At 43.4% G+C, this 72,089-nt stretch overlaps 1 protein-coding gene across 2 annotated transcripts; it reads left to right on the forward strand.

The window, feature by feature from the left end:
- Nucleotides 1-397: 397 nt before the first annotated feature.
- TGM5 (transglutaminase 5) lies at nucleotides 398-46,724 on the forward strand. Of its 2 annotated transcripts, XM_049898944.1 has the most exons (14): nucleotides 398-549; nucleotides 7,550-7,744; nucleotides 7,864-7,976; nucleotides 8,049-8,109; nucleotides 19,317-19,435; nucleotides 22,034-22,162; nucleotides 22,734-22,911; nucleotides 38,154-38,292; nucleotides 38,904-39,007; nucleotides 39,105-39,344; nucleotides 43,318-43,683; nucleotides 44,231-44,391; nucleotides 45,937-46,070; nucleotides 46,249-46,724. In XM_049898944.1, exons 1-14 carry the CDS (start codon nucleotides 447-449, stop codon nucleotides 46,400-46,402), a joined length of 2,196 nt encoding a protein of 731 aa, XP_049754901.1. In that variant the 5' UTR covers nucleotides 398-446; the 3' UTR covers nucleotides 46,403-46,724. The 2 variants fall into 2 exon arrangements, with proteins under 2 accessions (XP_049754901.1, XP_049754900.1); XM_049898943.1 differs by having other exon boundaries at nucleotides 7,864-8,109.
- Nucleotides 46,725-72,089: the final 25,365 nt, after the last annotated feature.

Raw genomic sequence — 72,089 nt, forward strand, 5'->3', positions numbered from 1 at the left:
CACCAAAAAATAAATTAAAATCATACCAAGGTTGAACCAGAATGGGTTCTATTTGCATTTAATGTCCAGAAAGTGACTCTTCAGGATAAAAGAGAGGGCTCTGGTGCAGAGGCTGTCTAAGTTGTGAGCTGTAGTCTGAGTACCTCGATTCCCCTTCCTGCAGGGAGGCAGCCCTCTCCATCCCCTTGGCTCTCCCATCTGGCTCTTCCACTTGGCTCCCCACCACCATACACCGCCTGCCAAGGAATGCCCCATTGCCCAAGAGCTATCAAAGGCCCACATGGCACAGGGCCCTGACAGTTCATTGGACTCCACACCTCCTCTCAGCTGAGCAACACTGCCAAGAAAAACCTGAGGGCAAGTGAGAAAACCAGTTGCAATCTGCCCAGTAAGCAGGTGGAAGCAGCCAGCCCCACCTTTGGTGTCTCCTGGAGTCTACAGGATGGATGGGGAAGCAAACACTACAGGACCAGTTTCCTGAAGCTCCAGTCCACTCAGCCATTCCGTGGGGAGCAGACCGGGAGCTGGAGGCAGCCAGCATGGCACAAGGTGAGGAAGACTGCTGGAGAGCAGGGACTAGGCGGGCAGAAAGAGACTGTGGGAAATCAAGGAGGTAGATTCAGAGCAAGGGAGAAGTAAATAAAGAGCTGAGGCAGGAAGAGCAGAAACCTCAGAATTAGTGGTAGCCTGAGAACCAGGAGACAAAGAGGAAGCTGGCAGGTGAACACAGACAAACAGCCTCATGCCCAGATGTCTACTTCCACTGGTGGTGGGATGGGGCAGGACCAGGGGTTAGACATCAGGGCTCCTGTCCTTCTCTGCCACTAGCTGACCCTTTGACGTTGAGCAGGTCACTTCCCCTCTAATTGCCACTTTCTTCCCCTGAAAAATGGGGGAGTTTGGATAAGACAATCTTAAAGTTGTATTTCAGCTCTAAAAGTCTCTAAACTTTCACATCTTTCCTTCTTGACCCACTTCAGAGGATCTGTTACCCATTTTAGCCAACCTTTCCACCACCTCTTCCCTCTATACCATTACCCTCTCTTTAGAAAGCGCTGCTTTGAAGATTAGATGGTTAATTGAGACCATTTAGAGGAAGGAACGTTTAACTTGCTCTAAGAGTGTCGTTTACAGTTATTATTACAGCTTCACTTTCATTTACTATTTTTTGTGTTTAAAATTTTGTCTCTATTTATGATTTCTATTTACACAAGAAATATGTGAATACGTAGTTGATATAAAATAAATCAATAAAAAAGCTACAGTCCTCTGACTGCCACCCCAACCCCAGCCTCATCTCCACTGTTACCAGTCTCTTGCCCACGTATTTACATTCATGGATGTATTCAATGTAGTACATAAGATTTGATTGTGTGGCGTATATACTTATTCATAGTATCATCATACTATACATATTTTTATACAGCTTGATTTTTTTCACTCAATGGTATGTCTTGAAGCTATCACTATGCCAGTCAGTACTTATAGATCCACCTCAATATTTTCCACCTTGCTTAGTATTTCCATAGTATCTATGTAGGTAATTGACTTATCCTGTCCTCTATTGATGGGAATTTAGGTTGTTTTCCATTTTTCAGTTATACAAGCAGTGTTACCACAAACGTCTTTATCCATGCCTCTTTGTACTCATGTGGAGGTACCTCTCTAGGATAGATACTGAGAACACTTACTGTAAAAGTTCTTCCTATAGTCTCCTGTAAGACCAGTGACTTACAAATATCTTTTTTCAACAACATAAATGGCAACTATAAATGTGGACCTGGCTGGGTGGGATACACAGGGGTCAAACTGACTACATCTGTGGAAAGAGACGATGGGGAAGCTCAATATCATCGGTCAGAACAAGGTCAGCGGCCAACTGCAGAACAGACCATCAATTGCACATATGCAAGTTCAAGTTGAAGCTGAAGAAAATTAAAACAAGTCCATGACAGCCAAAGTACAATCTTGAGTCTATCCCACACGAATTATAGAGACCATCTCAAGAATATATTTGATGCACTGAATTGAACACTAATGACAGGACACCAGAGAAGTTGTGGCATGATATCATACATGAAGAAAACAAAAGGTCATTAAAAAGACAGAAAGAAAGAAAAGATCAAAATGGACGTCAGAAGAGACTCAAACTTGCTCTTGAGCATAGTGTCTTAGTCATCTAGTACTGTTGCAACAGAAATATCACAAGTGGATGGCTTTAGCAAACAGAAATTTATTCTCTCACAGTTTAGGAGCCTAGAAGTCTGAAATCAGGGCACTGGCTCCAGGGGAAGGCTTTCTCTCTCTGTTGGCTCTAGGGGAAGGTCCTTGTCATCGATCTTCCCCTTGTCAAGGAGCTTCTCAGTGCAGGGATCCTGGGTCCAAAGGACACACTCTGCTCCCATCTCTTCCTGCTTGGTGGTAATTAAGTCCTTCTCCTCTCTGCTCACTCTCTTTTTTATATCCTGTAGATTGTGTCCTGCCTCATTAACTTAACTGCCCCAATCCTGCCTCATTAATATCATTAAAAAAAAAAAAAAACCAAGCCTGTTGCTGTCAAGTTAATTCTGACTCATACCAACCCTGTAGGACAGTATAGAACTGCCCCATATGGTTTCCAAGAAGTAACTGGTGGATTCAAAATGCTGACTTTTGGTTAGCAGCTGAATACTTAACCACTGCACCACCAGGGCTCCTTTAACATCATAGAGGTTAGGATTTACAACGCATAAGATAATTACATCAGATCACAAAATGGAGGACAACCACACAATACTGGGAATCATGACCTAGCCAAGTTGACATATTTTCAAGGGATACAGTGCGACCCATGACAAGAAGCTAAAGCAAATGGAAGAAATAATGAGGTAAAAGAACTGAAGAGAAGATTTCAAAGAGTGGCTAGAGAAGACAAAGTATTATAATGAAATGAGCAAAGACCTGGAGTTAGAAACCAAAAAGTGAAGAACAAGCTTGGCATTTCTCAAGCTGAGAGAACTGAAGAAAAAATTCAAGCCTCGAGTTGCAATTTTGAAAGATTCTATGGGCAAAACATTGAATGACAGAGGAAGCATCAAAAGAAGATGGAAGGAATACACAGTCATTGTACCAAAAAGAATCAGTCATGTTCAACCATTTCAAGAGGTAGCATATGATCATGAACCAATGGTGTTGAAGGAAGAAGCCTAAGCTTCACTGAAGGCATTGGTGAAAAGCAAGGCTCCAGGAATTGATGGAATATCAATTGAGATGTTTGAACAAACAGATGCGGTGCTGGAAGTGCTCACTCGTCTATGCCAGGAAATTTGGAAGACAGCTACCTGGTCAATGACTGGAAGAGATACATATTTGTGCCCATTCCAAAGAAAGGTGATCCAACAGAATGTGGAAATTATCAGACAATATCATTAATATCACAAGCAAGTAAAATTTTACTGAAAGTAATTCAAAAACGGTTGCAGCACTATATTGACAAGGAACTGCCAGATATTCAAACTCGATTTAAAAGAGGACATGGAACCAGGGATATCATTGCTGATGTCAGATGGATCTTGACTGAGAGCAGAGAATACCAGAAAGACGTTTGCCTGTGTTTTATTGACTATGCAAAGGCATCCAACTGTGTGGATCATAACAAATTATGGATAACATTGCAAAGTATGAGAATTCCATGAGGAATTGTGCTCATGAGGAACCTGTATATAGATCAAGAGGCAGTCATTCAAACAGAGCAAGAAGATAACTGCATGGTTTTTAAATCCGGCAAGGTGTGTGTCAGGGTTGTATCCTTTCACCATACTTATTCAGTCTGTATGCTGAGCAAATAATACAGGAAGCTGGACTATATGAAGAAGAATGGGGCATCAGGATTGGAGAAAGACTCATTAACAACCTGTGTTATGCAGATGACATAACCTTGCTTGCTGAAAGTGAAGAGGACTTGAAGCACTTACTGGTGAAGATCAAAGACCACAGCCTTCAGTATGGATTACACCTCAGCATGAAGAAAACAAAAATCCTCACAACTGGACCAATAAGCAACATCATGATAAATGGAGAAAAGATTGAATTGGTCAAGGACTTTGTTTTACCTAGATCCACAATCAACATGCACAGAAGCAGCAGTCGAGAAATCAAATGACATATTGCATTGGGCAAATCGTCTGCAAAAGACCTCTTCAAAGTGTTAAAAAGCAAAAATGTCACTTTGAGGACTAAGGTGCTTCTGACCCAAAAGACCCAAGCCATGGTATTTTCAATTGCCTCATATTTGTGCAAAAGCTGTACAATGAATAAGGAAGACCGAAGAAGAATTGATGCCTTTGAACTACGGTGTTGGTGAAGAATATTGAATATACCATGGAAACCCTGGTGGCATAGTTGTTAAGTGCTACAGCTGTTAACCAAGAGGTTGGCAGTTCAAATCCACCAGGCGCTCCTTGGAAACTCTATGGGGCAGTTCTACTCTGTTCTATAGGGTCGCTATGAGTCGGAATCGATTTGATGGTTGGGTTTATGGGCTGCCAGAAGAACAAACAAATCTGTCTTGGAAGAAAAACAGCCAGAATGCCCCTTAGAAGCGAGAATGGCGAGACTTCGTCTCACGTACTTTGCGTGTGTTATGAGGAAGGACCAGTCCCTGGAGAAGGAATCATGCTTGGCTAAGTAGAGGGCCAGCAAAAAAGAGGAAGAGTTCGATGAGATGGATTGACACCGTGGCTGCAACAATGGGCTCAAATACAGCAATGATTGTGACGATGGCGCAGGACCAGGCAGTGTTTCATTCTGTTATACATAGGGTTGCTATGAGTCAGAACTGACTTGACAGCACCTGACAACAACACAGTTTCCTTTCTAACTTGCAGACTTTATACCCTATTCTCCCCTGGCAGCAAGGCGCATAAATACCCCCAATATTAAATGTGTACCTCTTGTTTGGATATCTGGTGTCTGGGGTGAAGAACAATCCCTGTGTTATAAACAAAGATGAACTTGACCTCGTGATATACCCAGAGAATGAGACTTAGCCCCAGTGGTCAAGTCAGAGGTCTGCCAGGCAGATGTTGCCACACCTGTTGGATAGTCTGGGTCATGTGTTCTGACCAGAATCAGACCAGTTTAGTGGTCCCTCTAGTCTACTGGTCTCCAAGAAGAGCTTTGTTTCCTACTACCAAGAAAAAGCCAACTGCTTTCCCAACCAGCAGTGGGTCAGGTTGTCCTTTTGGATCATGACAGAGACCTGCAATGGGTGGAAGCTGCTGAGTAATGGAAATAGCACAGAACTTGAGTCAGGAAGCCTAGGTTTGACCTTAAGCAAGGCATTGAATCTACCTTAACTTTGGTTTTTCTCATCCCCAAGTGTGGATGACAGGACATTTCTTCTCTCCAAGGTTCTGGTAAGGATAAAATGGATAATGGCATCTTCTTTCATTTCTTTTAGTAATGTTTTGTGGTTTTCAGTTTACAAGTCTTGTACTTCATTTGTTAAAATTATTCCTATGTATTGCATTCTTTTTGATGTTATAGTAAATGGAATTGTTTTTTAAATTTCATTTTTAGATTGTTCATTCCAAGCACAGAGAGATACAATTGATTTTTGTATACTGGCCTTGTATTCTGCAACCTTGCTGAATTTGTGTATTAGCTCTAATACTTTTTTGTGTGAGTGGATTCCTTAGAATTTTTTAGATACAAGATTGTGTCATCTATGACTAGAGATAGTTTTACTTCTTTCTTTCCAATCTGGATGCTTTTTATATCTTTTTCTTGCCCAATTGCACTGGCTAGAACTTCCAGAATGATACCAAATAGGAGTGGTAAGAGTGTCTTGTTCCTGATCTTAGAGGAAAAGCATCCAGACTTTCACCATTAAGTTGTGATGTTAGCTGTGGCTTTTTCTTAGATGCCATTTTTCAGGCTGAGGAAGTTCCCTTCTATTCCTAGTTTGTTGAGCATTTTTATCATAAAAAGATGTTGGATTTTGTCAAATGCTTTGGTTCATACTTTTTTTTAATCTAAATACAGCCAAGATAAAGCAACCAGGTCTCTGTCTCCATTGGCTTATATGTAGTCGTAGAAGACAGACAAAGAAAAAAGCGTGACTAAGAAAAATATTTGAGCCCCTTATGTTGAGCCTGCAATGAGCAGGTTCTCAGTAAAAGTGTGTTGATATAAATGAACAAATGAGCATGACATGTAAATTACCTCGACAGTTAAGCAGTCAAGGTTACCTAAGAGTGGTATAGCTTAGTTCCATGGACCAGTGGGAGATGGGAAGAAGCTTGGGACAGGCTTCATGAAGGAGTTGGGTCTTGAATAAGCCTTGAAGGACAGATGGAATTTGGTTAGATCGTCGGGGGGGGGAGGGGTATTCTTGGGGCTACAACAGGAACAAAAACATAGGCAGATAAGGGTACCATTTGTTCAGGGACAGCTTGGCCAGAGGAGAGGGCCCATAATGGAAGTAGTGGGATATAAGAATACAAGCATAATTGAGGCCAGGTATGGAGAGTGTGTCAGGTTAAGAGGTGAGCCTTTCATACTGTGAGCTGTAGGTCATCTCTGAACTTTGAAAGCAAAAGGATGACCTGATCAAATTGTCTTGAGGAAAGGTAATCTAAGTGACTTGTTAGTGGGTGGCTTGGTGTGGAGAGACAGGAGGCAGGTGATCTGATGGAGGCTGTTACAGTCACTAGATGTGAGGCGAGGAGGTTGGAATTACATTGAGCTTGAAAAGGAATGGCCGGACATCAGAGGTGCTTCAATGGAAGGAATGAAGAGACTTGGAGACACATGAGTGGGTACTGGCTAAAAAGGAGAGGGGTAAGCCAATTGTAACACAAAGGTCCCAAGTGCCTGGACCATCTCTGTCAAATGGAGAAGTTCAGAATGGAGCCCTTTTGGGGAGGACTCTCTGGGGGAACAGTGAAGTTGGTCTGTGTTTTAGCAGAAGTTCTAGAAGGCTGGAAGTGGGCCTTTCTTTGACCTCAGCATCCAAGCTCCCAGAGCATTGGGCACATGACATTAGTGGTGGTCAGAGAGCCACCTAATTGCTAAAAGAAGAGAAGCTAAGCCACAGACAGCTAACTCAGGGACAGCTATGCCAGGGATAGCTGTCCCAGGGGCAGCTAACCCAGAGACAGTTAACCCAGGGGCAGCTAACCCAGAGACGGCTAATCCAGGGACATCTAACCCAGAGACAGTTAATCCAGGAACATCTAACTCAGAGACAGTTAACCCAGGGGCAGATAACCCAGGGGTATCTAACCCGGAGACGGTTAACCCAGGGAGAGCTAGCCCAAGGACATCTAACCCAGAGACAGTCAACCCAGGGGCAGCTAACCCAGGGACAGCCCAAGGACAGCTAACTCAGGGACAGCTAACCCAGAGACAGTTAACCCAGGGGCAGCAAACCCAGGGACAGCTCTAGTTTACCAATGTGGAACCTGAGGCACACAGAGGCTGAGTGCCTTTCTCAAGTTTGCACTGCTAATAAGGGATGGACAGGATTGGACTGACTCAGAAACCCTGCTCTTTTATCTGCCCCCAGGCTGCCTTGACTCAGGCCTGGAGGTGGCCCTTGCCGACCTCCAAAGCTCCTGGAACAATGTGCATCACCACACTGAGGAGATCAGCTCCGACCGCCTCCTTGTTCGCCGGGGCCAGGCCTTCAACATCACCCTGTACTTCAAAAACCGGGGCTTCCAGCCAGGCCTGGACAACATCATCTTTGTGACTGAGACCGGTGAGCATGCCAGCTGGCTCACAGGCTGTGTGCGTGTGTGTGTGTGTGCATTGGGGGTGTAATGGGCACCGGTGGACTGCAAGGTCACCACAGAGGGCCTCAGCTCCTCTTCTCTCCAGGTCCTCTGCCGGACCTGGCCAGGGGGACTCGTGCAGTGTTCAGTCTGGCAGGTCGTGGTGGCCCCAGCCCCTGGATTGCGTTGCTGAAGACGAATGGGCCCATCTCCCTGGAGGTGAGCCTCTGCGCCCCTCCAATGGCAGCTGTGGGTCGGTACCTCCTGAAGATTCACATTGACTCCTTCCAGGGGTCTGTCACAGCCTATCAGATTGGGGAGTTCATCCTGCTCTTCAATCCCTGGTGCCCAGGTAAGGCAGGGTGCCAAGGATGGCGGGGTGGGGGGAGTTCCTCTGTCTCTGTGCCACAGAGAGCTGAGCTCAAGGATTTCTAGACCTCTGTTCCCTGGCCACCCATGACCTCCCCCTAATCCCACGGACTCAGCAAACACCCCAGCCTCCAACAACCAGGGCAGGGAGACCTCGCTATTTACTCACTTATTTAGAATTTTAAAATTACAAACTAAATTCTCTTTGCTTAAAAAAAAGAACTGTTACAATTAAGGTCCACCATTGTTACCACTGATCTTCATCATATATATTTTTAAGGTAACTGGAGTTTTTTCATTAAAAAAGTAATATATGCACCACGTGTTGCATTGAGCATTAGTTGAATGAATAAATAAATAAAGGGTAAAAAAAAAAAATAGAAAGGTATAAGGTAAAAAATATAGCTTTCTCCCTACCTCCCAGTTCATTCTCCAGAGGAAACCACTAGTAACATTTTCTGGTGTAGGCTTACAAAAATTTTCTCTGCTTAATCAAATGTCACATATGAGATTCTATAATACGTACGATTCTTGTGTGTGTGTGTGCTTTAGGTGTAAGGTGACAGTGCAAATTAGTTTTTCGTTCAAAAATTTTATAAACAAATGGTTTTATGACATTAGTTGCAATCCCTGCAATAAATCAGCATTCACACCCTACCCCTTTCCACCCTGGGTTCTCAGTGTCCATTCGTCCAATTTTCCTGTCCTTTCCTGCCTTTTTGTCTTTGCTTTCGGGCAGGTGTTGCCTATTTGGCCTTGTATACTTGGTTGAACTAAGAAGCACGTTCATCACGAGTGTTTGTTTTATAGGCCTGTCTACTCTGTGGCTGGAAGGTGGACTCTGGGAATGGCTTCAGTTCTGAGTTAGCAGGGTGCCCATAGTCTCGGGAGTTCCTCCAGTCACTGTATGACCAGCAAGTCTGGTCTTTTTGGGGGAGTTAGAATTTTATTCTACATTTTCTTCCCTCTCTGCCCAGGACCCTCTATTGTGACCCCTGTCAGAGCACTTGGTGATGGTAGCTGGGCACCATCTAGTTCTTCTGGGCTCAGGCTGATGGAGGCTGAGGTTTATATGGTCCATTAGTCCTTTAGACTAATATTTTCCTTGTGTCTTTGGTTTTCTTCATTTTTCTTTGCTCTGAACATGCTGAGACCAATAGATATATCTTAGATGGCCACTCACAAGCTTTTAAGACCCCAGACACTACTCACCAAGGTGGGATGTAGAACATTTTCTTTATGAGCTATGTTATGCCAGCTGACCTAGATGTGCCCTGAGACCATGATCCCCAGACCTCAGCCCCAGTAACTCAGTCCCTCAACGTGTTTGGATGTGTCTAGGAAACTTCTATAACTTTGCCTTGGTCAAGTTGTGCTGACTTCGCCTATATTGTGAGTTTCTTTCCCTTCACAAAAGTTACCACCTGCATACTATCTAGTTAGTGACTTTCCCTCCCCACCCCTTCCCTCCCTCATAACCATCAAAGATCTTTCCTTTTTTTCTGTGTGTAAACCTTTTCTTGGTTTTTTATAGTAGTGGTCTTATACAACATTTGTCCTTTCGTGGTTGACTTATTTCACCCAGCACAAAGCCCTCCAGATTCATCCATGTTGTGAGATGTTCCATGGATTCATCATTGTTCTTTGTCATTGTGTACCATTCCATTGTGTGTACGTACCATAATTTGTTTATCCATTCATCTGTTGATGGGCACTTAGGGTTGTTTCCATCTTTTTGCTATTGTGAATAAAGCTGAAATGAACACGGGTGTGCATATGCCTATTCATGTGACAGTTCTTATTTCTCTAGGTTATATTCCTAGGAGTGGGATTGCTGGATCCTATGGTATTTCTATTTCTAGCTTTTTAAGGAGACACCATATCATTTTCCATAGCGGTTATACCATTGTACATTCCCAATAGCAGTGCATAAGAGTTCCAATCTCCCAGCAACCTCTCCAACATTTGTTATTTTCTGTTTTTTTTTTTTTTTTTGACTAGTGCCAGTAATGTTGGGGTGAAATGGTTTCTCATTGTAGCTTTGATTTGCATTTCTGTAGTGTCTAATGATAGCAAGCATTTCCTCATGTGTCTGTTAGCCGCCTAAATGTCTTCTTCTGTGAAGTGTCTGTTTATATCCTTTGCCCGTTTTTCAATTGGGTTACTTGTGTTTTTGCTGTTGAGGTGTTAAAGTATTCTATAATTTTAGAGATTAGACCCTTGTTGGATGTATCATAGTCAAAAAAGTTTTTCCCAGTTTGTAGGTTCTCTTTTTACTCTTTTGGTAAAGTCTTTTGATGAACATAAGTGCTTGATTTTTAGGAGTTCCAAGTTATCTAGTTTCTCTTCTGGTGTTTGTGCATTGTTAGTTGTGTTTTGTATTCTATTTATGCCACGTATTAGGGCTTCTAGCATTGTTCTTATTTTGTCTTCCATGATCTTTACCATTTTAGATTATATATTTAGGTCTTTGATCCATTTTGAATTTGTTTCATTTTTTTAAAGATGGACATCAGTTTTGCCAGCACCATTTGGTAAAGAGGCTGTCTTTTCTCCTTTTAATGGACTTTGGTCCTTTGTCAAAGATCAGCTGACCATAGGTGGATGGATTTATATGTGGGTTCTTGATTCTGTTCCACCGATCTATGTGTCTGTCATTGTACCAGTACCAGGCTGTTTTGACTACCTTGGCTGTATAGTAGGTTTTGAGGTCAGGTAATGTGAGTCTTCCTACTTTGTTATTTTTCTTCAATAACACTTTGCTTAACTGGGGTCTCTTTCTTTTCAATATAAAGTTGGTGATCAGTTTTTTCATCTCACTGAAGAATGCTGTTCATGTTTGGATCAGGATTGCATTATATTTGTAGATCGCTTTGGGTGGTATTGACATTTTCTCAATGTTGTGTCTTCCTATCCATGAGCATGATATGTTTTTCCATTTATTTAGATCTCTTTTGGTTTCTTGCAATAGTGTTATTAGTTTTCTTTTTATAGATTTTTTACGTCCCTGGTTAGATTTATTCCTAAGTTTTTTATCTTTTTAGGGGCTATTATACATGGTATTATTTTCCTGATTTCCTTTTCAAAATTCTCTTTGTTGGTGTATAGGAATCCATCTGATTTTTGTATGTCGAGCTTGTATCCTGCTATCTGATGAATCTTTCTATTAGTCCTAGTAGCTTTCTCGTGGAATCTTTGGGGTTCTCTACGTATAGGATCATATCATCCACGCATAGGGATAGTTTTACTTCTTCCTTTCCAATTTGGATGCCCTTCATTTCTTTTTCTTTCCTTATTGCTTTAGCTAGGACTTCTAGTACAACATAAAATAGGAGTGGTGATAAAGGGCATCCTTGTCTTGTTCCTGTTCTCAGGGGAAATGCTTTCAGCCTCTCTCCATTGAGAATGATATTGGCTGTTGCTTTTGTATAGCTCATTGCCCTCCAGTCAATTCTCACTCATAGCTACCCTACGGGACAGAGTAGAACTGCCCCATAGGGTTTGCAAAGAGTGGTTGGTGGATTAGAACTGCCAAACTTTTGGTTAGCAGTTTTTTTACCACTTTTTTTTTTTAATTGTGCTTTAAGTCAAAGTTTACAGTTCAAGTCAGTTTCTCATACAAAAACTTATACACACATTGTTAAGTGACCCTAGTTGCCCTCCCTATAATGTGACAGCACACTCCTCCTCTCCACCCTGTATTTCCTGTGTCCACTTAACCAGCTCCTGTCCCTCTCTGCCTTCTCATCTCACCTCCAGACAGGAGCTGTCTGCTTAGTCTCATGTATCTATTTGAGCTAAGAAGCGCCCTCCTCACCAGTATCATTTTATGTTTTACAGTACAGTCTAATCTTTGTCTGAAAAGTTGGCTTCAGGAATGGTTTTAGTTTTGGGCTAACAGAGAGTCCGGGGTCCATGTCTTCTGGAGTCTCTCCAGTCTCAGTCAGACCATTATGTCTGATCTTTTTACTAGAATTTGAGTTCCGCACCCCATTTTTCTACTGCTCCGTCAGGGACTCTGCTGTGTTCCCTGTCAGGGTGGTCATTGGTGGTAGCTAGGCACCATCTGGTTCTTGTGGTCTCAGGTTGATGGAGTCTCTGGTTTATGTGGCCCTTTCTGTCTCTTGGGCTCATATTTCCCTTGTGCCTTTGGTGTTCTTCATTGTCCTTTGCTCCAGGCGGGTTGAGGTCAATTGATGCACCTTAGATGGCCACTTGCTAGCTTTAAAGACCCCAGATGCCACTCACCACAGTGGGATGCAGAACATTTTCTTAATAAACTTTATTATGCCAATTGACCTAGATGTCCCCTGAGACCATGGTTCCCAGAACCCCATACCTGCCACTCTGTCCCTTGAAGAGTTTGGTTGTATTCAGGAAACTTCTTAGCTTTTGGTTTAGTCCAGCTGTGCTGACTTCCCCTGTATTGTGTTGTCCTTCCCTTCACCTAAAATAATTCTTATCTACTATCTAGTTTAGTATCTAGGGAAACCCTGGTGGCATGGTGGTTAAGTGCTACTGCTGCTAACCAAAGCGTCGGCAGTTCAAATCCGCCAGGCGCTCTTTGGAAACTCTACGGGGCAGTTCTACTACTCGACGGCACTGGGTTTTTTGCTGGGATCTGGTTAGTGAATACCCCTCTCCCTCCCTCCCCACCCTCATAACCATCCAAGGAATGTTTTCTTCTGTGTTTAAACCTTTTCTTGAGTTCTTCTAGTAGTGGTCTTATACAAACTTTGTCTTTTTGCAACTGACTAATTTTGCTCAGCATAATGCCTTCCAGATTCATCCATGTTATGAGATGTTTCACGGATTCATCATTGCTCTTTATCATTTCCGTTGTGTATTCCATTGTATGAATATACCATAATTTGTTTATCCACTTATCCATATCTACTTGGGCACCTAGGTTGTTTCCATCTTTTTGCTATTGTGGACAGTGCTGCAAAGAAACGGGTGTGCATATATCTATTCTAGTGAGGGCTCTTATTTCTCTAGGACATATTCCAAGGAGTGGGATTGCTGGGTCATATGGTAGTTCTATTTCTAGCTTTTTAAAAAAGGAAGGGCCAAATCGATTTGCAAAGTGGTTGTACCATTTTACATTCCTACGAGCAGTGTATAAGTGTTCCAGTCTCTCCACATCCTCTCCAACATTTGTTATTTTGTGTTTTTTGCATTGGTGCTAGCCTTGTTGAGGAGAGATGATATCTCATTGTAGTTTTGATTTGCATTTCTCTGATGGCTAATGATTGTGAGCATTTCCTTACGTATCTGGTAACCACCAGAATGTCTTCTTTGGTGAAGTGCCTGTTCATATCCTTTGCCCATTTTTACTTGGGTTATTTGTCTTTTTGTCATTGAGGTTTTGCTGTACCTTGCAGATTTTAGGGATTAGACACTGATCAGATTTGTCATAGTCAAAATTTTTTTCCCAGTCTGTAGGTTGTCTTTTTTACTCTTCTGATAAAGTCTTTTGATAAGCATAAGTGTTTGATTTTTAGGAGCTCCCAGTTATCTAGTTTCTTTTCTGGTGTTTGTGCATTGTTAGTAATGTTTTGTATACTGTTTATGCCACGTATTAGGGCTTCTAGCATTGTCCTTATTTTGTCTTCCATGATCTTTATCATTTTAGATTATATATTCAGGTCTTTGCTCCAGTTTGAGTTAGCTTTGTGCGTGGTGTGAGGTATGGGTCTTGTTTCATTTTTTTGCAAATAGATATCCAGTTAAGCCAGCACCATTTGTTAGAGACTGTCTTTTCCCCAATTCGCAGACTTTGGGCCTTTGTTAAATATTAGCTGCTCATAGTGAATAAATTTAGGTCTGGATTTTCAGTTCTGTTCGATTGGTCTATGTATCTGTTTTTGTACCAGTACCAGGCTGTTTTTACTTCTGTGGTGGTATAATAGGTTCTAAAATCAGGTAGCGTGAGGCCTTCGACTTTGCTCTTCTTCAGTAATGCTTTACTTGACCAGGGCCTCTTTCCTTTCCATATGACATCGGTGATTTGTTTCTCCATCTCATTAAAAAATGCCATTGGAATTTGGATTGGGACTGCATTGTATCTATAGATCACTTTGGGTAGAATAGACATTTTCACAATGTTGAGTCTTCCTATCCACGAGCAAGATATGTTTTTCCACTTGTGTAGGTCTCTTTTTAACCACTGGTTTTGTATAATCAAACCAAACCCAGTGCTGTCGAGTCGATTCCGACTCATAGCGACCCTATAGGACAGAGTAGAACTGCCCCATAGAGTTTCCAAGGAACGCCTGGAGGATTTGAACTGCCCACCTGTTGGTTAGCAGCTGTAGCACTTAACCACTACGCTACCAGGGTTTCCATGGTTTTGTATAGATGACTTTTATTATGTTGAGGAATTTCCTTTCTCTTCCTACTTATTGGAAGTTTTTACCAGGAATGGGTGTTGGACTTTATCAAATTCCTTTTCTGCATCCATTGAGATGATCGTGTGATTCCTTTCTTTTGCTGTATTTATGTGATGTATTACATTGATTTTCTAACATTGAACCATCCTTGCAAACCTGGTACGAATCCCACTCAGTCGTGGTGTATTTTTTTTTTTTTTTTTGACATGATGCTGAATTCTATTGGCTAGAATTTGTTGAGAATTTTTGCATCTATGCTCATGAGAGATATTGGTCTGTTATGTTCTCTTTTTGTGGTAACTTTGTCTGGCTTTGGTAGCAGGGTTATGCTGGCTTCATAAAATGAATTCAGGAGTGTTCTTTCTTTTTCTACACTCCGAAATAGTTTTAGTACTGGTGTGAGCTTTTCTCTCAATGTTTGGTAGAATTCTCCAGTGAAGCTGTCCAGGCCAGGGCTTTTTTGTTGTTGTTGGGAGGTTTTTTTTTTTTTTTAATTATTATTATTACCTCTTCTATTTCTTCTTTTGTTATGGGTTTGTTCAGATTTTCTTTTTTTTTAATTTATTTATTGTGCTTTAGGTGAAAGTTTACAAATCAAGTCAGTCTCATACAAAAAGCCATATACACACCCCGCCGTGCCCTCCCAGCTGCTCTCCCCTTAATGAGACAGCACGTTCCTTCTCTCCACCCTGTCGACCAGCTTCTGTGCCCCTCTTCCTTCTCTGTTCAGATTTTCTATTTCAGCTTGTCTTAGGTTAGGTAGGCAGTGTGTTTCTAGAAATTCAGCCATTCTCTCTAAGTTCTCAAATTTGTTGGAGTACAATTTTTCATAGTATTCAGTTATGATCCTTTTTATTTCAGCTGATTCTGTTGTAATGTCCCTCATTTCATTTCTTGCTTGAGTCATTTGCCTCCTCTCCTGTTTTTCTTTTGTCAGGTTGGCCAATACTTTGTCCATTTTGTTGATCTTTTCAAAGGACTGACTTTTGGTCTTGTTGGTTCTTTCTATTGTTTTTTTTTTTTTTGTTCTCTATTTCATTTATTTCTTCTCTAATCTTTATTATTTCCATCCTTCTGGTGTCTGTGAGCTTTTGTTGCTCTTTTCTTTCTATTTCTTTGAGTTGTAGGGCTAACATTTTGATTTTGACTTCTTTTTTGATGTATGCTTTTATTGCTAGGAATTTTTTTTTATTCCCTGTTTGATTTCGTCTATTACCCAGTTGCTTTTAAGTAAAGTACAATTTCCATGTAATGCATACCATTCTTCAACTTGCTTTTTTCATTTAACAATTCAACTTTGGGCATATTTTCCTATCAGTACATTCTTTTCAACAGCAACAATTATTCCACTGTATGGATGAACCAAATGAATTTAACATGTTTTCTATTTACAAACATTTAGGCTATTTCCAGTTTTTCTTTGTTTTGTACAAACAAAGTTGCAGTGAATATCCCTGCATTTATGCCTTTAAACAATTCTGAGAATAAAATTGTAGGATATATTTTCAGAAGTAAATTTGCTAATTCAAATACAAATTTTTTAAATTTTTGTTGTGCTTTAAGTGAAAGTTTACCAACCAAGACAGTCTCTCATACAAAAATTTATATACACCTATATACTCCTAGTTGCTCTCCCTCTAATGAGACAGCACACTCCTTCCCTCCGCTCTCTCTTTTCATGTCCATTCAGCCAGCTTCTGACCCCCTCTGCCCTCTCATCTCCCCTCCAGACAGGAGATATCCACATAGTCTCGTGTGTCTACTGGATCCAAGAAGCTCATTCTTCGCCAGTATCATTGTCTGTCCCATAGTCCAGTCCAATTCCCGTCTTGAAGTGTTGGCTTTGGGAATGGTTTCTGTGTTGGGCTAACAGACCATGACCTCCAGGGTCCTTCTAGTCTCAGTCAGACCATTAAGTCTGGTCTTTTTATGAGAATTTGGGGTCTGCATCCCACTGCTCTCCTGCTCCTTCGGGGGTTCTCTGTTGTGTTCCTTGTCAGGGAAGTCATAGGTTTTAGCCAGGCACCATCTAGTTCTTCTGGTATCAGGCTGATGCAGTCTCTGGTTTATGTGGCCCTTTCTGTCTCTTGGGCTCATAATTACCCTGTGTCTTTGGTGTTCTTCATTCTGCTTTGCTCCAGGTGGATTGAGACCAGTTGATGCATCCTAGATGGCTGCTTGCTAGCGTTTAAGACCCCAGACGCCACTCTCCAAAGTGGGATGCAGAATGTTTTCTTAATAGATTCAAATATAAATTTTTATTGATGTCACCAAATATCTCTCCAAAAAGTTCCAATTTACACTACCTGCTACAGCAAATGAGAATGTCTAACACATGGATTTTGTTGTTGTTAGGTGTCGTTGAGTTGGTTTTGCCTCATACTGACTCCAAGTGATAGATTAGGACTGTCCCAAAGAGTTTTCTTGGCTGCAATCTTTATGGCAGCAGACCACCAGCTCTTTCTCCTGTGGAGCTGCTGGGTGGGTTTGAACCACCTATCTTTTATTTTTTTTGGCTTTATCAAAGAGAAATTTATTTTCTCGCAGTCTAGTAGGGTCAGAAGTCCAAATTCAGGGCTTCAGCTCCAGGGGAAGGCTTTCTCTCTGTCAGCTGTGGAGGAAGGTCCCTTTCATCAATTTTCCTCTGGAGTAGGAGCTTCTCTGCGCAGCAACCCTGGGTCCAAAGGATGCGCTCTGCTCCTGGCACTGCTTTCTTGTGAACCACCTATCTTTTGGTTAGCAGCTGAGTGCTTAATCATTTGCACCATGATCAGTGTATTACAAGTTATTCGATTTAAGGATTCTAATTTACATAGAAGGAAAGAAAGGAGAGAGAGATGAAAACTGATACTTAGGATTGTCTACTCAGAGTCAGATGATGTGCTGATCATGTTCACATATGTTAACTGGCCGAATTGTTCCAAAAACCCAGAGTAGTAGAAGTATCCCCATTTTACAGATGAGGCAACTGGGGCTCAGAATAGTTATGTGATAATATGGCTTACATGCCCGTTTCTCTGCCTTACCTAAACTGTCTATTATGGAGTATCAGGAGAATGCAGGAGAAGATACTCAGCCTCATCCACTCAGCTTGGGTGTTTTTAGAATCCTGGGTTCCACAGGCTTGTCCTCTAAATCTACCTGGTGTGTGTGTGTGCTTGTGTGTGCGTGCATAGATGGATAGACAGATATAAGGATGTGGTGTAGGCAGAATGAAGCACAAGCCAGGAAGAGAGGGTGGGAAGAAGTGCAGGAGGGGGAGAGAATAGAGAACTAGCAGAAGATGGAGTCAACTTCGAGAATGCTCCCCTTCCCATCCCTTCTCACTCTAATTTCTCCTCTGACCTTATCCCAAGGTGGCCTGCTGGTTGGTGTCAGAACCCGGGCTGACACTTCAACCACCTCCCATCTCCCTGTCACTGAATGGCTCACAACTCTCACCCACCAGCCAGGTGAAGGGGACTGTCACTCTGGACCAAGGAAAACCAGCTATCTGTTCTCGCTGTCTGCCTGTCTTTCTCTCTCTTTCACACACACACACACACACACACACACACACACACTCCTGACCTCCAAGGGAGAACCAGCACTGGGGCTAGAGATTGATAGGAGTCTCCATCACCACACCCAGGATATTGGTTGGGAAGCCCCACTCTGTAGCTCAGGCCACTGCTGTCCCCAGCTGTGAGAAGGGATGTGCAGTTTCAACCACGAACCTTTGGCTTCTTGCCTTGTGGATCTAAAACCTCAAAATTGCATCTCTGCAAGGAGCCCTCCTCCACCACCGTCCTGTTAGGCTGTGTCTGAGGCTGCCTCTGAGGAACGACAGAGAGACCCTCACCTCAGGGTCAGGCAGGGCCTCCAGGCAGTTCCAGGGGCACTGCAAAGGGGACACCTGCCCTTGTGGCCTTTTACTGGTTTTTACTTTTAAGAAGATGATTTTTTATATTATAAAAGCAGCACATGTTCTTTATGGAAGCACTAGAGAATGCCAATAGGCAAAAAGGAGAAAACAGATACAGACAATTGCTATTTACATCTTTTGGAAAAGGCTTCAGAATCCTTTGTTCATATACATATATATTTTTAGTAAAAGTCAATTCATGTTTTACACACTATTGTGTAACCTATTTAAACTTAATACAGTATGTATATATTTCTTCAGCCTGTGTATCCAGTTTTTCAACATTGTATAAAACTGTGAAGAATTCTGTGGTGAAGATGCACACCAGTCCCCAGCAACAGGGCATTTAGGTTATTTCAGCTTTTCAGGATTATAAACAGCACTCAGATGAACAGGGTAATATCTAAATATTTGCACACATCGCATATACTTTCCTTTATCTACATTTCCCATAAATGTAATGATTAGGCCAACGCCAATTCTGATTTGCTCTTTTCCAACTAGGATTAGGTGAGCGTAGCAGAAAGAGCCTAGGATGTGGGGTCACACGGGCTCTGTGTTCAAATTTCAGCTCTGTATTTACATGCCATTTGGGAAAGTCGCATAGCCACTCCGAACCTGTTTTCTCCACCTTAAAATGGGGCTATGATGTAAGTGTGTTCTGTAAATCAAGAGAACCCATCAAAGGCAAACTTTTATTATTCCACCTCACGTTCATATTGAGCCTGTTGCTGATGTTGGGGTGTGGTGGGAGGTGGGTCTCTCCAAGGCTTGCCATTGGTGTTGCCCAGTGCCCTCCCCAGAGCTCAGTTTCCCTGGAACCTTCTGAGGATGAGAATGGTGCAGGAAGGGCAAGAGGCCTTTCTTCCCCTGTGCGCCCACTCTGATTCCTAGGGGATGCCGTCTATATGGACAGTGAACCGCAGAGACAGGAGTATGTCATGAATGATTACGGCTTCATCTACCAAGGGAACAAGAACTGGATCTGCCCGTGCCCCTGGAACTACGGACAGGTGACCTCAGCCCTGCTGATGGCCCATGCATGCCCTGGGCTTGTGGGGACAAGGGAGTGGGAGTGCGGAGGTGGAGGGGTGCCCTTAGTCGAGGTTCATCTAGAACTGCCTACGGGTGGTGACTAATTGAGCTAGGAAGATGTGAGATGCAGCCACAGGTGCTAAGGAAGCAGCCACAGGAAGTAGTAAGGTCCATCCTTTGCTGACCATGTCTGGGTTATACGACAGGATCTCAGGGGAAAGAGCAGCTAAAGTCCCCACACTGACTGCACCGAGTGCGAGGGTGAGGATGAAAGGAACAGCGATGATAGCAACGATGATGGTGACTGGTATTTTTGTTAGTTAACTGTGTTTCTGGGGGGCCCATTTTCCACTCTCTTTCCTCATCCTCACAGCCCCAGTTGAAGGAACCTCAGATTCATCTTGTCACTTATTCCCCGTATACCCCATAGAAAAGACAAACATGCCGCTGATGAGCAGCAATGCATCTCGGTACCAATTACTGTTGCCTCTTCATTTGTTTGTTTGTTTTGATTATATGTCCTTTCATTACAAAAGTAATACAAGATTGTTTAAAAAAAAAAGTCTCGAAGAAATATTACAAAAATGGTCACTTAGAATGTGAAGGTGGCTCTAAGCACGGTCACTAACTTGGTATATGTTCCTCTACATTGTATTTTCTACACATATTCTAAAACATGTTATTTCATTTGTAAAAATCACGTCATAGTACTCCGGATGCTCTGCCAGTTCTGCCTTCATAAAAGCCTGCCTCTCACTTAAAGCTTGGCCCATAACAGCCACTCCAGGAAGTCCAGCGCCAGGCCAGGGAAGAGGGTGCTCTGGGCCGAGCCTGGCACCAGAACACCGCGGGACGGAGAGGATCATGGCAGAAGCCCTGGGTCCTTGTGGAGCCTTGGATCAGTTTGATATGGGTTCCTCTCCCAGACTTGCCCAGATAGAGCTCTGATACATGTGATCTTCAGGCCTAGCCTGGACCCTGGCTGTGTCTATAGCTAAGATGAGACACGGCAGCCTCAACTGCCCACAACTGACATTTCCAAAATTTCATTCATCACGGGCAGATTGGGGATCAAGCAGGGCCCCTGGACAGGAGTTTGCTGCCAACTGCGAGAAACGGAAGTGAGAAGTTGCTGCTTTCTGAGCCCTGGTTCCTTCCTTTTGTCATTCTGTTATTCAGTAAATATATATTGAATGCCCGCTCGGTGCCAGGCAGGGTGCTAGGAGCTGGAGATATAAAGATGAACAAGATCACTGTCCCTGATCCCACAGGATGGTGGGGACTCAGACACATAAACACTTCACTTATCACTTATCAAGCTGTGGGATATATAAAGATTAAGAGAAGGGTACAGGGGTTTGGGAGTCTGGGGAAAGGACACTTGGTTTGGGGGCAAGCTTCCTGGGAGAGGACTAAGTGTCTGTCCTGAGTTAGCCAAGTGAAGGGAGGATGGAAGTACACTCCAGGCAGAGAGAATGCTTGAATAAGGATGAGAAATGGTATCGCCTGCCACTGGAGTGACGAGAAGTCTGATATTGCTGGAGCAAAAATGGTGAGGTGAGGCTATTGAGACACAAGGCTGGAGAGGCAGGTGGTGGCCAGATCAGGGAGGGCCTTGTGTGCCTTGTAAGGAGGTTGGAGTTTTGGTTCTGAGGGACATAGGGGGCCTTTGAAAGTTTTAAAGCAGAGCGTGAACTGGTCAGGCCATCCCCTGGGAAAGATGGATCAGAGAAACCTCCAAATTCATTTTATTACCCAGTGTTATATGGGAATAAATCCACTCATTCACACTCATTCAACAAAGATGAATGGAGTCTCTACTACATACTGGGCACTGTACCAGGCCTAGGATCTAGAGTTGTGAGAAGGTCTGGAAAGCAGTAGAGTTTCCACTCAGAAGGGGAAGACAGACTTCAACTACATCATCGTAGCTGACTCTGATGAGCGCAGGGGACATATCCAACTAAACCAGGTTCGGGCTCAGGCAAGGCCCCAGTGCAGGTGGCACTCATGCCGAGCCTAAAGGGCAAGGAGGAGCCAGCCTGCCTTGCATGGGAAGTTTCCATAACTCATGTAAAATTAGTCAGTCCAGGGTCCCACTGAATCATGGGTGCCTTGGCAAGTTGGCGCCATCACCCCAGCAACGATTGCCAATCATGAGCTGGGTTAGACAGATGTGAAAGATGAGGCAATGTGGTTTTAGGAAGAACATTCTAGGGGCTCCAGGACTGTGGAGTTTGACGAAAGGCAAGGAGAAGGAGGCACCAACTTTTCAGCCCGTCAGGCTTGTTGGCAAAAAACAAAACCAGCAGTTGCAGCATCTACTTCAAAATGAAGGGGAGGGGTTTGACTTGCAGAGCTCACAAACCAGGTGAGCCATGGCCCCAGAGCTTTGAAGCCCTGCACCTGCCTGTGATGCAGTTAATGACCATTTTGTTTAGCATGGTTATCTCCTGAATGAATATGGATTCCATAAACCCACTTCATCAGAGAGCTGGGCCAGATGGGTCATGTATTTCTTCACGTACACCTGCACCAGGCATGGGCATCCCACCTCTCTGCATCTCTCCTTGCAGTTTGAAGAGAATATCATAGACATCTGTCTGAAGCTGCTAGACAAGAGCCTGAACTTCCAGATCGACCCAGCCACAGACTGTGTCCTACGAGGAAGCCCTGTCTACATAAGTAGAGTGGTGTGCGCCATGGTGAGGTCCAGGTGTAACCAGGGAGGGAGGGAGCTGCGCAGGGGAGCCTTGCCCACTCACGGTTGACCCCTGCAATGGGGGTTTGAAGAGTCAAGAGCCAGGGGGCCTTCTGGCAAGGTCACTTTGGATGAGACTGACACCAGAATGAGGCTGTGACAGGTTTTCTCAGCTGAGCTCTGAAATAGCTGGGTGTGGGCAACCACCTCTTTTAATTCCAGATTTCATGGGAAGGATTGAGTGTAGCCCCCCGTTTGGGAAATGGTCTAGTTGTTTCTAGATTTCCTTTGTTCTGAAGTATTTTTAAAAGCTTTCAGGGCCAAACTCTAGCTTGGAGGATAGGCTGTTGGTGGTGGATATAAACAGAACGATAAATAGTGGAGCACAAGTCAGAATAGACAGCCCTCCATCCTTGCCCCACCCCTTTAGCCAGAAGGCCTGGAAGTGTCCAGGTAAAATGAGGTCAAAAGCCTCCTCTGTGACTCAGGCTCATGGGCCTTCCCAATCAGCCACATGTCATGTCTTGTTGATGAAAAGGATACTTCTGATGCTTCTATATTTGGCTGCTCTTCAGATCAACAGCAATGACGACAATGGGGTGCTCAATGGAAACTGGAGCGAGAATTACTTGGATGGCACCAACCCTGCGGAGTGGACTGGCAGTGTGGCCATCCTGAAGCAGTGGCAGGCCTTAGGCTGCCAGCCAGTGCGCTACGGGCAGTGCTGGGTCTTTGCCGCCGTCATGTGCACAGGTAGGAAGCCCTGACAAGAAGTGGAAAGGTTCCACAGAGATATCAAAAATATAATAGTTGGCAGATTAGCCCTTCTGAACTGTTCTTGCACCAGCCTCATCCAGTTCCCACCAAGGGACATTTGGAAGGAAGACCTTTCCAGCTAAAATGTCCCATTATTGGCCTTAGGCCTCACATATTTGGACCTATTGTAACAGTGGGCTTAAGCAGAACAATGATTGTGAGGATGGCACAGGACTGGGCAGTGTTTCGTTCTGTTGTACATAGGGTTGCTATGAGCTGGAACCAACTCAATGGCACCTAGCAACAAAAACAACATTGTAAAGATGGAACTTCTTGGACCTGGCACCCCTCCCTGTTTCTCAGCTTGGCCAACCCAATGGAATATTCCTAAGAGCCTGGTTGGGAATTGTCCAGGTCCAAGATAGGAATGAGATGAGAGGCCAAGTAATTAGAAAACTTACAAAAAGATTAGTACCTCTAGAGCACAGAGAATGGGCTTGATGATGTGCCCATGGAAGGGAAATGTGAGTCTGAGCTGTGATGTAGGCTATGGGCCAGAACAAGATGGCATCTTAATAAAATGACCTCGAATTTGGAGTTGTTACAGGTTTAAGGGACCTGGGGGCCTGATTCAGGCCAGGGAGTTAGGGTCGGGGAAAGAGAGGAAAGCAGTTTTCAGGTAGGAAATTGATGCTACATTAAAAAAAAAAAAAACCCCATTGCCGTCGAGTGGATTCTGACTCATAGCGACCCTATAGAACAGAGTAGAACTGCCTCATAGGGTTTCCAAGGAGCAGCTGGTGGATTCAAACCACCAACCTTTAGGTTAGCAGCCAAATGCTTAACCACTGCACCACCAGGGGTCCATTAAAAAAAAAAAAAAGTAGAAGAAAATCTGAAAAAATGAATATGGAGAAAAGAAGGCAAATGGACGTTGGTATGTGTGCGGCAAGAGGAGCAAGCAGAAGGAGGAGGTGGGGGACCCTGAGGGAACTGAGACTTGGAGATGAGTCACTCCCTCCTTCTCACCCAAGCTCCCACGCCTAGGCCAGCTCTCAGCCGCTCCCACGCACATTTGTGTACCTGACTTGTGTCACAATCAGGACACAATGATCCTTGTTATCTGGGGAAAGAGGCCAATGAGCTTTTGCTAACAGTGTTCTCTAGACAAATCCAGGGAGGTCAGATCTGCCCATAACTTTATTGACTATTGAGGGTTCAGGTCATTTGTATAGAAATCCCCTGTGGGACAAAGCTTGACGCAGTCTGTGTGCATGTGTGTGGCAGGCTTGTCTCTGGGCTCTCAGAGTCCAGAGCTCCATGTAACCAGTCCTGGAGGAAACCCAGAGAGCCCCAGGATGCTAAACTGCAAAGCAGAAACCCCAGGTCTCCCATGAGGGCACAAGGGGGTTTCAGTTCCAACAGGGAGTGATTTTAACAGGTTGGTGAGGAAGTCCTGAGCTTACTCCTCTGCTGCAGCTGCAGAGTCCTACCTTGAGTTGGATGCTTTGATTACCCAGAAATAAGAAAGAAGGAGTTCAACAGCTTTGATAACCGAAGTCATGGCTATACGGGTGAACTGGGAGGTCTAAGGAAGCAGGCACAAGACTGACAGACAGAGAATGGATCTTGTCTGAGATAGAGAGGGAAAGGCCTGGAGTCTAATGGGCCAGGTGTGTGTGTGTGTGTGTGTCTGTGTGTGTGTGTGTGTGTGTCTGTGCAGGGGGAGAAGGGCATGATGTTGGGTGTGGTTGTCCAGAACTGGGTGATGAAAGGTGGGGAAAGCCAGTGAGTGGAGGTTATGCAACAAGAGTAGACCAATTAAAATGTTTATGAGAATCATGGCCCTTTAGTGACCTAGGAAGCAAAGGGTAGGGTAAAGAGGGTTGAATCCGTGCCCCTCTCCAACTACAGATCGATCAGCACCAACCTTTCCCAAAAGCGCCACTGTGTCATATATTGAGAAATATATCAATTTGAGAAGCTTGTTCACTCATCCAACAACACTTATCAAGTCCTTACTCTGTGCCAGGTACTGCACTCCAAGTATTCTTGGATACAAAGATGGGTAAGACCCAGCCTTTATCCTCCACCAAATTCAAAGTTAATGATTTAGTCAAAACCTTTAACCCAACACAGCTGTCAAATCATGTTTATTATGATTATTTATTTCACAATTTCAATGGCCGCTGTTTATTGAGGACTTCCTTTGTGTCAGGCACTGTGCTAAAAACTTGTCAGCCTAAAGTAAAAGTGAAGCATGTGGGCACTGGAGTCAGAAGGCTTGGGTTCAAATACCAGCACTAGTATTAACTGACTGGGTAACTTTGGGCAAGTCACTTAACTTGTGCCTCAGTTTCCTCAAACATATGATGGGGAAAGTAACAGCACCTGCCTCCTAGGGTTAGTGGAAGGATTGAATGAGTTCATACATACAGAGCGCTTAGACTGGCTATGGCGATTGCTGAGTGGCAAGTATCCCCTTGTTTGATCCTACAAACGACCTGATGAGGTAGGTTCTACCACCTTCTCCTTGTTAAAAAAAATGTTTTTTTTTTTCTTTTTTTTTTTTTATACAGGTGAGGAAATTGAACTGCAGGTCAGGGGCATAGGAAGGGTAACCAGTGCTCAGGGGCAATCTCTAAATTGCGCCCCCACTCCAATTTGAGTGCTCAGGGACAACCTCTAAATCATGCGCCCCCGCATTCTAGCACCCAGTGCCTTCCTCCCCCCTCCTCCAATTTTGAGATGGATACACGATACCTAACCAAATCCACTGCCATTCAGTCGATTCCGAAACCACTGGGTTTCTAAGGCTGTAAATCTCTAGGAAGCAGACCGCCACGTGTTGCTCCCGGAGCCGCGAGTGGTTTCCAATGGCTTTTCAGTGGAGCGCTTTAACCACTGCGCCACGAGGGCTCCTTGAATACTCGATAGCGGTAAAGGAAAGGAGAAGCCGAAGGCGCTCGCGTCCCGGGCCGGGGGCGGGGTGGGTGGGCAGGCAGGCTGGCTCCGGGGGCGCCTCTGGCCGGCGAATCACCGTCAGACACTGAGAGCTCGGCCGCAGAGAGCGGGGCCAAGACATGGCTGAAGCGGGCATGGGCTTTCTGGAGCAGCCCAAGACCTGCATAGTTTGCTCTCGGATGTTATCTGTGGACCGTGTGGTGCCACTCCCTCTGACAGTGTCAGCTGGTGCGATCCGCACCCCCGTACCAGCTTAGTGACGCCACCAGCTCCCCCTTGGACTTGCGCCCGGGAGCAAGTGCTGCCCACCCCTTGCTACGCCTCTGTTGCAGAGCCATCTCACGCCCAGGTCTGGCTGTCTACTCAGGCCACCGTCTTACCACTAAGCTATACTGCCTCACAAACAGAGCTAGCCATTTATCCAATATCCACTCTATTTCTGGTCCACAGTGAGCACTTATTTATAATCCTCACAACCATCTGCAGAGTAGGTCTCATTACTGCCATTCTGCAGATAAGAAAACTGAGGCTTAAAGTGACCAAGTGACTCTTGTCTGACTCAAGTACATTCTCCCCTCTATAACTCTGTTCCCTAATGTCTACATATTAAGTTGGACTTGCTAAGGAAAAATCGTAAAAAGAGGCTTTTTATGTGTCAAATACGTGGTTATAACTTTGACTGGCTGAGCCTTGACATCCATTTAGCTGGCTGTTACTCTGTATTTCAGTGAAACGCCTGGCCCCCCTTCCTGTGTTCAGGGCCGCCTTCTCCACGGTGTGTCTCACCAGGGCCTTCCTGTCCTGGCTGGCCACTCCTTGTAACAAACAGGGTTAGGACACTTGGTTCCAGCTGAGGTCTGTGAGGTAGCCTGAAAGCCTGGCACTATAACAGGGGTTTAGAGGGGACAGTGATGTCCTGTTGTCTGAAAACTTTCCCCAAAATCCAGGCATCAAAAGGTCACATGTTTTATGATTCTGTGTACATAAAATGTCCAGAATAGGCAAATCCATAGAGACAGAAGTAAATTAGTGGTTGCCAAGGGCAGGGGAAGGGAAGAATGAGGAGTGGCTGCTAATGAATACAGGGGTTTTTTTGGGAGGGGGTGATGAGAATGTTCTGGAATTAGAGTATGGTGATTATTGCACAATCCTGTGAATGTACTAAAAACCACTGAACTGTACACTTTTAAAGCGTGAATTTTGTGGCATGTGGATGATATGTCAATGAAACCAAAAAACAAAAACCAAACCTGTTGCCATAGAGTCGATTCCAACTCATAGTGACCGTATAGGACACAGTAGAACTGCCCCATAGAGTTTCCAAGGAACACCTGGTATATTAGAACTGACTACCTTTTGGTTAAAAGCCCTAGCTCTTAACCACTACACTATGAGGGTTTCCATATATCAATAAAGCTGCTATTTAATAAAAAGCCAGGCATTCTGGGGATGTGCCTGGTCTGTTCTTTGCCTATAACTGCATGGGGCAAGGGCAGGGCAGCAATGACTTGGGCTGAAGGTCAGAAGACACTAAGTTGTGACTGAGAGCAGGGCTCTGGGGTATCATACTATCCACTGTAAAATGGGGCCCTGGGCCCTGGGACACACAGTGGGGAGGGGGTGGTGGGAAATAGGGTGGGAGATGGGAGGTAGCCTGGCTGGGACTGAGCCCTGCCCTCTTCAACTGCAGCAGCCCCACATGTATTTTTATATATTGGAGCCACATTTATGATTTGGCTCACATAGAGTGTCCTCTCCTTTAACTGTTTTGAAAACCCTGGACTAGGCATTATCTAAGATTTCTTCTAACTCAGATGTGTAGTGGTCTCTATAAAGTACCTAATTATCTCCATTTCAATACAATAACCCTTGTTCTCATTGTTTTTTCTGAGCCTTTGACTCTCAAAGAAAGAACCTCAGACGAAGCCCTGGCGGCAGCTGTGTTTCTTTGCCCAACCTTTCTTTAGAGCCCAGTCCAAACTCTCCTTTGTATAAAGTCTTTGGATTACACAGAAATCTACTGTTATTTTCCATTGATTCATGGGATATCAAGGATTGGTTGGAGTTTTTCCTCATAGGGCTGTTGGCTAATACATGGCTAGCACTTAGAAAAGTGTCTGGCACACAGTTTTATGTAAGTGTTAGCTATTATTATTAGTCTCATACTGGTTTAATCTCTGCCTCTCGGGCTCCAAAGATCTAGCTGGGTATCGTTCAAGGTATTTCTAGCCATTCCCCAAACTTTCATTCCCACTCCATTGACAACTTCTTTCCTTTATTTCCTTCCTTTCTTCCCTAGAGTGTTGAGGGTTAAATTAATTACATTCTTCATTTCATGGCATTTATTAGAATAGGTCTGTTCCAGGTCCCTCTTTTAAAAAATTGCTTTTCCCCTTTTATCCCCATAACTCACTCCTATTTACTTCACCCCACCATAGTCAGACATTTCAATGTGTTTAATATGTAGTGTTGTATTTGAATGTGTTCTCATAAAAAAGCGTATTGTTATCTTTGTGTAATATTTGTCCTGCATATTTTTTATTTCATATATTGTATTTTTCATCTATAGAAGTTACATTGGGACTTCCGTTCGTCTACCTTCTATTTCTCTTCTCATTATGTTCATGTTTTCTTTGACCTGCTCTTGAGCATATTTATAATATTTAAAATAGCTGTTTTAAGATCCTTGTCTACTAATTTCCTTATCTCTGTCGTTTGTGAGTCTGGTTCTACTGATTGCTTTTCTCCTGCATATGGGTCATATTCTCCTGCTTCTTTGCATACCTGATAATTTTTTATTAGATGTTGGTCATTTTGAATTTTATGTTGTTGAGCACTGGATTTTGTTTTATTTCTCTAAAGGACTTTGTTCTGGTACACCAATGAGTCTCTTGCAGATCAGTTTGATCCCTTGGAGACTTGCTTTTAGGTTTTGTTACTGTGAGTCCAGAATGGTTTTTACTCTAAGGCTAAGTTGTGATTCTCCTGAGGCCTCTACCAAATGTCCTGTGTATTATGAGGTCTCTCCACTCAATTGCTTTTTGGTGGATCTTTACCTGGTCTTATGGAATCTCATTCCCATGCATGCACAGACGATTACTCAGCCAAAGACTTGAGGAGACCTCTCTGCAGATATCTGGACCACTCTCTTTGTGCAGTTTTCTTCTCTCTGGTACTGCTCTATCCTGCAAATGCTAGCTACCTTGGCTTCCCCGAACTTTGATCTTGTCTTCTCAATTCAAGAAGACTACTGAGCTCTGCTTGGTTTCCCTCTCCCTGTGTTTCTACCTGAAAATTGCCTCAAGGCAGTAAGCTGGGGCACTCATATGGGTCACTTGTTTGTTTCTCTTCTTTTAGGGATCATAGTCTTATGCTATCTGTTGTTGAATGTCTGAAAAGAGCTGTTTTATATATTTCACCTGATTTTCTAGTTATTTACAGAGGGAGAGCAATTCTCATAACAGTTAATTATTCATGGGCCCCTTGCAATTAATTTGTTGAAGAAACTGAGTTGTTTGTCCTATAGAATTTCATACATTCTGGATTTTTCTTAATGCATCCCTAAGTCCTTTATCATGTTCCTATGTCCCCTGCATTTCCTGAAAATCTTTGTTAGATCTAGACGCTTGATCAGATTCAAGTTATAATTTTTTTTGCAAGACTGCCTCACAAGTGGTGTCTTAATTATCTACTGCTGCTATAACAGAAATACCACAAGCAGGTGACTAACAAACAGAAATTTATTTTCTCAGTCAGGAGGCTAGAAGTCTGAATTTAGGCTGTTGGCTTTAGGGGAAGGCTTCTTTGTCTGTCGGCTTTGGAGGAAGGTCCTTCTCTCTTTCAGCCTCTGTTCTTTGGTGATCTTCATGTGGTTTAGCAACTCTCTTCCCCCATCTTTGCTTGTTTGCTTGCTCAATCTGCTCTTTTTACATCTCAAAAGAGATTGATTTCAGACACACCCTACATTAACACTGCCTCCTCAACAACAATTAAAAAAAAACATTACCAGATGGGACTATAACTACTAAAAAAATGGTATATAAAAAAAACAAACTCATTGCCATGAAGTAGATTCCGACTCATAGTGACCCTAAAGGACAGAGTAGAACTGCCCCACAGGGATTCCAAGGAACACCTGGTGGATTTGAACTGCTAGCCTCTTGGTTAGTAGCTATAGTTCTTAACCACTATGCCACCAGGGTTTCCACTGCAGGTATAGGGGTTAGGATTTACAACATGTATTTTTGGGAGATACAATTCAATCCATAACAGGTGGTATTATAAACTTCCAATTGGAGGAACATAATGTCTGGTTGTCTTTCTTTTTTCAATGTTAATGCTCATTGATTATTGTTGCCCAGATTCATTAATTCACTAAGGGTTGCCAAATGTTAATAGTTTAATTTAATCATTCCTTTGTCTATTAATTAAAGTAATTCTTTGAGGAGAAATTTCTTCTAATCGACTATTTTCTTATCCTGAAGTATAAAAAAAGGAATGATGGATGCTTGATTCTTCATTTACCATCTTTCAAAATAATGACTTGGTTCCCTAGTCCTCCAAAGTGGCTGTTTTAGCTTGGCTTTCCCCTAAAAACAGACCACAAATCAGGGATTTGGGTAAATCTAGTTTATTTGGGAGGTGATCCCAGGCCCTCAGGTAGAAAGACACAGTAAAATGACCTGGAAACGGTGGAGTCCACTTAGTTATCCATTCGTAGTTTGTATATCTCATCCAGCTTATTTTTTCATTAAGTACTGTGTTTTTAAGATCCATCCAATTCACTTTCTGTAATTCAAATCCATAATATTGAACAATATTATGCTGTATAATATTCCACAACGTGCTTTCACATTTTACGTGTCCATTCTCTACCTATCCATTCTCCCAATGACGTACACCAGATGGCTTCAGTTTCCTGCCACAACAAATTTTGCTTCCCCTGACAACTCCTAATCTAATTGTTGGCTATTGGTCCAGGTACTGACTTCTGTGAGGACAGAGGGAGTAGACTATAGGAGTTCCCATTGTAAAGGGGCCTCTTCTACCATTTAAGACCACCGAGATAGCCCTACAAATCCCCTGTGGAGGACCATAGTCTCGAGGAACATCTAGCTCGATTGGCATAACATAGTTTATAAAGAAAATGTTCTACAGTTTTACTTTGGTTAGTAGCAACTAGGGTCTTACAAGCTTGTGAGTGGCCGTCTATTATACTCCACTGGTCTCACCCCATCTGGAGCAAGGGAGAAAGAAGAAAACCAAAGACACAAGGGAAAGATTAGTCCTAAGGACTAATGGACCATAACTACTACAGCCTCTACCAGAATGAGTCCAGCACAACTAGATGGTGTCAGGCTACCACCACTGACTGCTGTGACAGGGATCACAATAAATGGTCCTGGACAGAGCTGGAGAAAAAAGTAGAACAAAATTCTTACTCACAAAAAAAGACCAGACTTACTGGCCTGCCAGAAACTAGAGAAATCCCGAGAGTATGTCCCCCAGACACCCGTTCAGCTCAGTAATGAAGTCACTCCTGAGGTTCACTCTTCAGCCAAAGATTAGACAGGACCATAAAACAAAACAAGACAAAAGGGGCACACCAGCCCAGAGGCAAGGATGAGAAGGCAGGAGGGAAGAGAAAAGCTGGTAATAGGGAACCCAAGGTCAAGAAGGGAGAGTGTTGACATGTGGTGGTGTTGGTAACCAACGTCACAAAACAATACGTGTACTAATTGTTTAATAAGAAGCTAGTTTGTTTTGTAAACCTTTATGTAAAGGACAATAACAAAAAAAGAGAGAGAGAGAGAAAAAAAAAAAGAACCATGGAAGCACAGCACAGGTCTCACAGCTCTATGGAAAGCTGTCTGTCTTAGTTATCTAGTGCTGGTATAACAGAAATACCACAAGTGGATGGCTTTAACAAACAGAAATTTATTCTCTCACAGTCTAGTAGGCTAGAAGTCCAAATTCAGGACACCAGCTCTGGGGAAAGCTTTCTCTCTGTGTGGCTGTAGGGGAAGATCCTTGTCATCAATGTTCCCCTGATCTAGGAGCTTCTCAACTTGGGGACCCTGAATCCAAAGGGCACATGCTGTTCCTGGTTCTTCTTGTTTGGTAGTAATGAGATTTCCTTTCTCTCTCTGTTTGATTCTCCCTTTTTTTTTTTTTAATTTTTATTAAGCTGCAAGTGAACATTTACCATTCCAATCAGTCTGTCACATGTAGGTTTACATACATCTTACTCCCTTCTCCCACTTGCTCTCCCCCTATTGAGTCAGCCCTTAGTCTCTCGTTTCGTGCCAATTTTGCCATCTTCCCTCTCTCTCTATCTTCCCATCCCCCCTCCAGTCAAGAGTTGCCAACACACTCTCCAGTGTCCACCTGATTTAATTAACTCACTCTTCATCAGCATCTCTCTCCCCCCTACTGACCAGTCCTTTTCATGCCTGATGATTTGTCTTCGGGGATGGTTCCTGTCCTGTGCCATCAGAAGTTCTGGGGAGCATTGTCTCTGGGATTCCTCTAGTCCCAATCATACCATTAGGTATGGTCTTTTCATGAGAATTTGGGGTCTGTATCCCATTGGTCTCCTGCTCCCTCAGGAGTTGTCTGTTGTGCTCCCTGACAGGGCAGACATCGATTGTGGCCGGGCACCAACTAGTTCTTCTGGTCTCAGGATAATGTAGGTCTCTGGTTCATGTGGCCCTTTCTGTCTCTTGGGTTCTTAGTTGTCGTGTGACCTTGGTGTTCTTCCTTTGCCTTTGCTCCAGGTGGGTTGAGACCAATTGATGTATCTTAGATGGCCGCTTGTTGGCATTTAGGACCCCAGGCGCCACAATTCAAAGTGGGATGCAGAGTGTTTTCATAATAGAATTATTTTGCGCATTGACTTAGAAGTCCCCTCAAACCAAGTTCCCCAGACTCCAGCCCCTGCTCCGCTGACCTTTGAAGCTTTCATTTTATCCCGGAAACCTCTTTGCTTTTAAACCAGTCAAATTAGGCTGACCTTCCTTGTATTGAGTGTTGTCTTTCCCTTCACCCAAAGCAGTTCTTATCTACAGATTGATCAATAAAAAGCCCTCTCCCTCCCTCCTTCCCTCCCCCCTTTGTAACCACATAAGTATGTGTTCTTCTCCGTTTTTTCTATTTCTCAAGATCTTATAATAGTGGTCTTATACAATATTTGTCCTTTTGCAACTGACTCATTTCGTGATTCTCCCTTTTATATATCAAAAGAGCTCAACTTAAGATACAACCTAATCCTGTAGATAGAGTCATGCCTTATTAACATAACTGCCTCTAATCCTGCTTCTTTAACATCATATAGGTTAGGATTTACAGCACATAGAATAATCACATCAGATGACAAAATGGTGGACAACCACACAATACTGGGAATCATGGCCTAGCCAAGTTGACACATATTTCTGGGGGACACAATTCAATCGATGACACTGCCCATTATCACCTTCTGGGCTGCCATTTTTGTCTAATATGTAATCCATGTTATATAGGTGCCACAATCTGTGCTTAACCTCTTAAAGATTAATATTCTTGATCCCATTTCCTGTGCTCAACTGTACTCCCTGAGTAACAGACAGAACTCAAGGATCATGGTTTAGTTCTAAATTGCACTCCCCTCTATCAAATATGACATGGAGATGGCATATCTGAAAGGCCAAGGCTATATAGCCATCTGCTGATTATAAGGGACAAGTAAAGGCATGGGTGGAGGAGGAAGAAGTGATATTTTTACCATTTGGAAGCTAAATGCATCCATGGAAAATGTAAAGATGATAAAATTATCACATTTAACTATTTTATCATCACATTTAACACAATTTGACTCTATTAGCTGAAACATTGACTGTATTGCTCGGTATAAGCTATGGAAACAAAGCTGACTGAATGCATTTTGGTCAGTTGAACTCTAACTTTCCATTAATTTTTCTTATAAAATTGGAGCCACATTTCCACGTAGGAGAAAAGAACTGTTTGGAAGATCTCAAGGCAAGTCCTGAAACACATTTGTGTTTTAGTACATTACCAGTGCCCAACACCAGTCACAAGTAAAGCTATGCTTCTTTAGGGCAGGAATGGCTTTCTTTTTTATATTCGGTGCATTTAACCCACTGCCTGGTCCATAGCAGGAGTCCCTGGGTATTGCAAACAGTTAAGTGCTCGCCTACTAACTGGAAGGTTAGTAGTTCAAACCCACCCAGAGGCTCCTTGAAAGAAAGGCCTGGTGATCTGTTAGAAAGGTCACAACCTTGAAAACCCTGCGGAGCACAGTTATCTCTGCATACGTGGGGTCGCCATGGATCTGAACCGGCTAGATGGCAACTGGTTTGTTTGTTCGTTTTTGGTTTCTGGTCCATAGCAGAGGCTCAACACCTGCAGTAGGGTGAAAGTTGAATGGCTGAGTGAATAAACATAGTGACTAAAGCTGGGAGGATGGTGTAACATACCTTGGGAACTCTGTAGTCCTTTCCTTACTCTGAGCTCTTGTCCACTTTTGCCCAAGTGCACCCAAACACACAAGCCTCATGTGGATTTCTTTTTTGTAAGGGAATCAACTCTCACAAAATCATCAATGAGAGAGTCACCCAAGTCCTATGTCAAAGCGTGAGTTACCAGAAACTGCAGAAACCCTGTGCATAGAGGGCAACTCACCTCAACAGGAATTTAATGAGCATCTACTCTGTGCCCAGCACTACGCTGGAATGAAGAAATACAAGAAAAGTATCTGGTTTGAGCCCTACTCTAGGGAATTTGTAATCTGACTGACCAGCTGAGACAAATGTATGTGACCACAGAGAACTTAATCCAGGGGGAAATGTGTGGCACAGGCAACTGGAATTATGAGAGAACACCACGAAGGAGATAAGCATGGCCTGGAGTAGTTGAACTTCACAGAGGAAGGTTCCCTAGGACAGCTGGAGGTTCAGTGATGTTGCGGTGCTGCTGCCTGGCAGTTAGAAGCTTTGAGATCAGAGAAACATGAGCCCAAGTCTTGCCCTGGCTCCCCACTTTCTGCCATGTAACCTCAACCTCGCTAAGTACCAGGTTTCCCATCCTTAAAGTCAGGGTAATCATAGGGCTGTGGAGCAGCTTAAGGGAGACAAAGTCTGTGCAGACCTTGGCACCCACAATGGTGATGTTGTTGTTGACTGGAATGGAAGGTTGGAAAGGAGTTCTGGTTTAGACTGAAAGGCAAAATCAGTCGGGGATGTGTTTAGTGACAGTGAAGTCTCCATACAGGCTCAAGATTCACATTCAGGAGTCGGGGGTTCAGAAGTAAGGATTGAAGTTGCAAGACAGGATGAGCTTTTTGAGGGGAGACAGAAAAAAAAAGAGAGATTGAAGGCCCGTCAACCTGTATGTGCAGGATTTTGGCTGCATGAATCTGATCGCTCTTATCTCTCTTAGTATGATGCTGAAGCTAAAGCCTTGGCTTCACCCCCATGTGCGAAACCATTCTTGTCCCTCCGTGGCTTCATTTTGCTCCACTATGACAAGCTGTTGCCCATCCCTGCTCACAAACCTGATGAGTAATGAGTGAGAATGCCTCAGTACAGATCCATCGTCACTCAAAGCTTAGGCTCCACTGACAGTCAAGCTTGGTACCCAAAACATAGCCCTCAGCCACCAGTGCTGTGCTGAAGTTGGAAATCACCCGAATGGACAAAAGATTCATGAGAAATTATTCATTTACAGTCATCAGCAAAGATGCCCTGAGTATCTGCAAAAGGCCTGGCCTGTATTGTTGATGACTGTTTAATAATAAAGATGAATAATGAGCAATTTCTGCCCTCAGGAAGACAGGCTTATAAACAAATAATTACAAGCCACATGGTCTGGTCTAATAGAGAACTTCAAAGTGCTAAGAGACAAATTACCTGTGCCAGGATGGAAAAGTGCCCATCGAATCATGCTAGCAGGCGTTGATGCCATCAATTGGCCGTTGGTGAATTCCTAAGTCAGGGTGAAGAATGGGAGGAGGCTTGCTCTCTGCTCTCCCTCCACCCCTCCTTGGCAAGTTCTCCTGTTGCCGCGAGTGTCATCCACCCTCCTGACTGTGCCCATGCAATGTCCCTGAATCCCTCTCTTGCCTCACTCCTTCTTATGTTCCTTCAGTGGCTGTTTTTCCAACCTTCACCCTTACCTCTAGGCTGTCCTGTGCCACCTCCACCTACAATCCACTTGTCATCTCTGCCCATTCCCTGCCCTAGCTCTCTGGCCCTGTCCAGACCTGCCATTCGAGAGTTCACGGCGCCCCTTTGTGTGTCTCTCCTCCGCCTCCTGGGCCACATCCCAGGGTGTGTCCCCACCTGGAGAAGCTTTGTGCAAAGCGCAAAGCAAGAAGAATAAAGGTGATGATTGAACAAAGTGATGACCGTAATTAATGTCATTACCCATGCAGAAAAATGCTAAATGGCAAATGTTTTGTTACATATTATTTACCACAATGAAAAAAAAAAGGAGCATCATCTAAAAACTACAAGCAATTAAATGTTTAGCATAAATAAATATTTAAGCTAAAAACTATAAATGTTGGAAACCAAACCAAATGACAGTAACATGTGTAAAGAACCCTTAGAAATATTTACACTTTTGGACTCAGTCATTTTACCTCTTGGAATATTTTCCAAGGAAATATTTATCAACAAAGATATTCATCCCAGCATTATTTACAACAGGAGAAAAATACTGAAAACCAACTAAAAATAACTGCCAGTAGACACCATGCTTTGGTGAATATCTGATAACAGTGAGAAAATGCTTGGGTTGTGCTTCCTGCTACCCACTGCTGCGGAGTCGATTCCAACTCACAGGAACCCTACAGGACAGGATAGAACTGGCCTATGGGGTTTCCAAGGCTGTGAATCTCTACAGAAGCAGACTGCCACATCTTTCTCCCAAGGAGCAGCTGGTGGGTTCAAACCACTGACCTTTTGGTTAGCAGCCAAGTGCTTAACCACTGCACCACCAGAGCCCCTTTGAGATGTACAGTGAAGTGAGCATACAAAATGTTGAGCTGTGTGCACAATACTCAGAGGTGGACTCAGAATTAAGAGCACAAGCCAGGTGAGACCAGGATTTGAGTGACTGCTCTGCCCCTTACTAGCTGTGCAACCATAGTCAAGGAAGCAAATTCTTCTTAGCCTCTGATTCTTTGTCTTTAAAAGGTGGATGATAACAGCAGTTGGTCTAAGGATGTTATTGTCATTGTTAGGTGCCATGGAGTCAATTCCAACTCATAGTGACACCAAGTGACAGAGTAGAACTGCCTCATAGGGTTTTCTTGGCTGTAATCTTTACAGAAGCAGATCACCAGGCCTTTCTTCCATGGAGCCTCTGGGTGGGTTCAAACTGCCAACCTTTTGATTAGCAGCCAGGCTGCTTAGCCATTGTGCCACCAGGGCTCCTCATCTTGAGGATAATGTATGTACCTGCCTGGGAAAAGCTATTGTTGTTGTTGTTATTGAACTGGGTGGGTCATCGTTGGACTTGAGGGGACACGGATCCCTAGGGCATTTGGTGGTGGGATGTTGTTGTATTTAAAAGAAGGCAGAATGGAGAAAGTACAGCCAACGACAAAGAAAAGAAGTCGGCTGGCAAAGGACAGGGGTGACCCCTCAGGAATAAAGGCAAATGTCTCCCTCCTTTCAAGGGTTTCTCTACCAGGTACTGACTCTTTGCTTTTCTATGCTTTTGTTACATTTCCTTCCCTTCCTGGCTTTTTCTTGAGAGGTTTCCAAGATAATACACCCATGAAAAAGGAGGAAAAAAGTCACAGAATTCTCTGCCTGAGACTCTGATGGTCTCAGCCAATGATCCTAACCACAGAAAGGAACTGGATTCCAGCTATTTGATTTGAAGATGGAGATTTTTCAGCCAGGATAGAATAAGGCCAAGTCAGGTGGCAGAGTCTTGCCAAAGGAGGTGTGCCTGCCCCACCCTGCTGGCACAGGCAGGAGAACCGACGACTTGCTGGACTTTCTGTTGGCCTTGGGAGTGCTTGTCTGAGCAACCAGCACCCTAATCTTTGCATGGAGTCTCTCCCACATACCTCAGGGAGACGAGCTCAGGAAGGTGGGAGGGAGCTTGGAGATGTCGCCAACCCAGTGCCTTGGGCAGCTCCTGCCCAGTCCTGCAGATGTCAATGATTTCCCTAGGGAATGATTTCCCTCCGCCCAGGGCCCAAGTCCAGGAAGCCACAGAGCTCCTGCGTGCACAGCCCACAGGTTTTCCTGCTCTTTCTGCAGTGATGAGGTGCCTGGGGATCCCCACCCGCGTGATCACCAACTTCGACTCTGGCCACGACACAGACGGGAACCTGATCATAGATGAGTATTACGACAGCACGGGGAGGATTCTGGAGAATAAGAAGAAGGATACTGTCTGGTGAGAGACACTGCCAAGCAGAGCCAAACCCCACTAGAGGAATCAGGGTGGGCCTGCGTCCATGGGCTACTGCCCCGCTCATCTCCTACCTCCAGCTTCCCCAAGCCCCAGTGCTTGGTGTCCCCGACCCTAAGGTTGAGGGACAGCTGAACCAAAACCAATGACTCGGGCTTTAGAAGCCTCACACCTAAGAGCACTCTGCCCAGGGTTGAGGGTTTCGTCTGTCACCTCCTTCACCTATCTTTCAGCCTGTGGCTCTGACCAGGGGAGCCTGAAGTCTCACCTCCAGGCACAAAGATTGAAAAAGCCCCAAGGACTTTATAGAGAGAAAGTATTCTTAATTTCTGTTGACTCTGGAATCCTTCACTCTCCGTTCACATTCAGAGTCAGCAGAAGAAATCTCTTTTCTGGGTGGCAAATTGAGGATCTCAGAAAGAAGTTCCATCACTGTTCATACCAATGAGGTTTGAGGCCCTGTGGTGTCCTAAGTCTGTCTGTCTTTCTAACAGTACATCTGCTCATCTATCCTCTGCCTTGCTCTAGAAAGAAGACAAGCAGTAAAGCCTCTCCCTTTAGCTTCGTTTGACACTAACTTCTCTGGTTTCTCTCAGGAATTTCCATGTCTGGAACGAGTGCTGGATGGCCCGAAAGGACCTCCCTCCTGGATATGGAGGCTGGCAGGTGCTGGATGCCACACCTCAGGAGACAAGCAACGGTGAGGCCCCAGAAGGAATGCAGAGCCCACTCCCACAGACGCTGCCCCTGCCCTGCCTGGCCCTGAAATCCCATTGAGGCTCTTCTGTTCTCCTCAGGCCTCTACTGCTGCGGCCCTGCCTCCGTCAGAGCCATCAAAGAGGGGGAAGTGGATCTGAACTACGACACACCCTTTGCCTTTTCCATGGTGAACGCTGACTGCATGTCCTGGCTTGTCTACGGAGGGAAGGAGCAGAGACTCCACAGGGACACGAATTCTGTTGGCAATTTTATCAGCACTAAGAGCATCCAGAGTGATGAGCGGGATGACATCACGGAGAACTACAAGTACGGAGAAGGTGCGACCAAGCCTGCTCCACTCAGAAGCCAAATGCTGTGGCCACAGCCAGCTAGGGCAAGCTTCTGTGGAACCAGAGCTTCTCTGGGGCAGGGATGCAGCTTTAAGGTCCCATTTCGAGGCGTCCCCTCTGCTCACTTCCTCATGTCCACCACCACCCCACATCCCAGGGACCCCGCCACAAGATGCCACGTTGATTGCAGGGCCACTGAGAGGCGTCCACTAGCAGTATACACACTCCTCACCCCTGCCTCCCAGGAAAACCAGCCTCCTGCTGCAGATGGCTCTCTGACTAATGAATTTAATTACTTTAACTTATTTTTTAATTAATTGTGCTGTATTAAGTGTTTGGAGGACCGGCCAGACCACCAGCTAGCACCGAGGTTGATGTAAAGCCAAAATGCTCACCCCTACCCTCACCCCCTGCCAGGGCTGGGCATGTCAGAGATGGTTCTGAGGTGTGAGCGTCCTGGCAGGTGCTTCTTTCCTAAGCCAGCAGGGCAAAACGATAGCTACAGTGGTCAGGGGCAGACTTAAAAAAGCCAGTTACCATCAAGCTGGTTCTGACTCATGGCGGCCCCACATGTGTCACAGTAGAACTGTGCTCCAAAGGGTTTCCAATGACTGATTTTTTGGAAGTAGATTGCCAGGCTTTTTTTTTTTCTTTCCTAAGGCGCCTCTGGGTGAGTTTGAACTGCCAAACTTTTGGTCAACAGTCATGTGCTTACTGATAGCTCTTTGTCCCACCCAGGGACTAGTGTAGACTAACTCCTGGAAATTGAAAAAGGCCAACAACCAGGGAACCAAGAAAAAATATCCAGTCCATGAGAGTGAGAAAGGGCCAGAGGCAGGATCTGAGCCACAGAAAGTCAGGAATGTGTGTAGGAGATGGGGGCTGGGAGTAGCTGAGCTGTTGCTGGGAAGACTGGTGAGTGGGTGTCTGTGGTTTGTCTATGTGAGCCTTTGGGGCAGACTCAGAAGCTCCAGAATCCAACCCTAGGAAGGAGATATACAATGAGAGACAAGCAGTGAACACAGCCCAGCAGTAACTGACCCTCCACTCCCTATTGACACTGGGGTTTGTCTTGGTTGGGTTGCCCTAGAAACAGATCCTGAGACAAGGACTCAACAACAAGTGGTTTATTTGTGAGGCATTTCCAGGAAATACTGGTAGGAGTATGAGGAAGCGAGACAGGGAAGGGAAAGAAGCCATATGGAGGGCATTATCAAGCTTGTTGGTGCCCTGGTGGTGCGGTGGTTAAGAGCTCAGCTGCTAACCAAAGGGTTGGCAGTTGGAATCCACCATCCGCTCCCTGGTACCCTATGGGACAGTTCTACTCCGTTCTATAGGGTCACTATGAGTCTAAATCGACTCAACGGCAATGGTTTGGTTTTTTGGTATCAAGGCTGCTAAAGAGCCCTGGTGGTGTAGTGTTTAAGTGCTTCTCTGCTAATTGAAAAGTCTGCGGTTCGAACCTACCAGCTGCTCCTCGGGACAAAGATGTACCAAAAGCGGGGTTTTTTTTTTTTTTTGAATTATTAAAATATTTTATTGTGTTTTAGGTGAAAGTTTACATGGCAAATTAGGTTCCCGTTTAACAATTTCTACACATTTTGTTCAATGACATTGGTTACATTTTCCACACTGTGTCAACTCTCTCATTATTTCCATTCTGGTTGTTCTGTTTCCAGTATCTAGTTTCTCCACTTTTGAGTAGATGTTGACTGTTTGGTCTCATATAGACCATTTTTTAAAGAAGCACAGTACTCATGAATGATATTGTTTATTTTATGAGCCAACCTGTTATTTAGCTAAAAGATGACCTCATGGAATAGTTTTGGTTCAAGGTTTAAAGGGTGTCTCAGGGCAGTAAGTCTCAGGAAGTCTTCCACTCTCAACCAGTCCAGTAAGTTTGGACTTTTTAAGAATTTGAGTTCTGTTTCACATTTTGCTCCCAAACGTAGATGCGGTTGTGGTTCATGTAGACTACTAGTCCTATGGACTAGTTTCTTCTCCGAGTCTTTGGTTTCCTTCACTCTCTTCTACTACGGATACGTAGAGACAAATAGCTGTGTCTTAGGTAATGGTTTTTTAAAATCAAGCCTGTTAGCACTATGGACAGCTGGAGCTTAATCTTGCAGGGGAACATTGGGAGTAAGGTTGCCAGGTAAATTACAGGACTAAAAATATTTTAGTATAAGTATGTCTCAAATACTTTGGACATGTTATCAGGAGGGACCAGTCCTTGGAAAAGGACCTCATGCTTGGTAAAGTAGAGGATCAGGGAAAAAGAGGAAGACCTTCAACAAGATGGATTTACAAAGTGGCTGCAACAATGGGCTCAAGCGTAACAATTGTGAGGATGGCACAGGACTATGCGATGTTTCGTTCTATTGTACATAGGGTCGCTATGAGTCAGAACCAACTCGGTGGCACCTAACAACAACAACGTCTCAAATTATTTGTTTATCCGAAATTGACATTTAGCTGGCCCTACATTTATATTTAAGGCCCCTAGGTGGTGCAAATAGTATGTGCTTGACTACTAACCTCAAGGTTGGAGGTTTGAACCTACCCAGCCCTGCATGGGAATAAAGGCCTGGAAGTCTGCGTCTATCAAAATGACAGCCGAGAAAACTCTATGGAGCGGTTCTCTTCTGTAACACATGGGCCGCCATGAGTCAGGAGTTGTTAGATCTGACAACGCTATGGGGAGACGGTGTAAACGTAGAGCAACATCGCAGATTTACCCTACAGAGAAGCAAGGGCCTGGGGTATTTATTCACCAACTCCTGTCAGCCCTTGGCTGAGGTGTAAATTCCATAGCACTTCTGGTCTGCCCCATGCCTGGCTGGGTCACCTCTGGGGGCAGAGAAAGCCTCAGGCAAAGGATACCAGGTGTGCTAATGCATGAAAATAGGGCCCGTGGGCACTGAAATGGTAAATCCAAGAAGACACCGTGGACACAGCCCTTGCTGTAGAGGTCTGTGGGGCTCTGCTATGATCCCCATGGGGGTTTGGGGTTACATTCTGGCGGGATTGAGTGGCCTGCTCAGCCATGGCTCGTAGGCCAGCAGTATTCTGTCCCCTCCCATCAGCCTGACAGGACCTGGGGGCCAACCTGACCACAGATAGTTAATCCGTTTTGTATCGCTCTGGGCCCACTCTCCCTGCAGCAAATTTCTCGAGAGTCAGGACCTGGAGTTAGAAGAACCCCCAGAGTGAGGAGATAAAGATGGCCTCTGCCTCAGGGGTTGCGGTGAACGCACTCTGGGTGGGGCCAGGCTCTGGGGACAGTAAGCACTCAGTAAAGGCAGCTGCTGGGATCCTTAGGGAAGCCTGGGAGAGTTTCCCTGCACATTCTGCCCAAGGGCGCCTCTCCAACCCACCCTGCTGAGGCTGAGCAGGGAGGCCTGGGCCACGCAGACAACCCTCATTGCCTGTTTTGCTTCTCAGTTTCCCAGTTCCCGGGAATTAGCCTACGTCTGACCAGTAGTTTGGTTTTGGACCAGGAACATCATGCCCTTCTCTCTTTGAGAGGTTTTACTCTTCCACACTTGTGAGCCTTGTCTTTGCTCTGGGACCTGGATAAAGGTGAAGGGTCAAGGGCACAGGTTTTAATGTCAGACAGGTCTGGTTTCTGCCTGGACTCCAAATCACAACTGTGTGACTTGGGCAAGTGACATGACCCCTCCCAGCCCCATTTTCCTCATCTGTATTATGGAATAATAATAATAATAATATGTGTCTCTCCTGGTTGATGTGAGGATTAAAGGTACAAAGTACTCAGCGAAACCTGGCACTTAGGAAGCACCCAGTGAATGACAGGACGGATTTATCGCTGGAAATGTAGGTCTCAACACCCCCACAGACGTGGCTGGTGTAGGTGTAGGTGTTGGGGGGTGGTGTCCAGCCCAGGCTTACCCCCCGGGTCGGCCTGGCCCACAGCTGGTGCTACACTCTTCCCTTCCAGGTTCCACTCAGGAGAGGCAGGTGTTTCTGAAGGCCCTTCAGAAACTGAAGGCCGGAAGGTTCCAAGGACCCCACCGAGCAGATCCCCCGCCTTCCTGGCCGATGACACTGAGCCCAGGTGGCTCTAGGAGCTTGGGTACACCACCACTTCGGCCCAGTGATGTTGTCCAGGTCTCCCTGAAATTCAAGCTGCTCGACCCACCCATCGTGGGCCAGGACATAAACTTTGTCCTGCTGGCCCACAGCATGTCGTCCCAGTTCAAGGACCTCAGAGTGAACTTGAGTGCCCAGTCCCTGCTGCATGACGGCAGCCCCCTGCCCCCGTTCTGGCAGGACACAGCATTCATCACCCTTTCTGCTGAAGAAGGTATGGGCTCTGGGCATGGGCATGGGTCAGACTGTGTCCACAGAGTGGGTTATGTAAATGCCAGCAGGGGGTAGGAGTGGACCCCTGGGATACCTCCCTTCCTACTGCTTTCTCCTGCACAGACGCCTCCTCTCCTCGCCTTCCTCCCTTCCTTTCTCCTCCCTCCCCTCCCACCCCCCTTCTCCTCATTCTCCATTCTCTCCTCCTCCTTCTATCCCTCCCCTTCTTTATTACCCTAGGGAAGGAGCCTCAAAAAAAAAAAAAAACCAAACCCAGTGCCGTCGAGTCGATTCCAACTTTAGTAGAAAAAGTGAGTTTTGGAGTCATCAGACCTTGGTTAGAGCCTTAGCTCACCCATTTACTAGCAGAATGACCATGGACAAGCCATTTAGCCTCTCTTAGCCTCCGTCTGAAAAGCTAGTCCCTGCTCCACAGGGGCTCAGGACATGTTGGCTCCCTCCTTTCCATGGAAGAGTCTCCCAGATCCAACCCAGCCTCAGCTGATTTTCCCAGCCACTCTCACCTCTTTCTTGTGTTCTCTCCCTAGCAAAGACCCATCCCTGCAAAATCGCTTATTCCCAGTACAGCCAATACCTGTCAACAGACAAGCTGATCCGCATCAGTGCCCTGGGCGAAGAGATGAGCTGCCCTGAAAAGATCCTGGTGGACAAGATCATCACCTTGGCCTATCCTGGCATCGTGATCAATGTAGGCAAGAGCGCCACAAATGGCTGGGGGCAGGGGTGCTTCCTGAGACCCAGGTGGTGAGGGTGGAGCCTCTGAGAGGGCAGCCTGGGCCTGCTCAGCAGGGGAGCCCCTTCTTTCCTCAGCCTCTTCTGGTGGCCCAGCTACTGCCCCACCAGGGAGGGGCGGGTTTATCTGAAAATGCTCAATCCTCTGCACCACTAGTGGTCTCTTGGTGGGTCCTTGAGCAGGGGATGTGGGGAGGTGCGGAGGCCTCCCTCTCTTGAGCCATCTCTCACTGTTAGCCTCCCCCAGGGCCAACAGTAGACACTGTAAGTTCAAATGGGAAGGCCCTGGGGGGAACAACACTGCCTGAAAGGCCGGCTCAGACTGTCCTTTGCTGGCTGTACATCCTCAGACAAGCTCCCGGGCCTCTGCTTCTCCAACTGTCAAATGAGAGGATTAGACGAGGTAGCCTCTGAGGGCCCTTCCTGCTCTCACATTCCATAGTTTCCTGAGTAGGAAGGCATCACTGGCTCCCTTCCCTCCAGTGCTGGCTCCCCTAGGCCAACCAGCCTCCTCGGCCTGCCAGCTGAGCTAGTGCTGCCCCCTGGTGGGGTGAATGTGGCAAAGCCAGATGCTGAAGTCCATGTGAAAAGTGCGGAGTCCCTGAGTGGTGCAAATGGTTAAGCTTCTCAGCTACTAACCAAAAGGCTAGAGGTTCAAGTCCACCCAGAAGCATCACAGAAGAAAGGCCTGGCAATCTGCTTCGGAAAAATAAGCCCTGGAAACCCTATGGAGCACAGTTCTACTTTGACTTACGTGGGGTCGTCACGAGTCACTGTCGAGTGTCGGCTCCACAGCAACTGGTCAAAAGTGCACCCAGGTTTCCTGAGGCCACTTCCCTCTGTCTGCAGCCCTCGGCACCCAGGTTTCCTGAGGCCACTTCCCTCTGGCTGCAGCCCTCGGCGACCCCTTGTCCTCCGCGCATGCGCGAAAGGAATGAGCCTGTTACGATAGGAGGGAAGGAAGAAGCCGGGTGGAATGAATAAGAAGAAACAAACAACCAAAAACTACCCAAGAAAAGTCTACTCCCTCAAACGTTTCACGAGGATCCTTTGGGAGTTCTGGATTCTATCCCCCTTGGACGAAATCCTCGGCGCAGAGGAAATCTGACTAGACACTCCCAGTTCCTGAGACTTTTTCATCCCCTGAGTCAGATGGTATAAAGTGTTTTACTTTACAACCCAGCACGAATATCCATAGCTGTCTAACCAAAACAGAGTTTTATGTAACAAGAAACAAAGGTTTCACACAACAATACTTGCATTTATCTTGTGGGATGCATTCTGATATTTTCGTCTCTTCCACTTCAGTTTTCAAATTACTAATCACAACTCATTAACTTGATTCAACCCATAGTTGCAAAAATACAGCCCCAGGAAGTCCAGCTTTCTGTAAACAGGGTAGGGCCAATGCCTGAGCTGCCGTAGGCCTCCCGTCAACGGTCAGCGAACAGGTGAAAGAGGACGAATTCCTTCTTCCTTTCATTTTCATCTCTCTGTTTAGGTTCTAGGAGCTGCCATTGTGGACCAGCCACTCTCCATACGGGTGATATTTGCAAACCCCCTCTTAGAGCAGGTTGCCAACTGTGTGCTGACCGTGGAAGGCAGTGGTCTCTTCAAGAAGCAACAGAGAGTCCTGTAAGTGCCGTGGGTCCTCAGGCTTCTCTCCCATTTTTATCCAGGGATTAGCACTGTTCTTTTTTCTGGACAGGCCAGACTCTGAAAACATCGGGGATGGGAGAAACAAGGGAACTGCATGAGGGCTTGGGGGCTATCATAATGCCTACGTTTTTCTGACATTCACTGTCTGCTGCAGCATTGGAATCCTCAGACCCCAGCACCAGGCCAGCATCACCCTGGAGACTGTTCCGTTCAAGAGTGGCCAGAGACAGATCCAAGCTAATCTGAGAAGCAACAAATTTAGGGACATCAAGGGTTACAGAAATGTATATGTAGGCTTTGGGTTATAAATTCTGGGGCAATAGCTGGATGTATCGATTTCAAGCTTCAGGAAAAGGACCAAGTTCAAATGTAAGCTGTTCCATTCCCCACCACAACAGAGGCTTCACAGGGCTCCAAGGGGAGCAGAAGGGGGATGCCCGGATGGGTAGCTCCTTGAGCCGTTTGGAGGACTCTGTTCCAGGCCCAGGGATTCCCTGGTGTCCCACACAGAAGTGTGAGATGGCACAGAGGTCAGAGGACACCGATTGGACTTGGCCAGGACTTACTGCCCCTGGAGGTGGAGGAAAGATGAAGACTTGCTGAGCAGCTTGATTGATGGAATGTGCTAATTCCTTAGTACCAATAAACTTCAGTCCTTGCTCTGATCTCCTTCACCCCCTGTAATTATCACTTACAGCAGCTCCCGATTGTTCCTGGATGTTGGAAGTGTCCTATTGCCCCAAAGCCTGAGCCCATTCTCTCAAGAAATATTCAGTTCCTTGTGTGTGCCTAGCAGTCCCTAGATGGTGCGAATGGTTAACACATATTCGCTGCTAACCAAAAGGTTGACAGTTCGAGGCCACCCAGAGGCACCTGGGAAGAAAGGCCTGGTGACTTGGCTCCTAAAAATCAGCCATTGAAAACCTGTGGAGTACATTTCTACTCTCACATACGTGGAGTTGCCATAAATCGGAGTCAACTCGACGGCAACTGGTTTTTTTGTTTGTTTTATGTGCCAAGTAAGTGCTCCTGAGTGTAGGGGATAAAGCAGTAAACAGAGCAGAGATCCTGCCCTCTTGGAGCTTACATTCTAGTGGTGGGTGTGTGTGCACAGACAATAAAGACATCAACAAATAAATAAGATACAGATAGTGAAGTCAAAATCCAATTAGAAAAACAACCACCTCTGTAGGTGCTCCCACATACTACTGAATAATTTGTGTCTTGGAGAAAAGCCTGGATGATCTCTCACACTTGGCCTTTCTTTGAATCCCTTCCCATATCATATCCAAGAAGTCCATCAGTCCTAATAGTTCCAGCCTTTTTGCTCAAAGTCCACCAGTGTATTGTGGCCCTTGGTGGTGTTTGGAGGACTGGGGTCCAGGATAAGAAGCTAGCTGAATAGTGCCATGAGGCTGGATTTTGGTAGAGAGTGAGGTATTCTGACTTTTCTACTGGTTGCAGCTAGTGTTTATGGGAATTCAAACTCTACCCTTTCTGGGTCCTACTGAACACAAAACAACACCAATCATTATCCGCTCTTGGGATTCATCTGCTTTCTTGTCACACAAAGATCTGTGTGGGGTAAGCATGATGTACCTCCCTCCAGGTGTTGGCTATGTGACTGAGGCAGCTGTTTAGGGCATGTATTATATGGGCACCCATTAAATAAGTTAAATACTTCCATTATATGTAAACAAAAGGGCAAGTGTGGTTACTCAGAGGGAGAGACAAGGGTATGGTGGGAATTATGCAGTAGGTTGACAGTCCTGTTAGAGAGTGGGCTGAGAACCAGGATCTGGCAGCAGAGAGCTGGAAGCAACATACGATTATTTCATCCTATAATTATTGCCTTTGAATCATGAAAAATAATTTGAGGAAAACACTGTAGAGGTGAACACCTTACAGAGATAATGATTTCTGAAGTGTTTGGAAGAATTTAAACAACACACCCTCCAACTCTTTCATGAACACTGGTTTTAACACCGCTTTCATTAACTTTCTCACTCAACAAATATTTATGGAGCTTCTGTTAGAGCTCAGGCCCTGGTCCAGGCACTGAGAACACAAAAAGGACCAGTGTCTTCCTGCCGTCAAGGAGCTCAAGTCTAAGTGTCTGGAAACTGAAAAGTTATAACTTAGAATGGTAAGAACCACCATTGGGGTGAGTCCAAGGAGTTGTGGAAGCACAAGGAAGGGCAACTAACCAGACTTGGGGTCATGGATCAAGGAAGGCTTCCTGGAGGACATGCCACTTAAGCTGAAAGCTAAAAGACTGGGAGTTAGCTAAATAAAGACTCAGGATTGGAAGGGGTAGGTGTGGGGTGAAGCAGTGGGGAGCTGCAAGTCACTCAGATAGCTAGAGATCAGAGTGAGTGGGAGCCGGTGGCAGAAAAAGTGAAACAAGAGCCAGGTGTGAAGAGCCTCAGGTGGTGGTGTAAGGAGTTTGGATCACATTCATCTTCAGGCATCTATTTCCTCTAAGGATTGGATTACGTTTGCCACCTGTCATGTCAGTGTTCAGGGTAATTCAATTTTGTAGAGTCAGAGTAAACTTTATGTGATTTGAGATACACTCAAAGGACTACGGCACCCTGGTCTGCCATTCAAAAAACACCCACTGTCTTTAAGTCGATTCTGACTGATAGCAACCCTACAGGACAGAGTAGAACTGCCCCATAGGGTTTCCAAGGCTATAAATCTTTATGGAAGCGAAAGTCATGTCTTTCTCCTGTGGAGCGCCTGGTGGGTTCAAATTGCAGACCTTTCAGTTAGCAGCCAAGCACTTAACAACTGTGCCACCAGGGCTCCTTGGTTTGCAATAACCCAAGCCAACAATGGGGGCCTGCAACTCCCACCAGTCATTTCTTTGGGTTAAAGCCCTTCTTTAATGCAAAGGTTGCCTTTCATCCGCTTATTTAACATCTTTTGAGTGCCTATGTGTTGAATGTTCTAGGCCTCCAGGATAGAGTAATAAATCAGGCAAACATCCAAACCCATCCCTAACCCCTCAACCCAAGCCCCAATGGAACTCAGTATGATTTTCTTCATACAACACTCAGTTCAGCTCCAGGCACAAAAAGAGACTTGTAAAGACTTTTTGAAGTCTTCTTGAAGTCTTAATCCCTTATGATGTATCACACTTCACAGTTTACACAGTGCTTCCATACATTTCAACCTCACAACACCTGTGAAATCTGTATTGTTGTTATTCCCATTCTGTGGATGAGAAAACTGAGAGTTAGAGAAAGTTAAGTGAATTGTTTAAGGCCTGAAAGCCTGAAAATGGCAGAGCAAGACTCAACCCCAGGTCTTCTAGTTCTAAATCTAATGCCTTTTCCTTCTACCATCACTTTCTTGCTATAAGTATTGACATAATTAATAGCATCATCTATTATTTATCGATCACCCGATCTGCCAGTCACATGACCCAGATTATATTGGTTCATCCTCATAACAGACCTTCAAGGTAAGTCCCACTTTATGGGGGAAAAACCTGAAGCACAAAAGTATAGTGGGCACTGTCTTAGTCATCTAGTGCTGCTATCACAGAAATACCACAAATGGATGGCTTTAACAAACAAATGTATTCTCACCATCTAGGAGGCTAGAAGTCCGAATTCAGGGTGCCAGCTCTAGAAGAAAGCTTTCTCTACCTGTCAGCTCTGGGAGAAGGTTCTTGTCATCAGTCTTTCCCTGGTCTCTGAGTTTCTCAGTGCAGGGACCCCAGGTCCAAAGAATGTGCTCTTCTCCTGGCACTACTTTCTTGGTGGTATGAGGTCCCCATGTCTCTCTACTCTCTTTTGTGTCTGAAAAGAGATCAGCTTAAGATGCAACCTAATCTTATAGATTGAGTCCTGCCTTATTAACATAACTGCCTCTGACCCTGCCTTATTAACATTGTAGAGGTAGGATTTACAACACACAGGAAAATCACATCAGATAACAAAATGGTGGACAGTCACACAATACTTGGAATTATGGCCTAGCCAAGTTGACACACATTTTTGGGGGACACAATTCATCCATGACAGTCACTTGTTGATTTGTTTTTATTTTTTGGCTTTCCAGCATTCATCTCCCTTCCTTTGGTAACAGCACCCCGACTTCTTTTTTTCCCCAAACTTCTTTTTGAGGAATCCTTTTTGTGCTTGGAGTTCTTAGCACTTCTTGAATTGGTGGCTTCTGTTTTGAAACATTCTTGGCATTATCTCCTCAAACATTTCTCCTGCCCCATTCTCTCTCTTCTCCTTCTGAGACTCCAATTTCACACAGAATTTTTCTGTAAGTCTTATGCTTTGATCTTTATTTCCCATTGTTTTTTCCTCTTTATGCTTTATTTTGGGTCTTTCCTATTGATCTGTCTTCTAGCTCACCAGTCTTCTCTTCTGCTGGGTTAAATCTGTTGTTAAACTATTGTGTTTTTAATTTTCATTATTGTATTTTTCCATAATCAAAAAAAAAAAACCCAGTGCCATCGAGTCGATTCCGACTCTATATCTCCATTTAATTCTTTTTTATAGATTTCAATCATCTACTGAAATTCTACAAGTTGTCATCTATTTTCCTTGAATATAATAATTATATTTTTAAAAGTCTGTGTCTAATAATTCCAATATCTGGATCTCTTGTGGTCCTATTTCTAATGTCTTGTTTCTTGCTATACCTGGTAATTTTTGGCTGAATGTTGGATATTGTGTATGAAAAAATGTAGAGATAATGTCAGGCTCTGGATAATGCTAATGTCCTCCAAAGAATTTTCTTTTTGGCAGGCAGTTAGGGTAGGGGCAGAGCACCATAACCCTGGCTGACTTGAAACTGGCTTTCAGTCTTCATAAGGGTTGATCTATTTCTTATTCTCCCTTATTCCTGGGGTATATCCCTTCAGGGGCTCCAAGTAAAAGCCTGGAGTGTTTATTAGTACTTCTTCCTGATTGGTGGCCTTAGAATGCCAATTTTTATTCTCCAACCTTGTGAGACTGCCAGATTTGCTCAGATTCTCAGGCTTTCGTTTTCCAGTTATGAATTAACGAGTACCCATGGCACTAAGTGTCAGGTTCATCTCTCTGTGCTTCCCTTCTCTCCAAAATCCCTCACATTCTTGCTGTCTTGCTGGCTTCAAACAGATATTTAAAATATTTTATCTAGCTTTTCCAGTTGTTGTCAGGAGGAGGGTTGATATCATGCTAGTCTGCTATACCTGGAAGCAGAAACCCTTGAGATTCAAAAAGAAGATTAAATAGAGAGAACTCACCGGTGCTTTGGATTACAGGCTAATGTGAAATCAAATGCAGGGGATTTGAGCTGGAAGACCCCAGTTTGAACCCAGTTTTTACCATAAACTGTGAGGCTTTGGAAAAGCCTCAACACCTGAAAAGCTTAGAGATAAATTTCTAGTGTGTGGTCAACATGTGTATAGTTAGGTTATGATGTGCATTTTTAGCCTCATCTTTAGCTCTGTTTTATCTTCATTTCTATTCATCTTTCATTGTTTGCGTCATTTTAATATATGCTTTTCTGTAATATTATGTTTCATTGTTGTTATTGTTAGGTGCCGTCGAGTTGGTTCCAACTCATAGCAAACCTACGTACAACAGAATGAGCCACTCCCTGGTCCTATGCCGTTCCCACAATCATTATTATGCTTGAGCCCATTGTTGCATCCATTGTGTCAGTCCATATCATTGAAAGTCTTCATCTTTTTCATTGACCCTGTACTTCACTAAGCATGATGTCCTTCTCCAGGGTCTGATCTCTCCTGACAACATGTCCAAAGTATGTGAGATGCAGTCTCGCCATCCTTGCTTCTAAGGAACATTCTGGTTGTACTTCTTCCAAGACAGATTTGCTTGTTCTTTTGGCAGTCCATGATCTATTCAATACTCTTCACTAACACCGCAATCTAAAGGCATAGATTTTCTTCTGTCTTCTTTATTTGATGTCCAGCTTTCTCATTCATATGATGTAATTGAAAATACCATGGCTTGGGTCAGCCCACCTTAGTCTTCAAGGTGACATCTTTGCTTTTCAACACTTTAAAGAGGTCCTTTGCAGCAGATTTACCCAGTGCAATGTGTCTTTTGATTTCTTGACTGCTGCTTCCGTAGGTGTTGATTGTGTATCCAAGTAAAATGAAATCTTTGACAACTTCAATCTTTTCTCCATTTATCATGATGTTGCTTATTGGTCCAGTTGTGAGGATTTTTGTTTTCTTTATGTTGAGGTGTAATCCATACTGAAGACTGTGGTCTTTGATCTTCATCAGTAAGTGCTTCAAATCCTCTTCACTTTCAGCAAGCAAGATTCTGTCATCTGCATAACGCTGGTTGTTAATGAGTCTTCCACCAATCCTGATGCCCCATTCTTCTTCATATAGTCCAACTTCTTGGATTATTTGCACAGCATACAGACTGAATAGCTATGGTGAAAAGGTAAAACCCTGACACACACCTTTCCTGACTTTAAACCACACAGTATCCCTTTGTTCTGTCCAAACAACTGCCTCTTGATCTATGTACATTGTTCAAACAAAACACTGCCCGGTCCTGTGCCGTACCCACAATCATTGTTTTGCTTGAGCTCATTGTTGCAGCTGCTGTGTCAATCCATCTCATTTTCGACACTTTAAAGAGGTCTTTTGCAGCAGATTTTAGTCTTCTAAATCTCTAATTTAGTCTTCTAAATTTAGGTTCCTTTTTTGGTATCAGTATTTGTCATTGAGTTGATTCCAACTCACAGCGACCCTAAAGGACAGAGTAGAACTGCCGCATAGGGTTTCTAAGAAGAGCCTGGTAGATTTGAACCGCTAATCGCTATACCACCAGGGTTTCTTTTTGTGGAATGAAGCATTAAAATAAATGTTTCTTCCTTGAACCTGTTTTCTCACTAATAAAGTTGGAATAATGATCCTTTACCTAACTTACAAGGTTGCAGTTCAGATCACAGGAGATAATGTATGTGAAAATACTTTGTAAATTAACTACCGGCATAATTAATTTATTTGAAATTGGGAGTCATGTTGGACGATCTTTCTTTTTTTTTTTTTTTTATTGTGCTTTAAGTGAAAGTTTACAATTCAAGTCAATTTCTCATGCAAAAACTTATACACACATTGTTATGTGACCCTAGTTGCTCTCCCTATAATGTGATAGCGCACTCCTCCTCTCCACCCTGTATTTCCCGTGTCATTTCAACCAGCTCCTATCCCCCTCTGCCTTCTCATTTCACCTCCAGGCAGGATGGGCCCACTTAGTCTTATGTGTCTACTTGCGCTCCTCACCAGTATCATTTTATGTTTTATAGTCCAATCTAATCTTTGTCTGAAGAGTTGATTTTGGGAATGGTTTTAGTTTTGGGTTAACAGAGAGTCCAGAGGCCATGTCCTCTGGGGTCCCTCCAGTCTCAATCAGACCATTAAGTCTGATCCTTTTACTAGAATTTGACTTCTGCACCCCACTTTTCTCCTGCTCCATCAGGGACTCATTGTTGTATTCCCTGTCAGGGCAGTCTTTGGTGGTAGCTGGGCACCATCTAATTCTTCTGGTCTCAGGCTGATGGAGTCTCTGGTTTATGTGGTCTTTTCTGTCTCTTGGGCTCATATTTTCCTTGTGTCTTTGGCGTTCTTCCTTCTCCTTTGCTCCAAGTAGGTTCAGACCAATTGATGCATCTTAGATGGCCACTTGCTAGCTTTTAAGACCCCAGATGCCATTCACTAAAGTGGGATGCAGAGCATTTTCTTAATAAACTTTGTTATGCCAGTTGACCTAGATGTCTCCTGAAACCATGGTCCCTAGACCCCTGCCCCTGCTACTCTGTCCCTCAGGGACAGTGTATTGTATTCAGGAAACTTCTTGGCTTTTGGTTTAGTCCAGTTGTGCTGACTTCCCCTGTATTGTGTTTTGTCCTTTCCTTCACCTAAAATAATTCTTGTCTACTATCGAATTAGTGAATACCCCTCTCCTTCCTCCCCACTCTCATAACCACCAAAGAATGTTTTCTTCTGTGTTTAAACCTTTTCTTGAGTTCTTATAATTGTGATCTTGTATAATATTTGTCGTTTTGCAGTTGGTTAATTTCACTCAGCATAATGCCTTCCAGATTCATCCATGTTATGTTTCATGGATTCATCGTTCTTTATCGTTGTGTAGTATTCCATTGTGTGAATATACCATAATTTGTTTATCCATTTGGATGATCTTTCTTTTCCTTTACCCTTCAAATCCTGTCTATTAGCATATCTTGTCAATTTAACCACCTACATTTCTGTCAAATCTTCCCTCCTTTGTCTTCACCAATACCTCCCTGACCAGACCACCATCTACCTCTCACCTGAACCATTACAGTAGCCTCTTTTTGGCCATTTTTAAAATGCAAATTGACCATATTACTCCCTTGCTCAAAATATTATTCAATGGCTTCCCACAGCTCTGAAGATCAGATACAAAATCCTTAGTTCAACTCTGCAAGATTAATCTCTTGCCTTACCTCTTCCCATCGCTCTCTGTACTCCAGCCCCACTGGCCTTCTTCCAATTGCTCCCTGCCTTAGGGCCTTTGCAATCCTGTTCTCTCTCCTCCCACTCTGCCGTTTCCCTTGCCCCCACTGCCTAGCTAACTTATATTTATCCTTCAAGTTTCTCAGGTAAATATCATTTTCCCAGGAAAGACTTCCCTGACCTCCACACCTAGATCCTAGCACTCAGAACTTCTCTTTTATGACACTTATCACAATGGCAAGGACATCATGCTTGGTAAAGTAGAGGATTAGTGAAAATGAGGAAGACTGTCAATGCAATAGATTGATATAGTGGCTGCAACAATGGGTTCAAATATAATAACAACTATAAGAATGGCAGAGGACCAGGCAGTGTTTTGTTCTGTTGTACATAGGGTTGCTATGAGTTGGAACCAACTTGATGGTACCTAACAACAATAATAATCACAATGTCAGGTAAATAATTAGTGGTATAAGCACTTAGTAATGTCTGTTTTCCCCTGGTAGAATATAAACTCCCTGGTAGCAGGGATACAGCTATTATTGCTCTATTGTTTTGGTTGTTAGTTGCAAGTGAGTCAATTCCAACTCATGGCAACCCCATATTTGCAGAGTAGAACTGCTCCATAGGGTTTTTAAGGTTGTGACCTTTCAGAAGCAGATTGCCAGGGCTGTCTTCCAAGGTACCTCTGGGTGTGTTCGAACCACCAACCTTTTGGCTAGCAGTTGAATGTGCCTAATCATTTGCACCACACAGGGGCTCCTATTGGTGCCTCATTCAGTGCCTGATACACACTAGTGCTTAATAAACGTTTATGCCACAAATTAATAAATGAGTCTTCTTGGGTACACACCAGCTGAGGACTTGTTTTGCTGACAGGCCTGGCAAGTTGGGAGGTGTGGGTTCAGTAAGAAGCAGAAGGACGGAACTGTCTGGTCACCCTTCCTTCCTTCCTCCTCATGCCTCCCACTCACCTTTCTCCAGCTCAGCCAAAACGCAGCACTTTCTGCCTCATTATGGGCTCTCCCATAAATGCCCCAAATGAAATACTCCCAGAGACTGGATGTTTGTGATGGTTTCATGTAAACTGTATCAAAAAAGGGAAGATTCTCTTTGCTAGTACCAGAAATGTAACAAACCCCAAATGGGAATTCAGCCCATGGTCCCTGCATTGCCTTTCTGGTTGGGGTCTCTCAGTGAGAAGAGCAGTTCTTTCAGCCACCCTTTTCTTTTCCTTGCAAGTTTTTGAGTATTAACACGTAACATATGCTCATGGATCAAATACAAAAGAATGTGCAGGAAAAAGCCCCATCCTTATGCACTGAATTTTCCTGTTTTTAGGCAGCAACTTTCCAAAAATGATCTATACAAACACAGGCAAATTTATATATAGTCTTTCAGGGGCATTTCTACAGAAAATAGCACCTATGGTAGTTAGTTTTAAATTGCTGAATGATCTCTCACAGCTGGTAGTGGAAAAGGCAATGGCCGATAGAAACTACTTGTTAGCGCCCTGCTCACATGGTGCCCAGGGCATGTGTCCTACCTGCCATACCCTAGTTGTTGTTGTTGTTGTTAGGTGCCATCAAGTCAGTTCCGACTCATAGCGACCCTATGCACAACAGAACGAAACACTGCCAGGTCCTGAGCCATCCTCACAATCTGTGTTATGCTTGAGCTCACTGTTGTAGCCACTGTGTCAATCCACCTCGTTGAGGGTCGTCCTCTTTTCCGCTGACCCTGTACTCTGCCAAACATGATGTCCTTCTCCAGGGACCGATCCATCCTGACAACATGTCCAAAGTATGTAAGACGCAGTCTTGCCATCCTTGCTTCTAAGGAACACTCTGGTTGTACTTCCTCTAAAACATATGTGTTCGTTCTTTTGGCCGTCCATGGTATATTCAATATTCTTCGCCAACACCATAATTCAAAGGCGTCAATTCTTCTTTGGTCTTCCTTATTCATTGTCCAGCTTTCATGTGCATATGATGTGATTGAAAATACCATGGCTTGGGTCAGGTGCATCTTAGTCTTCAAGGTGACATCTTTGCTCTTCAACACTTTCAAGAGGTCCTTTGCAGCAGATTTACCCAATGCAATGCATCTTTTGATTTCTTGACTGGTGCTTCCATGGCTGTTGATTGTGGATCCAAGTAAAATGAAATCCTTGACAATTTCAATCTTTTCTCCATTTATCATGATGTCGCTCATTGGTCCAGTTGTGAGGATTTTTGTTTTCTTTATGTTGAGATGTAATCCATACTGAAGGCTGTGGTCCTTGATCTTCATTAGTAAGTGCTTCAAGTCCTCTTCACTTTCAGCAAGCAAAGTTGTGTCATCTGCATAACACAGGTTGTTAATGAGTCTTCCTCCAATCCTGATGCCCCGTTCTTCTTCATATAGTCCAGCTTCTCGGATTATTTACTCAGCATACAAATTGAATAGGTATAGTGAAAGAATACAACCCTGATGCACATCTTTCCTGACTTTAAACCAATCGGTATCTCCTTGTTCTGTCCAAAAAACTGCCTCTTGATCTATGTAAAGTTTCCTCATGAGCACAGTTAAGTGTTCTGGAATTCCCATTCTTCAAAATGTTATCCATAATTTGTTATGACCCACACAGTCGAATGCCTTTGCATAGTCAATAAAACAGAGGTAAACATCCTTCTGGTATTCTCTGCTTTCAGCCAGGATCCATCTGACAGCAGCAATGATATCCCTGGTTCCACGTCCTCTTCCGAAACCGGCCTGGATTTCTGGCAGTTCCCTGTTGATATAGTGCTGCAGCCATTTTTGAATGATCTTCAGCAAAATTTTGCTTGCGTGTGATATTAATGATATTGTTCTATAATTTCCACATTCGGTTGGATCACCTTTCTTGGGAATAGGCATAAATATGGATCTCTTCCAGTCAGTTGACCAGGAAGCTGTCTTCCATATTTCTTGGCATAGACAAGTGAGCACCTCCAGCCTGCATCTGTTTGTTGAAACACCTCAATTGATATTCCATTAATTCCTGGAGCCTTGTTTTTTGCCAGTGCCTTCAGAGCAGCTTGGACTTCTTCCTTCAGTACCATCGGTTCCTGATCATATGCCACCTCTTGAAATGGTTGAACATCAACTAATTCTCTTTGGTATAATGACTCTGTGTATTTTTTCCATCTTATTTTGATGCTTCTTGCATCATTTAATATTTTCCCCATAGAATTCTTCACTATTACAGCTAGAGGCTTGAATTTTTTCTTCAGTTCTTTCAGCTTGAGAAACGCTGAGCATGTTCTTCCCTTTTGGTTTTCCATCTCCAGCTCTTTGCACATGTCATTATAATACTTTGTCTTCTCGAGAGGCCCTTTGAAATCTTCTGTTCAGCTCTTTTACTTCATTAATTCTTCCTTTTGCTTTAGCTGCTCAACGAAAGCAAGTTTCAGAGTCTCCTCCAACAACCATCTTGGTCTTTTCTTTCTTTCCTGTCTTTTCAATGACCTCTTGCTTTCTTCATGTAGGATGTCCTTGATGTCATTCCACAACTCGTCTGGTCTTCAGTCACTAGTGTTCAATGCATCAAATTTATTCTTCAGATGGTCTCTAAATTCAGATGGGATATACTCAAGGTCATATTTTGGTTCTCGTGGACTCACTCTGATTTTCTTTCAGTTTCAGCTTGAACTTGCATATGAGCAATTGATGGTCTGTTCCACAGTTGGCCCCTGGCCTTGTTCTGACTGATGATATTGAGCTTTTCCATCGTCTCTTTCCACAGATGTAGTCAATTTGATTTCTGTGTGTTCCACCTGGCAAGGTCCATGTGTATATTTGCCATTTATGTTGGTGAAAGAAGGTATTTGCAATGAAGAAGTCATTGGAAGGCACTCAAAAGATGACTGGGGAAGAGCTGCCTCCTCAAAGTAGAGTTGATCTTAATGGTGTGGATGGAGTAAAGCTTTCGGGACCTTCATTTGCTGATGTGGCACAACTCAAAATGAGAAGAAAGAGCTGCAAACATCCATTAATGATTGGAACCTGGAATGTACAAAGTATGAATCTAGGAAAATTGGAAATCATCAAAAATGAAATGGAACACATAAACATCGCTATCCTAGGCATTAGTGAGCTGAAACAGACTGGTATTGGCCATTTTGAATTGGGCAATCATATAGTCTCCTATGCTGGGAATGACAACTTGAAGAGGAATGGTGTTGCATTCATCGTCAAAAAGAACATTTCAAGATCTATCCTGAAGTACAGTGCTGTCAGTGATAGGATAATATACACACATCTACAAGGAAAACCAGTTAATATGACTCTTATTCAAATTTACACACCAACCACTAATGTCAAAGTTGAGGAAATTGAAGAATTTTTACCAGCTTCTGGAGTCTGAAATTGATCAAACATGCAATCAAGATGCATTGATAATTACTGACGATTGGAATACAAAAGTTGGAAACAAAGAAGAAGGATCAGTAGTTGGAAAATATGGCCTTGGTGGTAGAAACAATGCTGGAGATCGAATGATAGAATTTTGCAAGACCAATGCCATACCTTAGTTACACCTCTGTTAATTCTCCCCCTCCCCTACTCTTTATACAAAGGTAGTATACTGTTCACACCATCCTATACTGTGCTTATTTCATCTGCCAATATACACTGGACATAGTTCCGTATCAGTTTATATAGAGCTACTTCATACTTTTCCACACTTGCATAGTGTTCTATGAATGCACATCCCATAATTTATCTATCTAGCCCCTTATTTATGGATGTTTAGGTATTTTCCAATCTTTTACTATTATAGATATAGGTACAATGGATATGCTTATATAAACTTCATTTTGCAAATGTTGAGTTCTTTGCATGATAAATATCTAGAGGTGAAATGGCTGAATCAAAAGTATACACATTTAGAAGTTTTAGTAAATATTACTTAACTCTCTCTATAAAGCCTGTGCCAATTTATACTCCCACCAACAGTATATGAGAGTGACTTTTTTCCCAAGCCATTGCCAACACATAATGCTGTCAAAATATTTTATCTTTGCCAATCTATCTGTGAAAAAATTATATCTCAGGGTAGATTCACTTCACATTTATATCAAGTGAGGCTGGACATCTTTTCATGTGTTTGAGAGACTTTTGTATTTTTTCCGTAAACCATTTTTCTACTGATTGATTGTTCTTATATTGATTTGTAGTTACCTGATACATTGAGGAAACTGACCCTTTGTGATATGAGTTTCAAATAAATTCCTCAAATTGTTGCCTGTTTTTTTCCGTTTAAAATTTTTTAAGGAGTCAAATTTTTCAATCGTTTCTTTATGGCTTCTGGTTTGTGTAAAAATTCTCATCTTTTCTTCTAGCATTTTTAGGATTTAATTTTTTACACTTAAAGTTTTGCTCGTCTTGGAATTTATTTTGGTGTATGGTGTAAGGTAGGAAGCCAACTTTATTTTGGCAAGCTAGGTGTCCCACCATGCATCTGTCAGTTTGTCTTAATGTGGTGGCTTGTGTGATGCTGTGATACTGGAAGTTTGCCACCAATATTTCAAATACCAGCAGGGTAACCCATGGTGGATAGGTTTTGGTGGAGCTTCCAGGGTACAACAGACTAGGAAGAAGGACCTGGCAGTCTACTTCTGAAAAATTGCTAGTGAAAACCTTATGAATTGCAGCAGAACATTGTCTGATATAGTGTCAGAAGGTGAGCCCCTCAGATTGGAAGGCACTCGAAATATGAGTGGAGAGGACTTGCCTCCTCAAAGTAGGGTCAACCTTAACGACGTGGATGGGGTAAAGCTTTTGGGCCCTTCATTTGCTGATGTGGCACAACTCAAAATGAGAAGAAAGAGCTGCAAACATCCATTAATAATAAAAACATGGAATGTACAGAGTATGAATCTAGGAAAATTGGAAGCATCAAAAATGAAATGGAGGCGGAGCCAAGATGGCGGACTAGGCAGACGCTACCTCGGATCCCTCTTACAACAAAGACACGGAAAAACAAGTGAATCGATCACATACATAACAATCTACGAACCCTGAACAACAAACACAGATTTAGAGACGGAGAACGAACTAATACGGGGAAGCAGCGATTGTTTCCAGAGCCTGGAGCCAGCATACCAGTCAGGTACGGCACAAGCACAGAGACCTGCTCCACCCCCCTGAACTAACCCCGGGAGGGGGACTAGCCGGTTCCACGGGCGGCGTGGGACGCAGCCGTTAGGAGAAGTCCCCGGGAGGCAGTGACTGATCTTGGAGCAGAAAGAGTAGCATCCGAGCCGGGGAACCGTCCCACAGGGATTTGGACTGCACGCAGGTACGCCATAAACACGGAGAGTTGCTCCACCCCCTGAACTAACCCCGGGAAGGTGACCATCCGGGTCGCGTGGGCGGCGTGGGACGCAGCCGGTAGGAGAAGTCCCCGGGAGGCAGCGACTGGTATTGGAGCGGGGAGAACAGCGTTCCAGCCGGGACACTCGGTCGCGGCACAAGCACGGGGAGCTACTCCACCCATCTGAACTAACCCCGGGAGGGGGCCCACCTGGTTCACGGGGGCGGCACGGCCACGCGGCTGGAGGGACGAGAAGTCCCCGGGAGGCAGCGACTGATTTTGGAGTCGAGAGTGCACCGTCCCAGTAGGGGAGCCTTGACGCTGGGCGTGGGGCTGGAAGCGGAGGATCTGACCGTGACTCCAGCGGGCCAGACCCCCCGGGGGCAATCTCCACACAGACAGCACACATAGGCGACGCGCCCGCGGGAATCTCAGATATAAGAGTCATTCCAAGCAAGACAAGCAACTCTGGCTATATTCTGAGGTGCTACTCTCCTATCTCTCTGTTCCCTCCCCCACCCTCCCCAGGCGGCTTCATTAACATCTGAATAGCCTGAGCCAGAGGGAGAACTCTGATAGGGATCTGACTGCAGTTTTTTTTTAGCGGATTTTCTGGAAAAACTAGTTTCCCAGTGATGGCTCGGAGACAACAATCCATATCAAACCACTTAAAGAAGCAGACCGTGACAGCTTCTCCAACTCCCCAAACAAAAGAATCAAAATCTTTCCCAAATGAAGATACAATTTTGGAATTATCAGATACAGAATATAAAAAACTAATTTACAGAATGCTTAATGATATCACAAATGAAATTAGGATATCTGCAGAAAAAGCCAAGGAACACACTGATAAAACTGTTGAAGAACTCAAAAAGATTATTCAAGAACATACTGGAAAAATTAATAAGTTGCAAGAATCCATAGAGAGACAACATGTAGAAATCCAAAAGATTAACAATAAAATAACAGAATTAGACAACACACTAGGAAGTCAGAGGAGCAGACTCGAGCAATTAGAATGCAGACTGGGACATCTGGAGGACCAGGGAATCAACACCAACATAGCTGAAAAAAAATCAGATAAAAGAATTAAAAAAAATGAAGAAACCCTAAGAATTATGTGGGACTCTATCAAGAAGGATAACCTGCGGGTGATTGGAGTCCCAGAACAGGGAGGGGGGACAGAAAACACAGAGAAAATAGTTGAAGAACTTCTGACAGAAAACTTCCCTGACATCATGAAAGACGAAAGGATATCTATCCAAGATGCTCATCGAACCCCATTTAAGATTGATCCAAAAAGAAAAACACCAAGACATATTATCATCAAACTCACCAAAACCAAAGATAAACAGAAAATTTTAAAAGCAGCCAGGGAGAAAAGAAAGGTTTCCTTCAAGGGAGAATCAATAAGAATATGTTCTGACTACTCAGCAGAAACCATGCAGGCAAGAAGGGAATGGGACGACATATACAGAACACTGAAGGAGAAGAACTGCCAACCAAGGATCATATATCCAGCAAAACTCTCTCTGAAATATGAAGGCGAAATTAAGATATTTACAGACAAACACAAGTTTAGAGAATTTGCAAAAACCAAACCAAAGCTACAAGAAATACTAAAGGATATTGTTTGGTCAGAGAACCAATAATATCAGATATCAGCACAACACAAGGTCACAAAACAGAACGTCCTGATATCAACTCAAATAGGGAAATCACAAAAACAAACAAATTAAGATTAATTAAAAAAAAAATACACATAACAGGGAATCATGGAAGTCAATAGGTAAAAGATCACAATAATCAAAAAGAGGGACTAAATACAGGAGGCATTGAACTGCCATATGGAGAGTGATACAAGGCGATATAGAACAATACAAGTTAGGTTTTTACTTAGAAAAATAGGGGTATATAATGAGGTAACCACAAAAAGGTATAACAACTCTATAACTCAAGACAAAAACCAAGAAAAACGTAACGACTCAACTAACATAAAGTCAAACACTATGAAAGTGAGGATCTCACAATTTACTAAGAAAAACGCCTCAGCACAAAAAAGTATGTGGAAAAATGAAATTGTCAACAACACACATAAAAAGGCATCAAAATGACAGCACTAAAAACTTATTTATCTATAATTACCCTGAATGTAAATGGACTAAATGCACCAATAAAGAGACAGAGAGTCACAGACTGGATAAAGAAACACGATCCATCTATATGCTGCCTACAAGAGACACACCTTAGACTTAGAGACACAAACAAACTAAAACTCAAAGGATGGAAAAAAGTATATCAAGCAAACAATAAGCAAAAAAGAAGAGGAGTAGCAATATTAATTTCTGACAAAATAGACTTTAGACTTAAATCCACCACAAAGGATAAAGAAGGACACTATATAATGATAAAAGGGACAATTGATCAGGAAGACATAACCATATTAAATATTTATGCACCCAATGACAGGGCTGCAAGATACATGAATCAAATTTTAACAGAATTGAAAAGTGAGATAGATACCTCCACAATTATAGTAGGAGACTTCAACACACCACTTTCGGAGAAGGACAGGACATCCAGTAAGAAGCTCAATAGAGACACGGAAGACCTACTTACAACAATCAACCAACTTGACCTCATTGACTTATACAGAACTCTCCACCCAACTGCTGCAAAATATACTTTTTTTTCTAGCGCACATGGAACATTCTCTAGAATAGACCACATATTAGGTCATAAAACAAACCTTTGCAGAGTCCAAAACATCGAAATATTACAAAGCATCTTCTCAGACCACAAGGCAATAAAACTAGAGATCAATAACAGAAGAACGAGGGAAAAGAAATCAAATACTTGGAAAATGAACAATACCCTCCTGAAAAAAGACTGGGTTATAGAAGACATCAAGGAGGGAATAAGGAAATTCATAGAAAGCAACGAGAATGAAAATACTTCCTATCAAAACCTCTGGGACACAGCAAAAGCAGTGCTCAGAGGCCAATTTATATCAATAAATGCACACATACAAAAAGAAGAAAGAGCCAAAATCAGAGAACTGTCCCTACAACTTGAACAAATAGAAAGTGAGCAACAAAAGAATCCATCAGGCACCAGAAGAAAACAAATAATAAAAATTAGAGCTGAACTAAATGAATTAGAGAACAGAAAAACAATTGAAAGAATTAACAAAGCCAAAAGCTGGTTCTTTGAAAAAATTAACAAAATTGATAAACCATTGGCTAGACTGACTAAAGAAATACAGGAAAGGAAACAAATAACCCGAATAAGAAATGAGAAGGACCACATCACAACAGAACCAAATGAAATTAAAAGAATCATTTCAGATTATTATGAAAAATTGTACTCTAACAAATTTGAAAACCTAGAAGAAATGGATGAATTCCTTGAAAAACACTACCTACCTAAACTAACACATTCAGAAGCAGAACAACTAAATAGACCCATAACAAAAAAAGAGATTGAAACGGTAATCAAAAAACTCCCAACAAAAAAAAGTCCTGGCCCGGACGGCTTCACTGCAGAGTTCTACCAAATTTTCAGAGAAGAGTTAACACCACTACTACTAAAGGTATTCCAAAGCATAGAAAATGACGGAATACTACCCAACTCATTCTATGAAGCCACCATCTCCCTGATACCAAAACCAGGTAAAGACATTACAAAAAAAGAAAATTATAGACCTATATCCCTCATGAACATTGATGCAAAAATCCTCAACAAAATTCTAGCCAATAGAATCCAACAACACATCAAAAAAATAATTCACCCTGATCAAGTGGGATTTATACCAGGTATGCAAGGCTGGTTTAATGTCAGAAAAACCATTAATGTAATCCATCACATAAATAAAACAAAAGACAAAAACCACATGATCTTATCAATTGATGCAGAAAAGGCATTTGACAAAGTCCAACACCCATTTATGATAAAAACTCTTACCAAAATAGGAATTGAAGGAAAATTCCTCAACATAATAAAGGGCATCTATGCAAAGCCAACAGCCAATATCACTCTAAATGGAGAGAACCTGAAAGCATTTCCCTTGAGAACGGGAACCAGACAAGGATGCCCTTTATCACCACTCTTATTCAACATCGTGTTGGAAGTCTTAGCCAGGGCAATCAGGCTAGACAAAGAAATAGAAGGTATCCGGATTGGCAAGGAAGAAGTAAAGTTATCACTATTTGCAGATGACATGATTATATACACAGAAAACCCTAAGGAATCCTCCAGAAAACTACTGAAACTAATAGAAGAGTTTGGCAGAGTCTCAGGTTATAAAATAAACATACAAAAATCACTTGGATTCCTCTACATCAACAAAAAGAACACCGAAGAGGAAATAACCAAATCAATACCATTCACGGTAGCCCCCAAGAAGATAAGATACTTAGGAATAAATCTTACCAAGGATGTAAAAGACCTATACAAAGAAAACTACAAAGCTCTACTACAAGAAATTCAAAAGGACATACTTAAGTGGAAAAACATACCTTGCTCATGGATAGGAAGACTTAACATAGTAAAAATGTCTATTCTACCAAAAGCCATCTATACATTTAACGCACTTCCGATCCAAATTCCAATGTCATATTTTAAGGGGATAGAGAAACAAATCACCAATTTCATATGGAAGGGAAAGAAGCCCCGGATAAGCAAAGCACTACTGAAAAAGAAGAAGAAAGTGGGAGGCCTCACCTTACCTGACTTCAGAACCTATTATACAGCCACAGTAGTCAAAACAGCCTGGTATTGGTACAACAACAGACACATAGACCAATGGAACAGAATTGAGAACCCAGACATAGATCCATCCACGTATGAGCAGCTGATATTTGACAAAGGACCAGTGTCAATTAACTGGGGAAAAGACAGCCTTTTTAACAAATGGTGCTGGCATAACTGGATATCCATTTGCAAAAAAATGAAACAGGACCCATACCTCACACCATGCACAAAAACTAACTCCAAGTGGATCAAAGACCTAAACATAAAGACTAAAACGATAAAGATCATGGAAGAAAAAATTGGGACAACCCTAGGAGCCCTAATACAAGGTATAAACAGAATACAAAACATTACCAAAAATGATGAAGAGAAACCCGATAACTGGGAGCTCCTAAAAATCAAACACCTATGCTCATCTAAAGACTTCACCAAAAGAGTAAAAAGACCACCTACAGATTGGGAAAGAATTTTCAGCTATGACATCTCCGACCAGCGCCTGATCTCTAAAATCTACATGATTCTGTCAAAACTCAACCACAAAAAGACAAACAACCCAATCAAGAAGTGGGCAAAGGATATGAACACACATTTCTCTAAAGAAGATATTCAGGCAGCCAACAGATACATGAGAAAATGCTCTCGATCATTAGCCATTAGAGAAATGCAAATTAAAACTACGATGAGATTCCATCTCACACCAGCAAGGCTGGCATTAATCCAAAAAACACAAAATAATAAATGTTGGAGAGGCTGCGGAGAGATTGGAACTCTCATACACTGCTGGTGGGAATGTAAAATGGTACAACCACTTTGGAAATCTATCTGGCGTTATCTTAAACAGTTAGAAATAGAACTACCATACAACCCAGAAATCCCACTCCTGGGAATATACCCTAGAGATACAAGAGCCTTCATACAAACAGATATATGCACACCCATGTTTATTGCAGCTCTGTTTACAATAGCAAAAAGTTGGAAGCAACCAAGGTGTCCATCAACGGATGAATGGGTAAATAAATTGTGGTATATTCACACAATGGAATACTACGCATCGATAAAGAACAGTGACGAATCTCTGAAACATTTCATAACATGGAGGAACCTGGAAGGCATTATGCTGAGCAAAATGAGTCAGAGGCAAAAGGACAAATACTGTATAAGACCACTATTATAAGATCTTGAGAAATAGTAAACCTGAGAAGAACACATACTTTTGTGGTTACGAGGGGGGGAGGGAGGGAGGGTGGGAGAGGGTTTTTTTATTGATTAATCAGTAGATAAGAACTGCTTTAGGTGAAGGGAAAGACAACACTCAATACATGGAAGGTCAGCTCAATTGGACTGGACCAAAAGCAAAGAAGTTTCCGGGATAAAATGAATGCTTCAAAGCTCAGCGGAGCAAGCGCGGGGGTCTGGGGAACATGGTTTGCGGGGACTTCTAAGTCAATTGGCAAAATAATTCTATTATGAAATCATTCTGCATCCCACTTTGAAATGTGGCGTCTGGGGTCTTAAATGCTAACAAGCAGCCATCTAAGATGCAGCAATTGGTCTCAACCCACCTGGAGCAAAGGAAAATGAAGAACACCAAGCCCACATGACAACTAAGAGCCCAAGAGACAGAAAGGGCCACATGAACAAGAGACCTACATCATCCTGAGACCAGAAGAACTAGGTGGTGCCCGGCCACAATCGATGACTGCCCTGACAGGGAGCTCAGCAGAGGACCCCTGAGGGAGCAGGAGAGCAGTGGGATGCAGACCCCAAATTCTCATAAGAAGACCAAACTTAATGGTCTGACTGAGACTGGAGGAATCCCGGCGGCCATGCTCTCCAGACCTTCTGTTGACACAGGACAGGAACCATCCCTGAAGACAACTCATCAGACATGAAAGGGACTGGTCAGCGGGTGGGAGAGAGACGCTGATGAAGAGTGAGCTAATTATATCAGGTGTACACTTGAGATTGTGTTGGCAACTCTTGTCTGGAGGGGGGATGGGAGGATAGAGAGAGAGGGAAGCCGGCAAAATTGTCAAGAAAGGAGAGACTGAAAGGGCTGACTCAAGATGGGGAGAGTAAGTGGGAGTAGGGAGTGAGATGTATGTAAACTTATATGTGACAGACTGATTGGATTTGTAAACGTTCACTTGAAGCTTAATAAAAGTTATTATAAAAAAAAAAAAAAAAATGAAATGGAACACAAAAAGATCGATATCCTAGACATTAGTGAACTGAAATGGACTGGTATTGGCAATTATGAATCAGACAATCATATGGTTTACTGTACCGGGAATGACAAATTAAAGAGGAATGGCATTTCATCCATAATCAAAAATAACATTTCGACGTCCATCCTGAAGTACAATGCTGTCAGTGATTGGGTAATATACATACATCTACAAGGAAGACCAGTTAATATGACTATTATTCAAATTTACACACCAACCACTAATGCCAAAGATGAGGAAATTGAAGAATTTTTACCAATTTCTGGAGTCTGAAATTGATCAAACATGCAATCAGGGTGAATTGATAATTATTGGTGATTGGAATGAAAAGCTGGAAACAATGAAGAAGGATTGGCAGTTGGAAAATATGGCCTTGGTGAGAGAAACAACACTGGAGATTGCATGATAGAATTTTGCAAGACCAACGACTTCTTTATTGCAAATACCTTTCTTCAACAACATAAATGGTGACTACACATGTGGACCTCACTGTATGGAAAACACAGAAATCAGATAGACTACATCTGTGGAAAGAGATGATGGAAAAAAGTCATTATCATCAGTCAGAACGAGGCCAGAGGCTGACTATGGAATAGTTCATCAATTGCTCATATGCAAGTTCTAGCTGAAGCTGAAGAAAATTCAAACAAGTCCTTGAAAACCAAAATATGACCTTGAATATATCACACCTGAATTTGGAGTCCATCTCAAGAATAGATTTGACAAATTGAACACTAATGACTGAAGAATAGATGAGCTGTGGGAAGACATCAAGGGCGTTATACATGAAGAAAGCAAAAGGTCATTAAAAAGACAGGAAAGAAAGAAAAGACTAAAATGGAAGGCAGAAGAGACTCTGAAACTTGCTCTTGAACATAGAGTAACTAAAGGAAATGGAGAATGATAGAAGTAAAAGAGCCGAACAGAAGATTTCAAAGAGGAGCTCATGAAGAAAAAATAAAATACTATAATGAAATGTACAAAGACCTGGAGTTAGAAAACCAAAAGAGAAGAAAATGCTTGGCATTTCTCAAGCTGAAAGAACTGAACAAAAAATTCAAGCCCTGAGTTGCAATTCTGAAGGATTCTACAGGCAAAATATTAAATGACACAGGAAGCGTTGAAAGCAGATGGAAGGAATATACAGAGTAGCTGTACCAAAAAGAATTGGTCAACGTTCAGCCATTTCAGGAGGTAGCATATGATCGAGATCTGATGGTATTGAAAGAAGAAGTCCAAGCTGCACTCAAGGAATTGGTGAAAAACAAGGCTCCAGGAATTGATGGAATGCCAACTGAGGCGTTTTAACAAACAGATGCAGTGCAGGAAGTTCTCATCCGTCTATGCCAAAACATTTGGAAGACAGCTACCTGGCCAACTGACTGGAAGAGATCTTTACTTGTGCCCGTTCCAAAGAAAGGTGATCCAACAGAATGTGGACATTATCAAACAATATCATTAATATCACATGCAAGTAAAATTTTACCGACGATCAATACAAAGCGATTGCAGCAGTACATCGACAGGGAACTGCCAGAAATTCAAGCCAGATTCAGGATGTGAAACAAGGGATATCATTGCTGATGTCAAATGGATCTTGGCTGAAAGCAGAGAAAACAGAAAGATGTTTACTTACATTTTATTGACTATGCAAAGCCATTAAACTTCATGGATCATAACAAATTATGGATAACATTGGGAAGAACGGGAATTCCAGAACACTTAATTGTGCTCATGAGGAACTTGTACATAGACCCGGAGACAATTATTCAAACAGAGCAAGGAGATACTGCATCATTTAAAATCAAGAAAGGTGTGTGTTGAGTTTGCATTGTTTCACCATACTTATTCTGTCTGTGTGCTGAACAAATTATCTGAGAATCTGGACTATATGAAGAAAGTGGCATCAGGATTGATGGAAGACTCATTAATAACCTGCGATTTGCAGATGACACAATCTTGCTTGCTGAAAGTGAAGAGGACTTGAAGCACTAACTGATGAAGATCAAAGACTACATTTCAACATAAAGAAAACAAAAATCCCCACAACTGGATCAGTCAGCAACATCATGATAAATGAAGAAAAGATTGAGGTTGTCAAGGATTTTTCGTTTTACTTGGATCCACAATCAACAGCAATGGAAGCAGCAGTCAAAAAATCAAATGACACATTGCATTGGGCAAATCTGCTGCAAAAGACCTCTTTTTTTTTTTTTTAATAATTTTTATTGAGCTTTAAGTGAACGTTTACAAATCAAGTCAGTCTGTCACATATAAGCGTATATACACCTTACTCCATACTCCCACTTACTCTCCCCCTAATGAGTCAGCCCTTCCAGTCTCTCCTTTCATGACAATTTTGCCAGTTTCTAACCCTCTCTACCTTCCTATCTCCCCTCCAGACAGGAGATGCCAACACAGTCTCAAGTGTCCACCTGATACAAGTGGCTCACTCTTCATCCGCATCTCTCTCCTACCCATTGTACGGTCCCTTCCATGTCTGATGAGTTGTCTTCGGGAATGGATCCTGTCCTGGGCCAACAGAAGGTTTGGGGACCATGACCGCCGGGATTCCTCTAGTCTCAGTCAGACCATTAAGTATGGTCTTTTTATGAGAATTTGGGGTCTGCATCCCACTGATCTCCTGCTCCCTCAGGGGTTCTCTGTTGTGCTCCCTGTCAGGGCAGTCATCGGTTGTGGCCAGGCACCATCTAGTTCTTCTGGTCTCAGGATGATGAAGTCTCTGGTTCATGTGGCTCTTTCTGTCCCTTGGGCTCATAGTTATCGTGTGACCTTGGTGTTCTTCATTCTCCTTTGATCCAGGTGGGTTAAGACCAATTGATGCATCTTAGATGGCCGCTTGTTAGCATTTAAGACCCCAGATGCCACATTTCAAAGTGGGATGCAGAATGTTTTCATAATAGAATTATTTTGCCAATTGACTTAGAAGTCCTCTTAAGCCATAGTCCCCAAACCCCTGCCCTTGCTCCGCTGACCTTTGAAGCTTTCAGTTTATCCCAGAAACTTCTCTGCTTTTGGTCCAATCCAGTTGAGCTGACCTTCCATGTATTGAGTATTGTCCTTCCCTTTACCTAAAGTAGTTCTTATCTACTAACTAATCAGTAAATAACCCTCTCCCACCCTCCCTCCCTCACCCCCTTGTAACCACAAAAGTATGTGTTCTTCTCAGTTTATACTATTTCTCAAGATCTTATAATAGTGGTCTTATACAATATTTGTCCTTTTGCCTCTGACTAATTTCACTCAGCATAATGCCTTCCAGGTTCCTCCATGTCATGAAACGTTTCACAAATTCGTCACTGTTCTTTACCGATGCGTAGTATTCCATTGTGTGAATATACCACAATTTATTTACCCATTCATCCATTGATGGACACCTTGGTTGCTTCCAGCTTTTTGCTATTGTAAACAGAGCTGCAATACAAATGGGTGTGCATATATCTGTTCGTGTGAAGGCTCTTATTTCTTTAGGTTATATTCCGAAGAGTGGGATTTCTGGGTTGTATGGTAGTTCTATTTCTAACTTTTTAAGAAAACGCCAGATAGATTTCCAAAGTGGTTGTACCATTTTACATTCCCACCAGCAGTGTATAAGAGTTCCAATCTCTCCGCAGCCTCTCCAACATTTATTTTTTTGTGTTTTTTGGATTAATGCCAGCCTTGTTGGAGTGAGATGGAATCTCATCGTAGTTTTAATTTGCGTTTTTCTAATGGCTAATGAGTGAGAGCATTTTCTCATGTATCTGTTAGCTGCCTGAATATCTTCTTTAGTGAAGTGCGTGTTCATATCCTTTGCCCACTTCTTGGTTGGGTTGTTTGAAAAGACCTCTTTAAAGTGTTAAAAAGCAGAGAAGTAACTCTGTGGAAAAGGTTCACCTGACCCAAGCCATATTTTCAATTGTCTCATATGCATGTGAAAGCTGGACAATGAATAAGGAAGACCAAAGAAGAATTGATGCCTTTGAATTATGGTGTTGGTGAAGAATATCAAATATACCATTAACTGCCAGAAGAATGAGCAAGTCTGTCTTGAAAGAAATACAGCCAAGAGTACTCCTTGGAAGCGAGGATGGTGAAACTTCATCTCACATACTTTGGACATGTTATCAGGAAGGACCAGTCCCTGGAGAAGGACATCATGCTTGGTAGAGTGTCAGTATAGA

The sequence above is a fragment of the Elephas maximus genome, chromosome 10, assembly GCF_024166365.1.
Source record: "Elephas maximus indicus isolate mEleMax1 chromosome 10, mEleMax1 primary haplotype, whole genome shotgun sequence".
NCBI lineage: Eukaryota > Metazoa > Chordata > Mammalia > Proboscidea > Elephantidae > Elephas > Elephas maximus.

What these genes read in the sequence shown, in the direction of transcription:
- TGM5 (XM_049898943.1), top strand. Translation starts at nt 447, where the DNA reads ATGGGGAAGCAAACACTACAGGACCAGTTTCCTGAAGCTCCAGTCCAC. An exon ending in GTAGAGTGGTGTGCGCCATG is followed by an intron (nt 22,163 to 22,733) that starts GTGAGGTCCAGG and finishes GCTGCTCTTCAG; the next exon opens with ATCAACAGCAATGACGACAA. An exon ending in AAGAAGCAACAGAGAGTCCT is followed by an intron (nt 46,071 to 46,248) that starts GTAAGTGCCGTG and finishes TGTCTGCTGCAG; the next exon opens with CATTGGAATCCTCAGACCCC.